Consider the following 72089-nt stretch of genomic DNA (forward strand, 5'->3'; position numbering starts at 1 on the left):
GCAGTTCTAACAGGAAAATTCATAGCATTGAATGCCTACACTAAAAAATATCAGAAATATCCCCAATACATAATCTAATGCTAATTTAATGCTAAAAATGAAGACCCTTAATTCACCAAAATAGGAGGTTACAAGATCAATGTTCAGAAATCAATAGCTTTACCATATTCTAACAGTTACGCTGCTGGGAAAGAAATCAGGAAAACAATCCCATTCACCGTAACCTCAAGAAAAAATATGTATCTGGGAATAAATCTAACAAAGGATGTGAATTATTTCTATAATTAAAAGTACAGAACCCTGAAGAAAGAAATTAAGAAGAACCTTAGAAAATGGAAAGAACTCCCATATTCTTGGATAGGCAGAATTAATTTTATCAAAATATCTGTATTTTTAAAAACATTATACAGATTTCTTGAAATCATCATCAAAATACCAAATAACTTTCTCCATGGAACTAGGAAAACAGTCCTAAAATTCACTTGAAATAATAAAAGTCCCAGAACAGCCAAAGCAATCAGGAGCAAGACTAGTCCTACAGAAATCATAATACTGTACCTCAAATTATACCACAGAATTATAGGAGAAAAAGAGCAGATATTGGCATCAAAAAGATATGAAGTCCAATAAAATAGAAGACAGAGAGTTACAGCCATCTGATACTTGACAAGATTGGCAAAAATATATGTTGGGAAAAAAGAGCCTTTTTAACACATGGAACTGGGAGAAATGGATAGCCATATGTAGAAGAATAAAATTAGATTCTTATCTCCAAACCTGATCAAAAGTCAAATAAGTGGATTAAAGATTTAGGAATTAGATTATTTAGGTGAGTTTTTGCTGTTTCAGTAGGAATTGAACCTAGGGGCACTTAGTCTTCAAGCTACATCTTCAGCTCATTTTTATTATTTATTTTGAAACAGGGTCTCTCTAAGTTGCTGAGGACCTTGCCAAATTGCAAAGTCTGGAAAAACTTTGCTACTGCTAGAACAAGAAATAGACTCAACATCGCAACATATTGGTGCAGACACCAACTTTCTTAACAAGACCCCATAACTCAAGAAATAAAACCAAGACAGATGACATCAAATGAAAAAGCTTCTTAATATCAGTGGAGATCATGAAGAGAGATTCTGCAGAATAGCAGAGAACCTTTGCTAGATTCTCTTCTGACAGAGGGTTAACATTCAGAATACACAAAGAATTCAAAATGTGTAACATCAAAAGGAAAAATGGCATAATACAAAACAAACAAGTATCCCCTGGGCGCAGGGATGCAAGTCCATAATCCCAGCAGTTTGGAAGGTCAATCAAGGATTGGGAGTTCAATTCCAGACTTTGCAATTTGGCAAGGTCCTCAGCAACTTAGAGAGACCCTGTTTCAAAATAAATAATAAAAATGAGCTGAAGATGTAGCTTGAAGACTAAGTGCCCCTAGGTTCAATTCCTACTAAAACAACAAAAACTCACCCAAATAGTCAAATCAATAAATGGGTTAATGAAGAGGCATTCCCCCCCCGAAAAAAAAAAGAAATATAAATGGAACTCAAATGTATGAAAAAAAAGTGTTCAACGACCTGGAAATCAGGGAAATACAAATCAAAAGTACACTAACATTCCATCTCACTCCAGTTAGAACAGCAATCGTAAGAATACAATAATAAATGCTGGCAGGTAAGTGGTGAAGGAGGTTCACTCACTGTTAGTGTGACTGTAAATTAGTACAACCACTTTGGAAAGCAATATGGATATTTGTCAAAAGATTAGAAATGGAACCACCATATGACCCAGCTATCCCACTCCTTGGTATTTATCAAACAGAACAAAACTGACCTACTATAGTGCTGCATGCACATCAATATTTAGTGTAGAGCTATTCATCATAGCCAGGTTATGGACCAGACCAGGTGCTCATCAGGAGATGAAGGAATTAAGAAAATTATTCACAATGGAGATTTATGCAGCCATTATAAAGAATGAAATTATGGAATTTCCAGTAGGTGGATAAAACTGGAGAGCATCATGCTAAGTGAAATAAGAGACTCAGAAAATCAAGGAGTGAATGGTTTCTCTCATAGGTGGAAGCTAGTGCGAAGTAACTTGATCGGGGAAGGGGTCTTATGAGGGAAGAGAGGTGGAGACGGAGAATCAGATTAAGGGGGAGGGAGAAGGGACAGAGAAGGGAGGAAATGGGGAATGAGTTTGACAATATTACACTATGTCCATGAATAAATAGGCCACAATGAATTCAACCTGTATGCATATCTATAAAGGGCCAATTAAAATTGATAAATAAAAGGAAAACCAGTACAATTGGCAAAGAGAAATGGAAAGAAGGAGAAAGAGAGAGAAAGAGAAAGAACTGGGGACTGATACGGAGCATGTTTGGTTAATTCAAAATGAACCAACTATACTGCAAAACTATAATGTACCAATAAAAGCAAAAGTCATAGTAGGACAAAAGTATAGTAGAATAAATAAATAATTATTGAAAAATACTTTTTTCTAAACCATGATGCATGAAATACTAACAGCTGATAAAATAGGATAAAATTAAGTCCCTAGAAATTTCATGCTAAAAGCTTATATTGACCAATACCTATTAAACTTCTGATAAACAAATGCAAGTTTTGAAAGGCAAAAGAAAGATTTACATGGAATATGAAGACCAGGAACTCCTGGGCACTGTGTGGATTGAAACACAAATCAATACACGCCAGGGACTTGGGTTAAGGTGAGAACATTAACAAACAAGAGGAAACAACACAGAGTACCTTTGGTCCTGACAACCACTGTCCAACACTCATGAAGATATGTCCCTTACCTGGTGCATTCCAAGTTCATCAGGGAGGAATTCTCACCTGGAGCCTCACACCATAGGTGACTCAGTGGAGACACAATTTCTATCTCCACCGAGTGGATCAGAAGTGGATGCTGGTCTGGATTTCTGTTCAGGATTAGGACATCCTCATGGTTTTATCCTCATCTTCACTGTAGGCATGAAGACAAGGTAAACACAGCTACAATGATACCGGATGATTTGGTCCATGATGTACTGTGGTCAGCAGGGTGCTTTAACTACCACAGTGCTTCAGCCCCTACACAACCAGACTTCAGTGTCAACATCCGGGATTATTAACAATAGTCATCCTCAGTGAGGACTTTATTACATTCCATCTGGAGCCATCCTGGGTTGACACCAGGTCAGGGACATGGCCCCTCTTACTAACTCAGCTCATAACCCAAAAATTCTTCCTCTCCCTGTGTACACAGGCTCTGAATCTATTTCTACCCCAAATTCTCTTCCTCAAACTTCCCTTCTTACACACTCTGTCTCAGAGACGCAAACAGAAAACACTCACTGTGCTTCGTGTGTGCAAGGTGGTGGGCTCAGTGTGATGTCCTGACAGCAGCATGGAGGGAGGGAGGCAGCTGGGCCCTGAATAAAGGTCTGTACTCCTGTGACCTCACTTCCCCTCAGGGCTGCAATTTTCACTTCACTTGTAGAAGCAATGACAGTGCAGGCCTGGGGACACTGTTGAAAAACTTTTTGCTCACTTGCTAATTACTATGGCAATCATGAGTTCCTTGTTAGTAACTTCAAAATCAATGTTGAGGAGTTTGAGAGAGGTTGTTGCTTTTCCATGATCCCTGGAGGCTCATAGGGTCTCATATGGAAGGTTCAGAAAATTTTGAGGGGTGACCTATGAGGGACTTGCCAAGAATTTGTGTGTCTCACTGGACTCCAGGCTTGCCTGAGTTCTTCTACTCTAATTATTGTTAATTCTTAATATTCAGATATTTGAGTTTCTGATTCTCAAAAAAAAAAAAAAGAAAAGAAGACAAAATAAATACATATATACATAAATAAAATGGGAGAAATCTGAGAAGGATGTCTAATGAGATAAAAGGAAAAGCAAAAATATAATGTCATGATTTAGAATGACCTGGACTTATTTGTATAATTGAATATGATTAATTTGAATATTATGATATGAAATATTGTAGGAAAATTAATTTATGAATATTACCCCAGTGGTGGTAGGAAGTCCAATCAGAACAGTATCACTAGAAGAGAGAAGTTTATGACACTCTTTCACAAACTCTCCAGCATTAGAGGATCATATTTATTGAGTCTCATACATGCTACCACCTCAATCCAACAGCACTAAAAGTTTTTCAGAATCATTAAACATACTTTTGCAGGCAAATTAAAGAAATTTGCATTGATAGATAACTAAAGAAGTAAGGAAAAAAGGTGAATTTTCATGGTCAAAAACAATCATTTGGTTTATGAAAAGTTGAACCATGTCCACCGTCCATTTGTCCATGAGGGTTTTATGCCAAAGTAGAGGTTGAGGGACACAGGAAACAAAAGATAACAATCACCTCTGACCCATCTGTCAGTCTGGGGATTCCCCTCAATCACTCTTGGACTCCAAAACTCCCTAGAAGCACTCATGGCATCCACAGAAAACTGTTGTGCCCATGATTACCATTCATTGTAGGTTAGGGATGCATGTTACAGCCAGCCCAGGGAAGACTCTGACAGGCAGAGTCTAGGAGAGGATCCCTCTAGCCCACGACCAGCCTTCATTAAAGAAGGTGTGAATCATGAGAAAACGTTAGGGAGTTTTAAATTAAAGAGACAAGACTCTAATTACCTTTAAAACCAGCTCCAGGATGGCTTCTCCTAGCTCCAGCCTCCAACCACCTATTGTGGTAGCGAGGTTTACTGAAGAGGCTAGGGAGAGAGAGAGAGAGAGAGAGAGAGAGAGAGAGAGAGAGAGAGAGCATGCCAGGGAGTGAACATTTATGGGGGAACAAAAATTTCAGGGGAAAATCCCATCCAATAAAATTAAGGGGGTAGCATCCCAAGATCAGGGGAAATGATTGAGTCTTTGGGGGCAGTGGCCAGACACGCCTCTGCATGGACAAGCCTTCAGACCTGAAGAAGGGTGGGAAAGCTCTGACACAACTGTGTCTAAGCGCCTGTCACCCACACAGGGAGCTAACTCAAATCACCTGTGAAGACGGCCTCCTACATATTCCCTCTTTTTTCTTTTAAAAAGCATGTCATGATTTACTCTCTTGAGTCTCTGCACTATTGCTCTGAAGATTTGCCATCCTATAATTACAACACAAAAAAAGAATTAACAGCAAAGAGAACCATCCAATAATGTACCAGGTTGAGTGTTTAAGAATATTTCCAGGCTTAAATCCATTTAATTCCTTCAATATTTGATTAGCCAAAGAAGAACAATCTGAAAAATCAGCTCTATTATTTTGAATATCTTGGATATGGTGATGGAGTTCCAAAATATCCAAGCTATTATTATTATTTTGCCCAATATCCAACAAATGGTTCTTAACCTTCTCTCAATCCCAGAGAGAAGCATTGTAATTGGCAGCTGTAACACACACATATTTATAATTTGTGTGGCATTTAAGCCTTTCCTTAAACTTTAAAGCCAAAAGTTCATTACCTATATTTATAACAGTCACCTCTAAGGTGTTTAACTTAATCTCAATCCTTTCATTAGTATTCACTTGATTGCACATAGCCTTAGAAGTATTTTGGGCTAAATTATTAAGAAATTTTTATGTTGAATATTTTGAGATAAAGTTATTGAGGCTGTGACAATGGATGCAATGAAAGAAACCAAGGCCAAAACTCCCACAATTATAATTTCAATGGCATGTCTAGGTCTCACTAGCTGGGTATGAATTTGCTGTAAGACTTGAAAAACCAGCATCAGTGTACCATGGCTCTGAAATATTAGCAGGCAATAAAACAAAAGAGGGCTGATGAAGTACCAGCAGTCCTTTTTCTCTATTATATCTAGTAATATAATTGGTTAGGTTACATTTGTTACATGTTACAACATATCTGTCATCTATCCAATTATCTTTTACATTTCTAATCATTAAAACGTAAGGAGGTTTGACACAGGCTCATAAACCATAGCAAGATCCCTCCTTACAGCTCTTGCCAACAAATTTTGGTAAAGACTTGTTTGTAAAATGTAAGAACTCTGAGGCAGCAATTAAGTGCCAAACATCTTTTTGAATACCATCTTCACTATAAGTCAAAATATTGCTAACAAATCCTGCTGGTGTCTTAGCAGAACTTTTTTGTAATTGTCTTTTATCAATTTTTGGAGACCAGTCTAAAATATACCCATTATCTTTAAACACCTTATGTTGTACAGGAAAAGTATTTACACAATCTATCCATCTATGAAAGGTGACAATCTCAATTGTAGAACTACTAGGCCAATGAGGTATTCATGGAGGTTTTGCAGAAAAGACTGGTTTGTTATGGGAAAGTCCCATTTTGATCACTGATCTAGTATAAGGTTTTAAGTCTCCATAAATAGTATGATTAACAATCTAGGTCTCCCAATCACTGTCTTTTCCTCAAATGATACTCTGAGACAGCCAGCATGTTTATCATGGGACCAACACAAAGATAATTGGGCACTGTGCCAGAATAATTAAATCTAGTCACGTGATTGGGAGTAATATGAGTATCTGTAAATCCTCCCATCATGAATGAGTCATTAGTAAACACTGGAATAGATTCTCCAATCCACACAGCTGGGTGTACCAGGGGTGGATCTGGGAAATATGTCCAGTAAGTGTCTGCTCGACTCCCTTTTGCCTGACAGGCCCTCAGGGCAATCACTGGTGCTACCATCATCAATGAACTCTCATTCCTTCCTAGGACTTGAATTATTCACTAAGCGTGTGTTGTCAGCTTCTTCACATCTTCCCATGAGATCAGGTTTTCAGCTGGGTCATGCTGGTTCCTCTTCATTCTTCTTCGATATCTCTTCCTTTTGAGTGGAGGCTTCTCTGGTTCTATTTTCAGTCCTTGGAATCTCGGTTCTATCTCTTCCATTTCTGAGTGTGTGTTCAGGTACCTAGATATGATGGAAAGCAGAAGAATACAACTGACACTAGGATTGATGTATGTATACACATGGATGTATAACCAACGTGATCCTGCAATCTGTACACGTGGAAAAATGAGAATTCATACCATATTTGAACAAAATGTATGATATGTCAAGATCATTGTATTGTCTTGAGCAACTAATTAAAAAAAAAGAGGAAGAGAGCATTATGTAGCTTAGGATAGCAAGAACATATAAGTACAAGAAAATCCAAAAGTTAAGTTTGAGCTGGCACAGTGACACACACCCATAATCTCAGGGACTCAGGAGGCTGAGACAGGAGGATCACAAATTCAAAGACAGCCTCAGCAATTTAGTGAGGCCCTGTCTCAAATTTAAAAATTTAAATTTAAAAAAAGTTAGTTTACCACTAACTCAGTGGTAAAGCACCCCTGGGTTCAATCCCCAGTGTGGTGGTGGTGATGATGATGATGATGATGATGATGGAGGAAAAAAGGAAAATAGAAATTTTGGGTTAAAGACCAGGAAAATCAGTCAGATGCAGTGGCACATGCTGTAACCCCACCAGTTAGGGAGGCTGAGGCAGGAGCATCCCAAGTTCAAAGCTGGCCCCAGCAATTTTGCAAAGTCCTGGGTAACCTATCCTGTCTCAAAAATAAATAAATAAAAAGGGTCAGGGATGTGGCTCAGTGGTTAAGTGCCCCTGGGTTCAATCCCTGGTGCCAAAACAATTTTAAAAAACAAAAAAGATCAGGAAAATCTTTCTAAGACCTATCATTTTGCTGTTCAGTCTCCTGAGGAAGTGATAGACACTTTATCTCCGGAGGCAGATATTTAAAGTTATTAAAATAAATAAATAGATAGATAGATAGATAGATAGATAAAGATTTAAAATAAACAAGGCATGGTTGAGGCTATTTTGGGGAGTCATAAACCTAGTCCCCCGTTTTAATTTTTGTAATTGCAACTTAATAGATAAATGAGCTTGCTCCACAATGGCTTGACCTTGGGGGTTATAAGAAATCCCTGTTTTATGGTCAATTAGAAACTCTTGGCAAAATTGTTGAAAATAAGAGCTTACATAAGCTGGTGCACTATCTGCTTTAATCTGTAAAGGGCATACTAACACAGCAAAGGATTCTAGGCAGTGAAAAATTACATGTTGAGTATTTTCTTTTGTACGTGCTGTGGCAAAAAAATGAATCTGGAATGTGTATCAGCTATCACATGTACAAAACATTGCTTACCAAATTGAGGAATATGAGTTACATCCATTTGCCATTTTTGATTTGGTTTTCATCCATGGGGATTTACCCCTGATGGCAGAGATGGAGTGTGAATAACACACTTAGGGCAGTGACTTACAACTTGATGAGCTTGTTCTCTGGTAATATTAAATTTTTTACATAAGCTTGAAGCATTTTGATGATGTAAAGAATGTGAAGCTTGTGCACAATCATATGGAGACATCTGTTGACAAACATCTACCAATTTATCAATCTTGTCATTATCTGAAGTTAAAGGTCCTGGAACATTAGTGTGAGCTCATATGTGACCTATGAAATATGGGTATTTTTGCATTTGCACCACCTTTTGTAGAATATGAAATAATTTAAATAGCTCTTGTGATGAGGTATAACCAATAACTGAAGTTTCAATATTTTTGGTAATTCCAATTCCATATAAGCTGTCAGAATAAATATTAATAGGCTCATTTGTAAAGTAATTTAAGGCACAAATGAGAGCTTGTAGCTCTGCACTTTGGGCAGAAGTATATGAGGTTTGTATTACCTCTGTGTGAACATCACTATAAAAACCTGCTTTACCTGAGCTTGACCCATCAGTGAACACTGATAGGTCTCCATTTATGGGATGGGCATGTACAATCTTTGGAAAAAATAAGTGGTATTATTGATGCAAATTGAATAATTTTATCACAAGCATAATGACTTTCTGTCTGATCAGGAAAATCAGCAAAAGATTTTGCCATAAACTAGAAGCTTGAAAAAGCCAATTATTTTGATGAACAGAAAATGGAATAATTATAATATCAGGTTAAGACCCAATTAATTGTAAAATTCTCATTCTACTAATTGAGCAATAAGGTCATGAAAAGGAATTAATGTCTTTTGGGGAGAATGGGCTAAATGGATCTACTCAATAACTCCCAATCTTTGTCATATAGCTCCTGTTGGGGTACGCACAGTTGGAAATATTAATAAATACATTAGTTATTGAGGATTAATTCTAGTAAGCCATGCATTTTTAATTGCAATTTCAACCTTTTTTAAAGCTGTTCTAGCCTCTATTGTCAGCTGACGTGGAGAGGTTGGAAGAGGATATCCTTGTAATATCTGAAATAAAGGACTTAAATCAGAAGTATTCAGTTTTAAGGATGGCCTCAGCCAATTATTATCTCCTAATAATTTTTGAAAGTCATTAAGTGGGAAGGGATATAAATCCCCCAAAGATAAACTTAACATAACCCTTTTTACTTTAAACTTTTTAAATTTGGATTTATCAGGGCTTAGTGCTGCAGAAAGGCACATGTGTCAAAAAAATATACATAAGCCAAAGGTACTTTGGAAGGATATTCTAACTGGACAATGGAAAGGTCCTGACCCAGTGATTGTCTGGAGTTGGGGGTCTGTTTGTGTCTTTCCACAGGGAGAACAGCAGCCGATTTGGATTCCAGAGAGACTTACTAAAGCGATTTCTACAGACCAAAAAGAAGATGATTTGGCTCAAATCCATAACAGTTGATATCCAGAACTTCAGTTCAGCTATTCTTACATCTGCAATAATGGTTTTCCCACACCTGGAGGCTAATGAATAATGAGCACCATTAAGGCCTATTTCAAATGTAAAAAAACCTTGGGGCTTACTTGTGGGAATACCTTCAAACCCATATGCAAGTTACAGGAAGAAGGATGAGATATCAAAAGAAGAGTCAAACCCAGTTGATAGCCAGGATGCTTTTTTTCTATTTTATTTTTTGAGCTCATACAGACCTAGGTTAATGTTTTTCTGATCAGTTTTATTTTTTGATCAACTGTGGAGTTTTTAAACATTGCAATGGAAATTTCACCTGTGAAAAGCTACAAGGCCTCTACTATTGTGTTATGTGTGCACACTTGTGTTTGTGTTGTATGTTATGTGTGCACATTTGTGTTATGAGTTGTATGTCTGTATGTGCATATGTTCATATATCATTTATGAGGAGAGCTCATGAAAATTTTTAAAAAATGGATCCAAATATCTTTTATTGAAATGATTTAAACAGTTTAATTTAAATTGGGTAAACAGATGAAAGTAAAGATATCTTTTAAATTAAGCTTACATGTTTTTCTAGGTGTTCAAAATGTTGATGTCTATGAAATAATCTACCTAAATTCAGAAATCTACAAGGATTGTTTTAAAATGTGAACAAAAAAGAAGGTTAACAGATCTGTTTGTTTACTTTCACCTTTGCTTTTCATTATATCTAACAATTTTGTTCAGGATAATGTACTAAATTGATCAGAAAATTGTTTTCTTAGTGCCTGCTGGAATGCTACACAATTTTCTTTAGCCATCATAATTTTCTTTAGCCATCATTGCCAGAATTCCTACCTCCATCCCAGTGCCAGTGAAGACAAAAATAGAAGAATTTCCAGTATAATTGAAACACCAAATGAGACTTCGGAATTACAGCTGCCATCATCATAGCTGTTGCTGTTTCGGCTGCTACTACTACAGCTTCTGCGATAGCTATCACAACAAACTGTATAAACTGATGCATCAAAATGAATAATGTAACTCAACAAGTAATGCTCAATCAAAGAGTCGATTTACTTTAAGAAGAAATAGATATATTAATGGATTCCTCTGCTTTAAGCTGCTTACAGAACTTACCTGGACTGTGTATCATTTATATGCATTATGAACTAATCTATGAATAATTGTAATAGTAGCAGGGTATCTTTGCTGACAGTGTCATCGGTGGTAAAATTTTTCCAAGGGCTTCTTACTTGGAATCGTTATTGGCTTGGTATCGTGGCATTCTCCTTCTGCTTGTGGCAGGTTGTTTATGGTGTTTGTATAAAAACCACTATTGTCGTTATCCACAAGTATGGCTAAATATGTTGGGCCGGTAGTCAAAGATGGGTAAGATCCAATTACAATGGTACCAACCTAAGCCAGGAGGCTGACAATTTGAGGTCAGACCATCTAATGATGGGTAAGGACCATATGTAGTATTGGACAACCTAAAACAGGCACGATCCCTAAACCACATATTTGTTGTTTAATAAAACAAAAGGGAGGAGATGTTGGGGACCACATATCAAGTCAATATGGCACCTGGCAGTTTGCCAGGAGGAGTGGTTTGTGAGGCAACGCCACCGAGCCATTAAGATGGTAGGGATTAATTATTGGCTGATTGCTGTAACTGGATGATGCTAATTGAGTCAAGCTGTGTGTAATCAGTTAGGTATATATACCTCTGCTGTTTTGCAATGAGGTGGATCCTACTACCTTGGGTGCCCGCTACCTTGAGTTCCCACTCATTTCCTGCTGAGTTTTCCCGTACGGGCCACCATTTGTCACAGTCTGGCTGGGCAAAATAACCAGGAGGTGACAAGCAACTTGAAGGTTGAAGCGGGAACTGCTTTATTGTGGGGAAACTCAACAGGGAAGGAAGTCCGAGCTGCAATGATCCCATAGGCTGAATTGCATGGTTTATTGCCCTTAAATCCTGTAGTAATCTCCAATTACCTGACTTTTTCTTAATAACAAAAATGGGGGTGTTCCAAGGACTAAGGGTTGATTCTATATGACCAGCCTGAAGTTGTTCCTCAACTAACACATGAATTATCTTAAGTGTTTCTACTGAGATGGGCCACTTAGAAATCCATAAAGGCTCTTCTGTGAGCCAGGTGATCCTTTCTGCTGTCTTTTGGATTGGGGAGACACTAAGGGCCCCTAGTAAAAATTTTAGTTTGGAGTATTTACTAATCTGTCGAGGATACTGGTTTGTAAGAAGATACTTTCCCTGATAAGTTCCCTCATTTTCTCCAGGAAAAAGCCCTTGATTAATTTCATCAAATGATCTCATAGAATTTGGAGTTACTAATAATAATCCTATTTTGCTTAATATCTCTTCCCCATAGGTTTACTGGTAAGGACTCTAACACATACAATTTTAAAACTCCACTGTTTTCATCAAGATCCTACCAATGGAGATAATTTGAACTTTGAGCAGGCTGTGAGATTTGTCCAGTTCCCTCTAGGTTAGCTGGTGCTATATGTAAGGGCCAATTTTTAGGCAAGAAGCAACTAGACAGGATAAATATGTTGGCCCCTGTGTCCACTACACCTCTGAACTTTTTATGATTAATTTTCATTTCCAGTAGTGGGCGCTCCTGCCACAATAATTGAGACCAGTACACTCTGGTGGTTTGGAAACAGAATTTACTTGTGGGCATCGATTCGAATTACAGGGTAATAAAATTAATTTAGCAAATGTATTTTTTGGAGTAAGCCAAAGTGCATAATTTGATTTTAGAGTAACATTTAATTCTCCTTCAAAACAAGAATCTATTACTCCAGGTATTACCTTGATGGCCCCTTTTAAATTGTTACATCCCACAATTAACACTATAGTTTCTCTAGGGAGTGGCCTGAAAATCCCAGTAGGGATTTGTTGTGCCCCTAATTCAGGATTTAATTCAATTGTCATTGAGGGTTGTAAAGAAACTATGAGATTCGCTCTGGTAAAAATGGTGGCTCTCCATGGTCGGCGGTGATGATGATAAATTGCGCGACATTCCTTCTGGTTCTCCTGATTTTGGGGCCCAGGGATGGGCCGACCTTAATTTTTTTGCCTTCCTACTAGGCAGAAGTGAGGGCAAGAAGGCGGGCTGATCAGCTCCATCTTGGTCAGCCACGTGGTCTTCAACCCTGTAATATCTATTACCAACAGCAGAGGGAGCCCTGGGCTTAAAGTCATGAGCATTACAATTTTTCGTGTAATGCCCATTCCTTCCTATGAAAGCATCCCCCGCAGGGTCTACATACTAAATCTTGAGGCTGCAGAGTTTGTTTTAAAGCCTCGGCGAGCTAATTGTTTGTAAATGGGCTGTATCGATATCAGAACACAAGTGAATAAATTCTGAAACTGTGTCCTTTTTTCTATGGGGTCTGAGAACATTATGACAATATTTATTTGCATTTTCAAGTGCCAATTGCTTAACAATAAACTCACAAGCACCTGGGTCACCAATGGAATGGTTAGCAGTTTGGTAGAGTGATGCTACAAAATCAGAATTCAGCTCATTGGCACCTTGTTTAACTTTAGTCAGAACTAAGCTAGATTGGTCCCTGGAGGCAATCTGTCTCCAGGCATGCTTTGAACAGGCTATAATCTGATAATACACTGCAAATTTATAATTTACCTGCCTTTCTAAATCAATAAATTCACCCATTCCTAAAAACATTTCCATGGGTGTTTGGAGATCTTACCACCAATTCTTTTCTGCTTGCTCAGAACAAAAATCTGTCCAGTATGATCTCCAAAGTAGAAAATCCCCCCCACTCAAACAAGCCTTGGCAATGGAAATCCAATCACTGGGTGGGAGCAGTTGAGAGCATATAGTCTCAAGCAAACTCTGCACGAATGGTGAATTTGGACCATAGACCTCGCGATAATTTTTTAAATCTTTAATAGTTTTTAAAGGAATTACCTTGTGGACGCCAACATGCTGGTTTTGATCATTAACTTGTGCAAAAACTGGGAAGAGCTGAAATTCACTAGTATCTTCCCCAGCTTCCTGTGCCATCCTAATTTCCCGCTGGAATAAAGTAAGAAAAGTCATTGCTAGCTCAGAGTATCTGTTAAAATTCATTCTCTTAACAGACAATGGCCAAATTTGAATGGCCAGGGCAGGTGCTGTTATTCACAGCCTGTTGAAATGTTCTGGTAGGACCTGGATTTCATTGTTCAATTCATCTCCCTCAGACTTGGATTCCTCTGTAGATTCTCCCCTGTGGCCATGTTGAATCTGGGCTTCTAAGCCATGTGGAGGAGGACTTTCTATCTCTCTATGAATACGTTCCAGATATTCCTCTTCAGGAGAAGGACATTCTATCCCCCCAGAAGCTTCCTCTCTATGACTTTCCTCTCTATGATCTTCCTCCAGACTACTCTGGTTTGGTTCAGGAAAGGCTAAGTTTTTTACTTTTGGTTTTGCCCCAAAGTTTTTTGTTTGAATATAATTTGTCTTCGTTTTTAGCAGACTTAGAGGAAAAGAGATTTCCTTAGCCTCAGGCAATTTTCCATTTGAATACACTTAATGACTCTCTGAATACCTTTCAATAGATCTTCAGGGGGCCACAGACTATGGCCCAAGTAATCAAAAAGACAGATGTATAATGCAGTCCAAACCTTTGGAATATTTTCAAAGTTTCCAGGTAATTCGTCAGAAAGGCAAATTTTATGTAATTTTCTTCCTAATTTGTCCCATGTATGTAAATTTGGTGAATCTTGGTCATAAAACCAAGGGCAAAATTCACCTACAACCTTTAAGAATTGTAGCAACTGAGTCTTTTTAACTTGCTTCCCCTTCTGATTAATTATTGTCTCTAAAATAGTTAAATATATGTCTTTATCAGTAGAAGTTGAATTCCCCATTATTAAAATTTTTAATGTCCCTTTGCTCCAAAAACTTCCTGGTACTTCCATAACCTTAAAAATGTCACAAATTCCATATTTTTATAGCTCACTCCAAAACTCAACTTAGTCAATTTACTTATGCTTCACTCCTGGGCTCCACTTCTGCCATGCCACCAGTGCTGGTTCATGAAAGAAGGTTAGATTCATGAGTAAATGCTAGGAAGTTTTAAATTAAAGAGACAAGACTCTCATTACCTTTAATACCAGCTCCAAGACAGCTTCTCCCAGCTGCCACCTCCAGCCACCTAATGTGGTGGTGAGGTTTACAGAAGAGACTAGCAAGAGAGAGAGAATACCCCAGGGAGTGGGCTTTTATTGGGGAACAAAAAAATCCCAGGAAAATGCCATCCAATGAAGGTTAAGAGGGGCAGCATCCCAAGGTCAGGGGCGATGATTCGGTCTTTGGGTCAGTGGCGAGACAAGCCTCTGCATGAACAAGCCCTTGGATCTGGGAAAGGGTGGGAAATAGCTCTTACACAGCTGTGTCTAAGCACCTCACACCCAGAGAGGTAACTCAAATCACTTGCAAGGATGGCCTCCCAGAGATAGTGTTCACTTTGATATTTTCTTCAAAAGACACAGCTGGGGCATAACCATAATATGTAGATAAATGAAAAATACATGTCACTTGTTTACACAAGTTAATAAACCAGAATAACAGAAAATAAAGAAAGCAGATTTTATGCTGAAGAATTCAGCAGTTGTTGTACTTGGTATCAGGAATCTAAAATTAATATTTGTTACATCTTTTTTTCCCAAATATTTTTGGATAGACAATGAAATGAAATCTAAGTGATATACATGTGCACATACTCAAGTACACATATACACACACAAGAACACAGTATAATAAACAAGTGTATGTGTTGATTGTCATTCTTGGAGATATGACTGTATCACTATTCTTTCAATATGTGAGTACAAATGAAGAAACACGTAAGAATTGTGCAAAAGTCTACAATTTACATGTTCCTACTGACATTGGGGATTTTCCTATTTCTTATTCCAGAGAGACTGAGCCTGGATGCACTGGAGTCCCTGCTCATGAGCAGAAAGGGGCTGACAGCTGGGAAACTCCCAGTGACTATTGCACCCTTCCTTACAAGCAGTCAGTGGGGATTATAAATAACAATCACACAAACCTGAAAGATGCAGGAAAGTGTGTAAAAAAAACACAAAGGTTCTCACCAGGAGAAGGATGGTTTTGGTAGATCTGGACTCAGGAGAGGACCTGGGGGTGCTGGTCTTATGAATATACTGCATTCTCTAGTTTTGCCTGTGCAGTATGAGCACCATGGAGCTGCTGGCACAGAGCATGAGCCCCACACACAGGGCATCAGAGAATGTTGCCATACAGTGATAGTTTTTTTCAGGATGAACGGAAGAGCAGTATCCATAATCTTTCATGCTTGTGATAATATTCTTGCTCCTTTTTCCAGGCATATGTGAAATAATCATAATGTTTACAAGCAGGTACAGAATCCAGCTCAGGTATATGGAGAAACCAATGTATTTGGGAGATTTCACTTTAAGCTTTGAAAAGCTGGGACTTCTCAGGACTAATCTTCATGACCTGGAAGACACTCAGGAGGCAAGTGCTGCCAATGGACACACCAATGCCCACCCTGTGAAGATAGAAAAGCAGCTTGCATCCAAAATCACTGAGAAAATCTTTCACTCCAAAAGCTGCCACTGTCTGGGGAACTCCTCTACACAGGAGAGCTAACAGGTTGGCCACAATCAAGTGCTGAAGAATCAAGTCTGTGTGTCTTACCTTGAACCCAATGAGGTAATGGACCAGATAATGGAGGAGAAGAGAGGAATTACCCAGAGCTCCAAACAGTCTGTGACAGGAAGATAATACCTACAGCCACATCACTGGCTGACATCCTGCCAGTTCTCTGCTGTGCCAGCCAGTGGGTACAGTAGGGAACAGGAGGACTAGACTCTACATATCCTGTCAACCAAAATCCAGTATTGTACACTCTTCAGAGTTACCACTCTGAAAACTTACAAATGGTCTTATTTCACTAGCAGCTTTTAATGAGGTTAGTATGGAAAGTCAAGGCAGGAAGTGTGTGTAAATCCCTGTTGTGAAGCCAGCACATGGTGATTCATCTTCATGACATGAGACAGGAGCTGAGATGACCAGGAGAACTTGTGCACACATTTGTTTAGTCTCTGTCAAGATTCATACTCTGATCAGGTGTACAGAGGGGTCTTGAACCTGGCTGAGTGCTTCAGAGAGCACAGCAAGAACCATCAAGCTTCCGTAAAGGTCACAAGCAGGTTCTTCTATCAATCCAGCTCATATTTTCTTCAATTTTTCTATATTCATATTGTGATCAAAATTAGTGACATTTTTAATTTTTATTGTAAAATATTTCCACTTGAAAATATTTATTTGGTATAAAAGGTCACTTATGAAGGAACATTTAGATATTGACTTTAATGACAAGAGGTGCACTGAGGGAACCTCAGCCCTGCAGGCACCTGTGCCATGGTTAGCCCCATGCAGGGAGGCAGGACTGACGTCACATCAGGACAGCTACCCCATGACTCATATGGTTGATTGTTAGGAACACAAGCTCAATGGCCCTTATAACACATATTTTGGCACACTCTTAGACCATGCCGTACATCTTGGAATACAAAGAAATAACATGTGACTAAAGAGTATAGTGTAGAAACAAAATATTCACTTTTTTAGAAGACTCAGATATGAGTTAATTAATACCTAAGAAAAAATGTTTAAAAAAAAACAAGATTAGTGAATGATAATACAATAGGAGCCATCCGTGAAAATTGGTATGTGTGAGTATTTAAAACTTGAAATACTAGAATTTTTGCATTCGTTTGAATGCATATATTTAAAAAAAAATTATTAGGTTAAAAAATTTAAGAGTGCAACATCAAAACAGGTTTGTGTCATTCAGCTCACCCCCCAGACAGCGGCAATTCGCATAAAATCTCTCCTAGGCTTGCCGGGAGAGGGAGTATCAAGCTGAGCCTCCATAAAGACTAGGGGGAAACTAGAGACACCTGACCTCCAATCCCTCCTCCCAGTAGCAGCCAAAACGAAACCTGCCTAGCCAGCGCTGGGGGAGGGGCAAGCAGAAAAAAATCAAAGTGATAGAGTGCCAGGGATCCCAACAGCCTGCAGCAGGACCCGGGAGATCCAGGCCAACTGATTCGCGCGGCCTGGCCCGCGGCTACAGAAGGCTTGGCGCCTCAGAGAAGCCATTAATTAGCAAGCAGGGAGGTTAGGGCCTGCCATTAGGTGGAATCCCGCCAGCCAAGCCCACACGGACCCTTGGGCCGAGTACGGGATTTCAGAAGGGGAAGGAAGCAGTACAGTCCCGTCTCATCCCCCACAGCGGACACTCCATCCAGGCAGTCAGCGGCCACCATCCGGGAAAGCTGAAGGATACACCACCACTCTCCAACAGCTTGCAACATCAAAACAGCCAGCAGCAGGACCCCGGAGATCCAGGCCAACTGATTCGCGCGGCCTGCCCTACGGCTACAGAAGGCGTGGCGCCTCAGAGAAGCCATTAATTAGCAAGCAGGGAGGTTAGGGACTGCCATTAGGTGGAATCCCGCCAGCCAAGCCCACCGCCCTCACCCGGAACAGGCCCAGGGACCTGCCAGCATGGTAGTCACGACACCCCAATTGGAATAGGGGCAGAGCAGAGCCGCCTTCCACTCCCGGAACAGGCCCAGAGAGCCGCCAGCATGGTAGACACGTTACCCCAATTGGAGTAGGGGCACAGCCGCCGCCCGCACCTGCAAGGGAGACTTTTCAACTATACAAGAGCAACATAAAAAAATAGGGGGTAAATTTCAAAAACACAACAGTTGCACCAAGCAGAAAGAAAAGCGGGCAGTATGAAAAGACAAGGAAAGAAAGGACCACAAGCAATGCAGGTCAACTCAACTTTAGAAGAGGTAATAGCTGCAACAGATGGAATATCAGATAAAGAGTTCAGGATATATATGCTTCAGATGATCTGGAGTCTCAAGGAAGACATGAGACAGCAAAATCAGACAATGAAAGATCACATTGACAAACAAATCCACGAAGTAAAAGATCAATTTCACAGGGAGATAGAGGTAATAAAAAACAAACAAATAGAAATTCTAGAAATGCAGGAAACAATAAACCAACTTAAAAACTCAATTGAGAATACTACCAGCAGAGTAGATCACTTAGAAGAGAGAACATCAGACAATGAAGACAAAGTATTTCAACTGGAAAAGAACATAGACAGCTCAGCAAGTCTGCTAAGAAACCATGAGCAGAACATCCAAGAATTATGGGACAATATCAAAAGACCAAATTTAAGAGTCATTGGGATACAGGAAGGCACAGAGCTCCATTCCAAAGGAATAAACAGTCTATTCAGTGAAATAACACGAGAAAACTTCCCAGAATTGAAGAATGAGACAGACTCCCAAATCCTAGAAGCCTACAGGACGCCGAATGTGCAAAATCATAAGAGATCCACACCTAGACACATTATAATGAAGATGTCCAACATACAGAATAAGGAGAGAATTTTAAAAGCTTCAAGAGAAAGAAAGCAGATTACATTTAGGGGTAAACCAATCAGGATAACAGCTGATCTCTCAACACAGACTCTGAAAGCTAGAAGATCCTGGAATAACATATTTCAAACACTGAAAGACAATGGGCTCCAACCAAGAATCGTGTATCCGGTGAAATTAAGCTTCAGGTTAGAAGATGAAATTAAAACCTTCCACGATAAACAAAAGTTAAAAGAATTCGCAGCTAGAAAACCATCTCTTCAAAAAATCCTTGGCAAAACATTACAGGAAGAGGAAATGGAAAATAACATTGAAAACCAACAATGGGAGGTAGGACAGTAAAGGGGGGAAAGTAGTCAAAGAGGATAACAAATCAGGTTTAGTAACATCAATAAACAAATATGGATAGAAGAACAAACCATATCTCAATAATAACCCTAAATGTTAATGGCTTAAACTCACCAATTAAGAGACACAGGCTAGTAGAATGGATCAAAAAACAAGACCCAACAATATGCTGTCTACAGGAGACGCATTTGATAGGAAAAGATATACATAGACTGAAGGTGAAAGGTTGGGAAAAATCATATCACTCATATGGACCGTGGAAACAAGCAGGAGTGTCCATACTCATATCTAATAAAAATAGATTTCAAGCCAAAGCTAATCAAAAGGGATATAGAAGGACACTTCATACTGCTCAAGGGAACCATACACCAACAAGACATAACAATCATAAATATATATGCCCCAAATAATGGTGCAGCTGTGTTCATCAAGCAAACTCTTCTCAAGTTCAAGAGTCTAATAGACCAACATACAATAATCATGGGAGACTTCAACACACCTCTCTCACCACTGGACAGATCTTCCAAACAAAAGTTAAATAAGGAAACTATAGAACTCAATAACACAATTAACAACCTAGACTTAATTGACATATATAGACTATACCACCCAACATCAAGTAGCTACACTTTTTTCTCAGCAGCACAAGGAACCTTCTCAAAAATAGACCATATACTATGTCACAGGGCAACTCTTAGATAATACAAAGGGGTAGAGATAATACCATGCATCTTATCTGATCATAATGGAATGAAACTGAAAATCAATGATAAAAGAAGGAAGGAAAAATCAAGCATCACCTGGAGAATGAACAATAGGTTGCTGAGTGATCAATGGGTTTTAGAAGACATCAAGGAGGAAATTAAAAAATTCCTAGAGTTAAATGAAAACACAGACACAACATATCGGAATCTATGGGATACATTGAAAGCAGTTCTAAGAGGAAAATTCATTGCTTGGAGTTCATTCCTCAAAAAAAGAAAAATACAACAAATAAATGATCTCATACTTCATCTCAAAATCCTAGAAAAAGAAGAGCAAAACAACAGCAAAAGAAGTAGAAGGCAAGAAATAATTAAAATCAGAGCTGAAATTAATGAAATTGAAACAAAAGAAACAATTGAAAAAATTGACAAAACTAAAAGCTGGTTCTTTGAAAAAATAAATAAAATTGACAGACCCTTAGCCATGCTAACGAAGAGAAGAAGAGAGAGAACCCAAATTACTAGCATACAGGATGAAAAAGGCAATATCACAACAGACACTTCAGAAATAGAGAAGATAATCAGAAATTACTTTGAATCCTTATACTCCAATAAAATAGAAGATAGTGAAGGCATAGATAAATTCCTTGAGTCCTATGATCTGCCCAGATTGAGCCAGGAGGATATAGACAACCTAAACAGACCAATAACAATAGAGGAAATAGAAGAAACCATCAAAAGACTACCAACTAAGAAAAGCCCAGGACCAGATGGGTATACAGCAGAGTTTTACAAAACCTTTAAAGAGGAACTAACACCAATACTTTTCAAGCTATTTCAGGAAATAGAAAAAGAGGGAGAACTTCCAAATTCATTCTACGAGGCCAACATCACCCTGATTCCGAAACCAGACAAAGACACTTCAAAGAAGGAAAACTACAGACCAATATCTCTAATGAACCTTGATGCAAAAATCCTCAATAAAATTCTGGCAAATTGGATTCAAATACATATCAAAAAATTATACATCATGATCAAGTAGGATTCATCCCTGGGATGCAAGGCTGGTTTAATATACGGAAATCAATAAATGTTATTCACCACATCAATAGACTTAAAAATAAGAACCATATGATCATCTCAATAGATGCAGAAAAAGCATTCGACAAAGTACAGCATCCCTTTATGTTCAAAGCGCTAGAAAAATTAGGGATAACAGGATCATACCTCAACATTGTAAAAGCAATCTATGATAAGCCACAGGCCAGCATCATTCTGAATGGAGAAAAATTGAAGGCATTCCCTCTAAGATCTGGTACAAGACAGGGATGCCCTCTCTCACCACTTCTGTTCAACATAGTCCTCGAAACACTGGCCAGAGCAATTAGACAGACAAAAGAAATTAAAGGCATAAAAATAGGAAAAGAAGAACTTAAATTATCACTATTTGCAGATGATATGATTCTATACCTAGCAGACCCAAAAGGGTCTACAAAGAAGCTATTAGAACTAATAAATGAATTCAGCAAAGTGGCAGGATATAAGATCAACACGCATAAATCAAATGCATTCCTGTATATCAGCGACAAATCCTCTGAAACAGAAATGAGGACAACTACTCCATTCACAATATCCCCCCAAAAAATAAAATACTTGGGAATCAACCTAACAAAAGAGGTGAAAGATTTATACAATGAAAATTACAGAACCCTAAAGAAAGATATAGTATAAGACCTTAGAAGATGGAAAAATATACCCTGCTCATGGATAGGCAGAACCAACATCATCAAGATGGTGATACTACCAAAAGTTCTCTATAAGTTTAATGCAATGCCAATCAAAATCCCAGCAGCATTTCTTGTAGAAATAGATAAAAGAATCATGAAATTCATATGGAATAATAAAAGACCCAGAATAGCAAAAACAATGCTAAGCAGGAAGTGTGAATCAGGCGGTATAGCGATACCAGACTTCAAACTATACTACAGAGCAATACTAACTAAAACAGCATGGTACTGGTACCAAAACAGGCGGGTGGACCAATGGTACAGAATAGAGGACACAGTAACCAACCCACAAAACTACAACTATATTATATTTGATAAAGGGTCTAAAAGCATGCAATGGAGGAAGGATAGCATCTTCAACAAATGGTGCTGGGAAAACTGGAAATCCATTTGCATCAAAATGAATCTGAATCCCTATCTCTTGCCATGCACAAAAGTTAACTCAAAATGGATCAAGGAGCTTGATATTAAATCAGAGACATGGCATCTGATAGAAGAAAAAGTAGGGTATGATCTACATACTGTGGGATCGGGCTCCAAATTCCTCAATAGGACACCCATAGCGCAAAAGTTAACAACTAGAATCAACAAATGGGACTTACTCAAACTAAAAAGTTTTTTTCTCAGCAAAAGAAACAATAAGAGAGATAAACAGGGAGCCTACATCCTGGGAACAAATCTTTACTCCACACACTTCAGATAGAGCCCTAATAACCAGAATATACAAAGAACTCAAAAAATTAGACAATAAGATAACAAATAACCCAATCAATAAATGGGCCAAGGACCTGAACAGACACTTCTCAGAGGAGGACATACAATCAATCAATAAGTACATGAAAAAATGCTCACCATCGCTAGCAGTCAGAGAAATGCAAATCAAAACTACCCTAAGATACCATCTCACCCCAGTAAGATTGGCAGCCATTAGAAAGTCAAACAACAATAAGTGCTGGAGACGATGCGGGGAAAAGGGCACTCTTGTTCATTGCTGGTGGGACTGCAAATTGGTGCAGCCAATTTGGAAAGCAGTATGGAGATTTCTTGGAAAGCTGGGAATGGAACCACCATTTGACCCAGCTATTCCCCTTCTCGGTCTATTCCCTAAAGACCTAATAAGAGCATGCTACACGGACACTGCTACATCGATGTTCATAGCAGCACAATTCACGATAACAAGATTGTGGAATCAGCCTAGATGCCCTTCAATAGATGAATGGATAAAAAAAATGTGGCATTTATACACAATGGAGTATTACTCTGCATTAAGAAATGACAAAATCATAGAATTTGGAAGGAAATGGATGGCATTAGAGCAGATTATGCTAAGTGAAGCTAGTCAATCTTTAAAAAATAAATACCAAATGACCCCTTTGATATAAGGGGAGTAAACAAGGACAGGGTAGGGACGAAAGTTTGAGAAGAAGATTTACATTAAACAGGGATGAGAGGTGGGAGGAAAAGGGAGTGAGAAGGGAAACCACATGGAAATGGAAGGCGATCCTCAGGGTTATACAAAATGACATATAAGAGGAAAGGAGGGGTAAGACAAGATAATACAAATCGAAGAAATGATTTACAGTAGAAGGGGTAGAGAGAGAAAAGGGGAGGGGAGGGGAGGGGAGGGGGGATAGTAGAGAATAGGACAGACAGCAGAATACATCAGACACTAGAAAGGCAATATGTCAATCAATGGAGGGGTAACTGATGTGATACAGCAATCTGTATACGGGGTAAAATTGGGAGTTCATAACCCACTTGAATCAAACTGTGAAATATGATGTATTAAGAACTATGTAATGTTTTGAACGACCAACAATAAAAAAAATTTAGGTCTACTTGTTTCTTAATAGATGGTGAATAGCTTTCCTATGCCCCCTGCACATTCATACCCTGCTCCACTATCAGATTTCTATGCCACATGGGGTATTCACTACAATCAGAAGATATCCCACATGAAAAAATTTAAAGCTCTTACAGTTGGTAATAGAATTCTGTAATATTCTTGTAGACTTTTCCATACATGTTCCTTTCTACAGTACAGAGGAATGGCCTCATTATCCTTGAATTCTGATGCTTTCAGGATTGGTACAATTACTCTCTCCGTTGGCTGCACCATGCTGAATCAGAGAAAATGTTCTGCCCAAGCAGTCACCATCAGCTCTCTCTGCACAGAACTAAAAAGATTCCTTTCAGCTCCTCCTACTCCACATAATAGGCAGGGAGATACTATGAGTCTGGACCTAGAAATCATGACGATTTAGTGTAAACTTCCTGTAAAGGAAACTGAGCAGCTAGGTGACTTTAAAACAACCTCTTTTTACACGTTCAAAATCACAATAAATTTTCACTTGGACTAAACCACAGCAACCCCTGTCAGTAAGTATCACAATTAGTTAAATTAGGATCCATGTTGGCTTGGCATTTAGGCTAGGACCCATTTATCTTTCCTATCTAGAGCTATTCTTCATCAAACATTTTAATACTTGTATGGCTCTGGCTTCTGCAGGGTTCAATTGAGTGTGATCGGCTGTGATCACTTACCCAGACTCTTGATGGGTCTCTTCTCACAGATGCTGCTCTCAGAGTCACCCTGAGTCACTCTCCAGGCTCTTCCTCTCTGCCAGGATGGTGACCTCAGTGCAGAGGCCTCTCTGAACAAGATGTGTGCTGCAGGAAGGTGGACAGCTCCTGAGATATGGGTCTGTGGCTGTGTGACCTCACCTCACTGTGCCAGCAGCAGCAATAGTTGTGCAGGCGGGGGGAGCTAAGGACACTGATGGAAACTTTCTCCCCAGGTGACACTTTCGAAAAACAATTTTAAACTTTCTTCATAACATGTCTTCAGAAGGTATTCTACTGTTTGGAAAGACTCTTACTTATACATGAACCTGGGAGAAGAACAGAATGTCACTTGGAGGGGTTGGGAAATACTGAGGTCTGTCATATGAAGGGCTGGCAGTGAGCTTTGCATGTCTCATATTATTTCTTCCTTCCCTGGGAAGATTTCTAACCCAAATCTAGGTGCTTCCTGTTCTTCATTTCAATGAACGGCACCAGATTGAAGGTATGAGCAGAGAAATGGAAAGAGAGAAAACACATAGAAAGGATACTAACACAAGTACAAGAAAAACAGAGAATGTGATGCTAGTAGTCCACCTTGGAAGGCATGATATTCATCTCACAAAGATTAGTGAATTCATTGGATACATTTACACATTGAATGTTAATTCATATCATAATTTTGTGAATAAATACATCCTGTCAATATTGACCTCCACTACTGACAGGTGGGAGAAACAGAGCAATGTCCATCAAACAAACAGAATATAATAAAAGGCTCCTTCAACAATGACATCAACAGGATTTTCTGACTTGTCTGAGCTAAGATTTCTGTAAATACCAGAAATTCAAGGGATACTAATATTAATTCAGTAGCCCCACGAGGTGACCACAGCACAGGAGCCCTTTCAGTTACTGTACTCCCTCCAGCCCTCCAAGGACAGTGTATAAACTGAGGCACCTTAACTAATGCTGTGAGATTTACCATCCAGGTGAAAACCTGTGGTGTGAACAGGTGGGTTTTGGGCACTGACAATAAATGGGAGTGAGACTGAAGTGGTTAAAAGAATAAGGACATGAGGAAAGGGTGGACAGGGAAAAAAGATGGTAGAGCTCCTGTGATATGAAGGAGAGAGAGTGCAAAAGAGAGAAGGTAGATGCAAAAAAGGCAAAAACTCATTACTTATCCAGAAAAAGCTCATGGACATGCCTAATTGTAGGCACACAAGGGGTGAGGATCCAAGGGACACAAGGAAATAGGGTTAACCAGGTAAGAGAGACATGGAGTACATGGCCACACAGAAATGAAGATGCTTCTGGGGATGGGGACACAATACAAAATAATGTTGCAGGTTGCTGGATGTAAAGCCTCTGAGGTGTTCTTAGCTCCAAGTGGTGGGAAGTTGTAAACACAACCAGGGAAACTGTGTTCAAAACAGGCCCAGAATGTGACAAAAAAAGTGAGTCTATGCAGAGAAAATGGGCCTTGGAGGAGACAAATTAGACAGAGAACAATGAAAGAGCTGGGGAAGGTGGTGGGGAAAGAGCTAAGGGGGCCATGAGGCTAAAAGTGGAAAGAAATACAAATGTAAAAGTGTAAACTTCTAGATTTCAGGACTAATATGAGTCCCCACAACCATGTGGTGTAACTGAGTGACAGAAAAGACACCCATGAAACAGGGAAAGTGTCTTGATTGAGGACCAGGCACACATGGAAGAAATAATATGAAAACCTGTGCCCCAGGAGGAAGGTGGAGGATGATGGCCCTGGCTGAAGTCACACTGGAGCCTGAATTGGGTGTTGAAAAGGCTGAGAGTTGACCTTGGACATTTAGTTGTATGAGGCCCAGGGGCCCTGGGGACAGACTGAGGTAATAAATTTGAGAGTGGATACAAGAGAAGGCAGAGCTCTGACGATGAGTCTTGTTGGGTTAATGGAAGGCAGAAGCGCAGTCCTAAGGCCACTAGGGGGGACATCACTGAGAAATTAACATTAAACATGTCACAACACAGCTGTGTGGGGGTTGGGCATGGAATGGGTCCATGGCTCTAAGGGATGGGGGAGCTTCAGTGTGTGGTTACAGCTCAGAGTGAGGAGCCAAGCCTCCCTGAACAGTAGGGGAACGTGTGTTCCTTCTTTTGGAGGGGTGACCGACAACTGAATTTGTGTACATTTGTGGTGCACATGAGGAATTCACATGGGTAGATACTATGGAATGATTACCGAAAACCAGGCAATTTACCTACATATCATGTAATATACTTAACTTGTGTGGGGGACATTGAAGATCTCTCAGCAAATTAGAAGCACACAACACTGTCTTGCTATCTGCAGGTTCCATGCTGTACAGCAGATCCCCAGGGTTCATTCATGTAGTAATGGAACTTTGTGCACTAACAATAATCTCCCATGTCTTTCACTACCCACCTCTTTACAGCCCTAGTTGCACTCTGTTCCTGTAAAGTTAACTTTTGTAAAAGTTAAAAGTTTGGTGACTGGTGGGGCAAGGTTAAGAGGTGGTGGAACTTTTATGAGATGACCCTGGTGGAGGTTGACAGGTCACTGGTCTTTGTCCATTGAAATAATCAAGGTATTTCTCATGAGATTCTCCTGATTCTCATGAAAGGGTTGATATAAGTGTCTGCTCTCTAGTTTTCAAATTCACCATGGGATTTTTCACACACACATTCCTCTCATGTTGCCCACCATCTCATTATGACACACAATGCACCCACACATGAACTGAGCTAATGTGGGTGGCATGCTTATGAGGATGCTAAACTGTGAAATATGATCCCCCCCTCCCTCTCTCTGAAATACAAAACAATGTAAAATAAAGATATTGTGTCCACCTAAAACTTAAAAATAAATAAATACTTTTTAAAAAATACCCGACTTCTTGGGTTTTGACATAAAAGAGGCTAATAAACAAGTCTTTCTGCTATATCTATGGGGGATCATTAGACTCTTCTCTTGGGATTGCACACACCCTCTTTGATCCTGATTTCAGCCTCCTCAGATCATCTCTTCCTTACAATGATCTACATTGTTATTCTGTATTTTAAATAATAAAGCGTTGGGGCATCAGTTCTTCTGGCATCCATATGGTCACACCACACCTGGAACTTTTACCTGGCCAAGAAGTACAATCTGGAAATGAAGCAGTGAGACATCCCAAGGCACAATATCTGGAACATATTCATTAGAGTGGGACAAGTTTACAGTTGGCTTTAGCATTGTATCACAAGGAGGATTTTTTAAGAAAAAAATAATTTATCTACAATATTGACAATATTCATGGTTGGGTGAGCATGATTTTGTGATGGGAGCCCTTAGATGACCTGTCTCTCACTTAACATTTGGTGGCCTTATATCTCACTCTCATGACTCCTCTCCATATAGGTGGAGGATCTGGTGACTCCTCAGGCACAGATCTTCCCATGGATCTCCAGAGTCTTTGATGTTTTAGGTGTTTCTCTTCCTTTCCTGGACTCTCAATTCCCTCTTAACTCAAAGACATTTTCCACCCTTAAAGTCGATGTTATCCCAGGCTGTTTATTAGCATAAACAACCTTGAACAGAAAGTCCATGGAAAAACAGAACATCCATCCTCCTGTGTAATGTTCATGTCACAGAAAAATTAAGAGAATTCTCTTTCCATCAGGCCCACATGTGTATTTATATACTCAATAAACGTACACATTTTTTAAAAAATAAAGGTGTATTTGGATTTTGATGTTTTAGTGAATTTTCACATTTTTATTTCTTTTGTTTGTACAGATCTGTTTCAAGCTCAGAATCCAGAACCAGGGACACAAGGAAAGCCAAGTCTTGAGATCTTTGGCAGAATGTCATTGTAGTACTAAGGGATACCAATAGGGCTATAAACTCTAAACAGTAACCACTTTTCCTCATTTCTCATTAGGAAATAGCCAATAGTCCATTCTTAAAGAAAAGATACATAGAACCTCTTAATCTGCAAAAGATAAAGTGACCCAAATTAGATGCAGGCCACATTAGGAAGGTTTCCATTGCTGTGACAAAGGCACCCAACAAGGATTACCTAGAGGAGGAAAGATTATGTGGGTTCATGGTGTCAGAAGGCTGAGTGCACTGATGACTGACGTGATTCCTCTGGGCCCAAGGTGAAGCAGAGCATCCAGGGAGATGGCATGGAAGAGGGTACCTGTTCCCCTCAAGGCAGACAGGAAGCAGAATGGGAAGACAGGAAGAAGCCACAAGGAAAGATTCCCTCTTCCAGTGCTCACACCCAGTGACATGTCTCCCCCAGTGACACCACACCTGACTACAGTTGCAATGGATCAGTGCATTCAAACTAATACGGCTCGGTAAAGTTACAGCTATCACAATGGAATCATTTCAGCACTGAATATCCCTAAATTAGCAAAGGAGATTTATATCCAAGCCATAAAATAGGCCAAACTACTGATAACTATAACATAGCTGGATATATTAAAATGTTCATTTCTTGAAATGTATCTATATCAACCCTTGGATTAAAAAAAAATCACCCAGCTCCCCCCACATCATCAGACATCCCAGTGTGGAAGCAGACCAACTCCATCTTGAAAAACCTTCCTCGCCACTTTAAGGTGGGCATGGCTACCAGTTTGGATCACCATTTGAGCAGGAACCTGATTTCCAATTCCTTCCCCCTCCCCAATGGTGTTAACTAGGCACAGTGGCCACCCAGCACAAGAACAGCTCTCAGTTGGACAGGAGTGCAGTGGGGACAGGGCACTACCCACCTTGAGTGAGCCTGGGGGTGACAGATCCAGCAGTTGGGACCTGATAAATAAGAAAGGGGAGGGGACTAAAGTCTGGAACATAATAGAGAGAACAGGATTTGGGAAATCTCCAGGCAAGAGAGGGAGATGAACCAGGGTCTCAAGTCAGACAAATGGTTACAAAAAAAGACCTGCGAGGCACTGTTTCTCTGCTGGGACTGGTGGGCAGCACCCCCAACTTCCAGATGCTCCACACTGCATCCAGTCTTCACAACCTCGTTGCCTATACCATCCTGAGGGCAGGGACACCTACTGGATGAGACGAGAAAGAAATGGATCTCTAAGAGTATTTTTTTCTTTCTTTTTTCTCTTCTTTCTCTTATACCCTTCTATTCTCTGGCCCTCACATCCCCAACTTATGTAAAATCAAGAGCTTTGCATGAAATGGGACTTTGAGAACTGAGTCACCTTATTAATATAATATAAAGGAATTGCATAAGCCCTTTTTTCTTCTTTTTTGATTCCTTTTCTTCTCTCGTTTTTTCTCTATTTCTTTCCCTTTTTTCTCTTTCTTCTTCCTTCACCCTTCAAATTATACTATTTTAACATCCTGTATTTTTCAAAAATCATGTGTGTTTGTTTTATGTACTCTCCTGTCTTCCCATGTAATTGTCTACCCCAAATTGCCTCCTATCTATTCTCCTGCTACTAACCCTCTTCACTATATTTCTCCTTCACATTTCCTAAGATATATTAACTATATACGCTCACATCTTCTCCCCTCAACATATTGTCTTATGCCTAACCCCAGTTCATTGTCCACTTCCAGAAACTGTAAACCTTTTTATGAAACTACTGATTATATTTTAAATAATAATTATATCCAACATTTATTGGCATTGAGACTAAACTGTAAATGTCTTAATAACAACAATTTGTTCATAGGTGATGTATTGTTGATACTGGGATCTGTTGAGATTGTCCTTCCCTACAAAGGAGAGATCTTGGAAACCTACAAGAGCACTACAATTCTAAAGGGTAAAAAAAAATAATTTACCAGATCCACAGAGTGGAAAGGAAGACACATGAGCAACATGAAAAGACAAGGGAAGAAAGTACCACAAACAAATCAAGACAACACATCTTTAGAACCATTGGAAGCTACAGCAGAAAAATTACAAAGATTTCAGAATATACAGGGTTAAAACTTTTGGAATCTCAAATAATACATAAAAGAGCAAAAACAGGCAGTGAAAGGCCACTTAAACAATGAGCTACTGTCGGAGTCCAGCTCCAACAGTGGTCTCAGGAGACGAACGGATGGTGAGGAGTTGGTGAAACGGGGTGGAGAAACAACACAGACACCAAAGTGAAGGTGCTGAATCCCAATCTTTACTTGTGAAGTTGATCATATATACTTTTCATTTTGGCAGGCTCACAGTACTTTGTGGTTACAAACAGGAATCATTATTCAAAGAAACAAAGTATTATGTAGCTACAATTAGAATAGAAGAATGTATCTTGGCTTATGCATAAGCAAGCATTTTTTCCTTTCAGTCGCATTATGCTTTTGAGCTGTTTCTGCTTAGTTAACTTTTAATAATAGTTAGAAATGTCCCAAACTATTGGCCTATACCTTGACTATTCTTTCTTGACTTACTGACTAGAACCGGTGCCATGGTTAGGGCCAGTGGTTATCTTGAAAAGAGATGCTACCAATTTTAATCAAACAAGAGTAAGAGCACAAACCATTGTGCACAGAAACAGAACAAGTTGCCAAGTACTAAACACTAATTTGTCTTCTTAACATTAATTCTTCTTCTCTAGATTTTAATTTAATTTCACAAAAACTTCCTTGACAGGAATACAGGGAGTTTTTCATTAAACATTAATAATATATGCTCCACAGCTGAATCATTGCATTTAGAGCATACAGATATATTCTTTAGAAGTAGTTGGAGTAACTGGGAAAGTCATGTTTTCTCCTTCATACTTAATGGTCATATGAGAAGTCGCAACTATACTTATTAAAAAAATACAAAAACAAACCAGCCCATTCCCAGAAACATACTGCACTCCTCCAGAGGATGGAAACTTCTGCCATCCACCTCAGTAGGGCCTTGCCATTGCCTGAGTCAGGGGAGGGGTGCATCAAGCTACATAAACAAATCCAAGAAGCAAAAGATCATCTCCACAGAGAGAAGAGGTTCTAAAAACAAACAACAAAAAAGAAACAGAAATCCTTGAAGTGAAAGAAATAATAAACCAAATTAAAAACTCAAATTAAAGCATCACCAACAGAATAGACCACTTACAAGATAGGACATCAGACAATGAAGATCAAATAAGTCATCTTGAAAAGAACATAGACCACACAGTGAAAATTATAAGAACCCATGAGCAGAACATTCTAAAAATATGGGATAGCATAAAAAGATGAGATTTAAGAGTTATTGGGATAGAGGATGGCATAGAGGTCCAAACCAAAAAAAATGGACAATCTATTCAATGAAATAATATCAGAAAACTTTCCAAACATTTAGAATGAATTGGAAATCCAAATTCAAGAAGACTACAGGACCCCAAATGTACAAAGTCACAACAGACCCACACCCAGGCACACTATAATGAAAACGCCCAACATACAGAATAAGGAGAGAATCTGAAAAGCCACAAGAGAAGGGACTCTGACTACATATAAGGGAAAATGAATTAGGATAATGGCAGATTTTTCAACATAGACCCTGAATCCTAGAAGATCCTGGAACAACATATATCAAGCTCTGAAATATAATAGGTGCCAACCAAAAATCTTCTAACCATCAAATTAACCTTGAGATCAATAAATGGGAAGGAATCAAACTAAAAAGTTTTCTCTCAGCAAAAGAAACAATCTTTGAGGTGAACACAGCCTACATCCTGGGAGCAAATCTTTACCCCTCAGACATCAGTTTGAGCACTAATCCCTAGGTTCTATAAAGAACTTAAAAAGCCAAGCACCAAAAAAACAAATAACCCAATCAACAAATGGGCCAAGGACCTGAACAGACACTTCTCAGAAGAGGACATACAATGAATCAACAAATATAATAAAAAAATGCTCATCATCTCTAGAATTAGAGAAATGCAAATCAAAACTACTCTAAAATATCATCTCATTCTAGTCAGAATGGCAGCTATTGTGAAGACAAAGAGCAATAAGTGTTGGTGACCTTATTGGGGGGGAAGGTACACTCCTACATCGCATATATTGCTGGTGGGACTGCAAATTGGTGCAGGCAATATAGAAAGCAGTAAGGAGATACTTTGGAAATCTGGGAATGGAACCAGCATTTGATGCCACTAACCCTCTCCTCAGACTATACTCAAATAACTGAAAAACAGCATACTACAGGGACACAGCCACATCAATGTTTATAGCAGCACAATTCAAAACAGCTAAACTGTGGAGCCAACCCAGATGTCTTCAGTGGATAAATGGATTAAAAATGTGGTATATGTACACAATAGAATTTTATTTAGCAATAAAAGTGAATAAAATCATGGCATTTGCAGGTAAATGGATGGCATTGGAGAAGATATGCTAACTGAAGTTAGCTAAGCCCCCCCAAAAAAGACATTGTTTTCTCTGATACAATGAGGCTGACTCATAGTGGGGTAGGGAGGTGAAACATGGGAGGAATCGATGAATTCTAGTTAGGGAAGAGGGGAGGGAGGGAAAGGAAAGAGGCAGGGGATTAGCAAGGATGGTGGAATGGGATGGACATCATTATCCAAAGTACATGTGTGAAGACTCGAATTGGGTCTCAACATACTTTATATACAAACAGAGATATGAAAAATTGTGGTATATATGTGTAATAAGAACTGTAATGCAAAAAAGTACATGTATAAAGACATGAATTGGTGTGAACATACATTATATAAAAATATGAAAATGTGCTCTATATGTATAATAAGAATTGTAATGCATTCCTCTGGCATGTATTTAAAAAAATAAAATCAATTTTTAAAAAAAGAAGAAAGTTAAAAGGATAAAAATAGGAAAAAGTAAAATTACTTCTTTGCAATTAATATAATCCTGTGTTGAGAAGGTACACACAAAATACTCACAAAATATTTGTAGAGGTGATAAATTCAGTAAAGTAGCAGAATATAAAATCAACACAAAAATCACTCAATTTTCTATATATGCAAACAATGAATCTACTGAAAATGAAATTAGAAAAGTGATTCCATTCACAATAACACCAAAATTAGAATACCTAGGGATAAATCTAACCAAGGATAAAAAAGACCTCTAAAATTAAAACTAGAAAACAATGAAGAAAAAAATTGAAATAGAATGTAGAAGATGGAAAGAAAACCCATGGTTTGGATAGGAAGAATGAATATTATAGGACTGAACATATAATCAAACCACTTTAAATCTTTAATGCATACTAATTAAAATATCAATGACAATCTTCACACAATGACAAAGTGACACAAAACAGTTCTCATAAGAAATGAGATAGAAATCAACATATAGGAAATCATAAATGACAACAAATAGACAAGAGTAAAAGAGATATTCCAAGAAACATCATAATCATCACTGAAAATGAAGACAGAATATAAAATCTACAAGAGAAAAAAAAGCATAAGACCACATTAAGAGGCAAATCATGAGATTCACCTTTGAATTCAATATCTTACATACATAAAAACTTACATACATACTAACTCTGAAAATAAATGGTCTCTACTACCCAATTACAAGACATAGATTAGCAGAATAAATCAAAAGGAAAGATCCAACTGGATGCTGTTTGCAAGAGTCTGATCATATAGGCAAAGATGCCCACAGGCTGAAGTTTGTAAAAGGACATTTACATATCACACAAATGGCATCTGAAAACAATCAGGAGGAGCTAGCTATTCTCAGATGAAACCAAAGGAGATTTCAAGCAAACATTAACCAGAGAAGGACAGTATATTCTACTAAAGGGAACAATTCAAACAGAAGAAATAACAGTAGTAAATTCACATGCTCCAAATGTCAGGACAGATTAAATAAAATAATTCTTGACATTAAATTCCAGATAGACAGCAATAAAATAATACCTAGTGATGTTAACATTCTTTTGTCACGAATAGATAGGTCATCCAAAGATAAAATCAACAAAGATATTACCAACGTAAATAATACTACAAACGCAATGGGCCTACTATACGTTTAGAATACACCTCACCATGTCACCTCTTCCTCTCGCACACATTCTTGCCCAAATATCAACCAGCATCTTTTGACATAACCCAGGAGACTCACAGGAACTGAGCTACTGTTGGGGCCATACTTGCGATCTTCCAAAACCATGAGATAAACCCTTCTCTCTTCATGGAACTGAGCTTCTGGGGATTTGTCATAGACGTGGAAAACAGGCTTCTAATGTTATCTCATATCCCTGTGTGAGGGGCAGCGACTCTTCCCTCTGGAAGATTCCCAGTTCCACATCCGGCCTTCAGGATCTCCTTACTTCAGTCTCCTGGAGTCATCTCTCCACCTGGGATGGGCTACATTCTTCCGTATCTTTGAAACCTACAGCTTCATGGAACAGGCACCCAAATCCCTTCTCTCCTTGAGGCTTATCCTTGGACACACAGCACTCAGGAGAGTTCACAGGTCCACAAGCACACCCTGAGGATGAGGCAGTGTGTTCTCCAAGGCCTTGTGTCTGTGGCCCATTTGTTGTAGTGGGACAAGTCTACAGTTCCCTCTGACATGGGCTCATGGGCAAGGTTCACTTAACTACATGTGTAACCCAGAATGTGGGCAACCAGCATTCATGGTAGAAGCTGCATGGCCCTGTTCCCATGAGAGTCATTTACTTGGGATGGCTTTATATCTCCTGTAGACATCTGTTGTTGTAGCTTGAGGATCTGGACACTAGGGCATATCATCTTCTATGGATCTCCAAAATTCTTACTGTTCTTTGGTTTCAGTCTTGTTTCTCTCTACAGTAACCAAACCTGGATTCTGCCCCAAAATTGTCACAATCTCTATTACTGAAGACTCTCAATTACCTTCAACCTCCATGAAAGAACAGGATGTAGCAAAAATAGCACATGCACCCACCCTTGAGAAATGAGCACACACAGGAAACTAAATCAACATGAAAAAATATCAAGACCCATTTCTTCACTGTGTTCATGCTAGAAACTGTTTCCATGAGTGAATACTTTAGTAAAACAGTGATTCAACAAATACAGTCATTAGGACCAACTTGGATTTATTTTCTTCAACATAATTTAATAAAGATTGATGTGACTTGGCATTCAGACACGGAAGTTAATACCTGTAATCCGAGCTACTCAGGAGCTGGGGCAGGAAGATTGCAAGTTTGAAGCCAGCCAGAGCAATTTAGTGAGACCATGCTACAAACACAGTGTTTTATAAAGGAGGCTGGGATGTAACTAAATGGTAAAAAAACTTGCTTCACATGCAGAATGCCTCATGCTCAATCTCCAGAACAGGAAAAACAAACAAAGAAATAAATAAGAAAGCCAAAATCAAAGTGACATTAAAGGATTCTGTGCACAAAAATGAGGTCAACCCACCCTACTCCCCTGCACCATTCCCAGGTCAATTCTACATGCAACCAGCTGAAATACCCTTGTGTCACCCTAGAAAGCTGTGTGAAGTGAGCAATTAAATAGTTGATAATTGTGCATAAACATACAATCAACACACTTGTGATAAGATTTGAGAGGGTTGCGCTCCAGAGCCTGGATAGAAAGGAATCTAGGTAATGTAAAGACATGATGTGATCAATCCAAAAAAAACACAGAAAATAGCAGAGAAATCTTTACCAACCACACATTGGATTATACAAAGTAGGAAATGAGAAGCAAAGGGCTTGTTGCAGAGCTCACGAAGCCCAAGGTGGTTCTGGGGCTCAGCCAGCATCATGCTCCGCCCTCCACACAGCAGGGATTCCCAGTGCCTTCCAGACATTTTATTTTCTTAAACAATGAATAAGTTAAAGATGTCTGCGGACTCATTAAGAGCAGTTACCAGCAGGATGTTAATATTTTCAGGAAATAGGCTGAAAAATTTCTCACTTGGATGAGGATGTTACAATCTACACCATCTAGAAGTGGGGTAGGTAACCAATAAAACATGACCGATTACCTGGTAGATAATGTGTGCCCATACATATCACTGGATCAAATGGATGTAATGCTAAAAGAACCACAGGGCCACATGGGGAGGGTGCCCTTTAGAGCTGGGCATGAAGATGGAGTCCCAGCAGTCAGGAAGTGGAGAGAAGCTGGAATGAAGGTGTCCATGTGTCCTTCAAGGAGCGTGCAAGGCATACAAGCTGCATAAAGAGCTATTTTTTAATTCTGGATGGTCACTGTGACTGAACACAAAGGATTGAACACAAATGCAGAGGAGGAATTATCCAGAGCATTGCAAAAAGCCTTGGATGTGCCAACAAGCACATCTCATTTCTGACAGACGATAGAGGCAGGGGAATCAGATGTGGGTGCAGCTGTGTTAGGGAGGCCTGTGATGGGAGTTAGCAGATGAGGACCTTCCACAGCCTCGTGTCTTCCCTAGCACACCCTACCTGCCTCCTCAACACAGAGGAGGGTTCTAGGAAGACCTAACTGCCCCTCAAATTTGTTCCCTTGGGTATGGTTTTATTCTAGGAGTAAATACCTCACTCATACGTATGTATGTATGCCATGTATATATATATGCTCAAATTAATCTTCATGGATACATAAGAAAAGCAAATCTTCAATTGTGTAAAAACACAACTTTCTAAAAGATGCCTGATATGTAGAAATTTTTTGAGAACAGAGCTCTAACACTTATTGAGGATAACTGCAGTATGCAGAGAAGAATTGTTAAAACACATGTCAAATGCTTTATTTATCAGGTTGTATATGAAAATGAAAAGCTACTTTTGAGAGTTATGTAGAAGCCTATTGTTTTCAATTCCAGAATGACTTTAGAGATGTTCCTAATAATAATTCATTGCCTACATTAACTCTGAGTTAGGTTTACAACAGCTGCATTTTACATTTTCCTTCCTGGGGAGAGAAGACCAGTATATTTGTTTCTTCTTGGAAAGCATGAAGTATTTGAAAAAAAAACTCACTTGATCCATGAATATCTGTTACTTCAGGAGAAAAGTGCTTATTATGTGGCATCCACAGTGGCCACATCAATGAAAATGGTGCACTGAGGTAGCAGTCTCATTAGAAATGTAGTTCTTGATGTTTAATAAATCAGACCTTATCCTTCTGCTTCTGATCAGCAGAGATTCTAACTCTGTCGTAGCACAGTTTAAGGTCATATGCCAATTGCTATTTACTATTTTGAAAATTCTGTGGAAATTAGTTGCTTACACCAAGAAGTGTCCTCACATGTAACATTTTCCTCTCAATTGAATGTGAGAAATGTAAATTTCATAACAGCATTAACTTTTCAGGTTTAATTCTAATAATATTTTGCTTTTCTTCATGTTCAGGTTAATAAAAGCATTTTCTTCTTCAAAAATATAAAAATAAAAGTACGAGTACCTGATGGGTTGGAATTCATAGAAATATTTGGTAAACTCTGGTCATACATGCTAAAGGCAAGCCTATATAAACCTATAATCAGAAAAATGTGTGCAATTTGTAGATATCTTTTTTTTGGTTGGTTGAGAATGGCTATAAGCAGGATGCTATTTTGCTTAGGGGATGATTACCTGGGGTTCTGAGTAAAGATTTTAACATCCTTTGAAATGTGGACAATTTTGTTGTTGTTGTTGTTTGGACCAAGGTTAACTAATTAGCTCCCTTTCCCCTTCCCTCTTCTATCCTCTCCCTTATAATTAAATTTAGGACACCTCAGAATTTTTCTCTCATCACTAGGTATTCAGACTTAGTCTGTGCTCTCCCCACTATTGATGGCAGTGGTCTTAGAATAAAATAAATCTTCTGCCCATTCATGTCTGTGGCTTTTTAAACTTTAGTTCTCATGGTTATGATTTCCTTCAAATTCTTTTTTTTAATATTTATTTATTTATTTATTTATTTATTTATTTTTATTGGTTGTTCAAAACATTACAAAGCTCTTGACAAATCATATTTCATACATTAGACTGAAGTGGGTCATGAACTCCCAATTTTACCGCAAATGCAGATTGCAGAATCACGTCGGTTACACATCCACAAATTTACATAATTTGTAAGATATTTACAATTTGTAGATATTTATACATAAAAATATGTTCACATATATACATGTATGTGAAGAAACACATGAAAGTATCATTAAAACATGTCACACATCCCACATGTCAATGCTGATCATGATGCTCCTAACTGAGAGAAAATAATATGTTCTACTGATCAGTTTCTGCTGCATATCCAAATGCCTACACAAATGCCTTATAAAGAAAGAAAATTTATTGAACTACATTCCGGAGATTCAGGAGCATGGTGCCTGCATCTGCTCAGCTCTGGTGAGGGCCTCATGGGAGATGGAATTACAAAGGTAAAAGCAAGTACAATAGAGACCACAGAGTAGGACTTGAGTAAGACACAGTGGAGACAGCTACACTGGCTATAGTAAACACATGTTCTCATGGAAACTAATAACCCATCATTAATCCCTGTCAAGGTGACCTTCCCATGACCAACCAGCTTTTATTGCATCCACTTCTCAAAGGTTTCACCACACAATAAATCACACTGGGGTAAACATTTCCAACATGTGGAATTTAGGTTGGAAACACAAATCACATCCATACTAGAGCATGTGTGCATCAAGGGAGAAATACTAGAATTGTTTAAAATTCCTGCAGTTTAATTCTATCATCAACAACATGGAAAAATACAAATGTGAAGCATAGGATTTTTCTTTCTTTTTCTATTTTTAATTGATTTTCTCTTTTTAAATACATGCAGTGGAATGCATTACAATTCTTATTACACATATAGAGCACAATTTTTTTATATCTTTGTATGTAAAGTATGTTCACACCAATCCATGCTTTTATACGTGTACCTTGTGGGGGTTATTTGCATTACAATTCTTATTACACATATATACCACACTTTTTCATATCTCTGTTTGTATATCAAGTATGTTGACACCCAATTCGAGTCTTCACACATGTACTTTGGATAATGATGTCCATCACATTCCACCATCCTTGCTAATTCCCTGCACTCTCCCTTCCCTCCCACCCCTTTTCCCTATCTAGAGTTTGTCAATTCCTCCCATGCTCCCCCTTCCTACCCCACTATGAGTCAGTCTCCTTATATCAGAGAAAACATTCAACATTTGTTTATTTGGGATTTGCTAACTCCCCTTAGCATTATCTTCTCCAACACCATCTGTTTATCTGCAAATGCCAGAACCATTTGGAATTTTCAAAGTCAAATATAAAACATATGATGTTGAATGATTTTATTTATGTAAAGTGCAGAACGTTGAAAGTGATCTCTAATGTTTGAGGTCACATACTGGTCACTATTGGAAACACATACAGGAAAGAGGAGTCATACCAATTAGGATATTGTTTTATCATGTAGTGGCTGCTTGCACAGGTGTTTCCAATTTGTGAAATTTGATTAGAAACACATGCCAACACATACATACAAACGTTTCAAAGATACATATCACTTATTCAATATTAAGTAGTGAACTAAAATTTATTAGTACACAGTGTTGTCAACAAGGTAGACATTAAATAAAGGTAAAACCTAATAAGCTTATGAAAAGAAGAAACATTACATTGTGAAAATCACAGCACAGAAATCAATAAATTCAATATAAGCTGTTTAATAAAGAGGACATCAGTAGACCTTTGCTTTCCATCATGTCCAACATTGCAAAAGACTTGATAGTGTTCATTTTGAGATTTCCTTCAAAAGACACAGGGAAACATAAACACAATATGTAGATAAATTAAAAATATGTGTCACTTGTAAATAAAGTAAAATAAAGAAAGCAGATTTTATGCTGAAGAATTTGTCTGTTGTTGTAATTGCTCTGAAATTTATATTTATTACATCTGATTTTCCAAAAATATTGTTAGGTGGACAATAAAGCCAAACCTAAGTGGTATACATGTGCACTTACTCAGGTACACATACACAAACACACACATGCACACGCTGTAGTAAAAAAGCACATGTGTGTTGATTGTCATTCTTAGATATATAACTGTATCACTATTCTTTTAATTTGGGAGTACAAATGAAAAAACAAGAAAGAATTGTGCAAAGCCTACAATTTACATGTTCCTCCTGACATCAGGGATTTTCCTATTCCTTATTCCAGAAAGACTGAGCCTGGATGCACTGGAGTTCCTGCTCATGAGCAGAAAGGGGCTGACAGCTGGGAAACTGACAACAACTATTGCACCCATCTTTACCAGCAGCCAGTGGGGATTATAAATAATAATCATACAAATTTGGAAGATGCAGGAAAGTGTATAAAAAGACGCAAAAGTGCTCACCAGGAGGAGGATGGTTTTGGTGGCTCTGGACTCAGGGGATGACCTCAGGAAGCTGGTCTTATGAACATACTTCATTCTCTGCTTGTGCCTGTGCAGGATGAGCACCATGGAGCTGCTGGCCCAGAGCATGAGCCCCACACACAGGACATCAGGGAATGTCAGCAATACCGAATGCAATAATTGTGAGGTTTTGTCAGTATGAACAGAAGAACAGTATCCATAATCTTTCATGATTGTGATATTATTGTTGCTCCTTTTTCCAGTCATATGTGAAATAATTATAATATTTACAAGCAGGTATAGAATCCAGCTCAAGTATATGGAGAAACCAATGTATTTAGAAGCGTTCACTTTAAGCTCTGAAAAGCTGGAATTCTCAGGACTAATTTTGATAGCCTGGAAGACACTCAGGAGGCAGGTGCTGCCAATGGACACACCCCTGCCCACCCTGTGAAGATAGAAAAGCAGCTTGCATCCAAAATCACTGAGGAAACCTTTCACTCCAAAAGCTTCCACTGTCTGGGGAACTCCTCTACACAGGAGAGCTAACAGGTTGGCCACAATCAAGTGCTGAAGAATCAAGTCTGTGTGTCTTACCTTGGACCCAGTGAAGTAAAGGACCAGGTAATGGAGGAGAAGAGAGGAATTTCCCAGAGCTCCAACCACAGTCTGTGAAAGGAAGATGATACCTACAGCCACATCACTGGCTGCCATTCTGCCAGTTCCCTGGTATCTCAGCCAGAGGGTCCTGCAGGGGAACATGAGGCCTGGGCTGCACGTGTCCTATCAACCAACACCCAGCATTGCCCACACTCCAGAGTTTCTACTCTGAAAACTTATTTAAGGTTTTATTTTCACTAGCAGGTTTTAATGAGGTTTATGACTAGTTAAGAAGGAAGTGTGTAAAAATCCCTGTTTTGAAGACAAAACATGGTGATTCCTGAATCTTCATGACACAACTCAGGGGCTGAGATGACCAGGAGAACTTGTGCATACACATGTTAAGTCTATGTCCAGATTCGTACTCTGATCAGGTGCACAGAGGGGTCTTGAACCTGGCTGAGCATTAACTAAGAACATAGCAAGAACCATGATGCTTTCCTAAAGATTGTGAGCAGGTTCTTCTATCAATCCAGGTCATAGTTACTTTCATTTGACTATATTCCTATTATCTTCAAAACCAATAGTATTTTTTAACTTTTCATTGTAAAAAGTTTTGATTTAGATGTAAATATATATTCTATGTACAAGGTCAATTATAAAGGAACATTTAGTTATTTTAGTAACTACAGATGCACTGAGGGAATTCTAGCCCTGCAGGTACCTGTCCCATGGTGAGCTATCTGCAGTGAGGCAGGAATGGCTGCACATCAGGACAGCTACCCTATGACTCATGTAGTTGTGTTTTAGGTCACAGCTCAGTGGCCCCTGTGATAGGAATTTTGCCACATTCCCAGGCCATGTACTGTTTCTTGGAATACCAAGAAGAAACACGTGATTAAAGAGCATAGTGTAGAAGCAAAATATTCACTTCTTCAGAAGATGCAAATATGAGTTATTTAATATCTAAGAAAAAAATTCAAAGAGGTAAGATTAGTAAATGATACTACAATAGGATCCATCCATGAAAATTGGTATGTATGGTCATTTAAAATCAAAATACTAGAATTTCTGTATTGATTTGAATGAATATATTTAACAAAATTTATTGGGTAAAAAATTAGGTTCACATGTTAATGAACACATGGTGAAGAGTTTTCCTGTGTCCCCTGCACATTCATACCCTGCTCCACTATCAGATTCCTATGCGACATGGGGAATTCACTACAATCAGAAGATATCCCACATGAAAAAAATATAAAACTGTTACAGGTAGTACTGGAATTCTGTAATAACCTTGTTTACTTTTCCATACATGTTCCTTTCCACAGTATAGAGAAATCGACTCACTATCCTTGAGTTCTTAGGCTTTCAGGATTGCTACAATTACTCTCTCTGTTGGCTGCACCATGCTGAGAGTCAGAGAAAATGTTCTGCCCAAGCAGTCACCATCAGCTCTCTCTCTGCACAGGACTAACAAGATTCCTGTCAGCTCCTCATACTCCACACACAGGCAGGGAGATACTATGAGTCTGGACCTAGAAATCATGAAGATTGAGTGTAGACTTTCTGCAAGGGAAACCGAGCAGCTTGGCAACTTTAAAACAACCTCCTTGTACACCTTGAAAATCACATTTAATTTTCATTTGCACTAAACCACAGCAATCCCCGTCAGTACGAATCATATTTAGTTATACTAGGATCCATGGTGGTTTGGCATTTAGGCTAGACCCATTTATCTTTGCTACCTAGACCCATTCTTCATCAACTGTTATAATACTTGTGTGGCTCTGGCTTCTGGAGGGTTCAATGGAGTATCCTCTTTTCAGCTGTGATCACTTACCCAGACTCTTGATGGGTCTCTTCTCACAGATGCTGTTCTCACACTCACCCTGAGTCACTCTCCAGGCTCTTCCTCTCTGCCAGGCTGGTGACCTCAGTGCAGAGGCCTCTCTGACCAAGATGTGTGCTGCAGGGAGGCGGCCAGCTCTTCAAATATGGGTCTGTGGCTCGGTAACCTCACCTCCCCAGGGACCTGCAATTACCACTGTGCCAGCAGCAGCAATGGCTGTGCAGGCTGGGAGAGCTGAGGGCACTGTTGAAAACTTTCTCCCCAGGTGTCATGTATGAAAAACAATTTTAAACTTTATTATTAACATGTCTTCAGAGGATATTCTAGTGTTTGGAGAGACTCTTACTTATCCATGCTCCTGGGAGACCAACAGGGTGTCACTTGGAGGTCTGTCATTTGAAGGGCTAGCAGTGATCTTTGCATGTCTCATTATATTCCTTCCTTCCCAGGGAAGATTTCTACCCCAAATCTAGTTGCTTCCTGTTCTTCATTACAATGAATGGCACCATATTAAAGGTATGAGCAGAGAAATGAAATGAGGGAAAACTCATAGGAAGGATGTTAACACAGGTATAAGGAAAAGAAAGAATATGAAGCTAGTATCACCTTGGAAGTTACTGGATTCATCTGCACAAATATGAGTAAATTCATTGGATATATTTATGTAATTGAATGTTAATTTATATTCTACTTTGTGAATAAATACGTCCTCCCAATATTGACCCCCACTACTGAAAGGGGGAGGAATAGAACAATATAGCTCAAACAGAAAGAAATAAAAGTCTCCTAGAACAATGACATCAGCCAGATCAGTTCTACTTGTTTGAGCCAAGATTTCTGTAATATCAAATCTAATATTAATTTACTAATTAACATTAGTAACATTAATTTCCAATTAATTATAAATTACTTATACTGGTATTAATAATTACTAATATTAATTCATCCCTGCAAGGACAATATACACACTGAGATACCTTAAGAAGTGCTGTGAGATTTACCATCCAGGTGCAAACCTGTAGTGTGAACACAGGTGTTTGGAGCAGTGACACTCAATGGGAGTTATATTGAAGTGGTTAAAATAATAAGGACATGATGATATGGGGGACTGGGAAACAGGCCTGAATTGGGTGTTGAGAAGGCTGAGGGTGGACCTTAATGGGGCCCAGGGTGATGGACTGAGGTAATGGAGTTGAGAGTGGATACAAGAGAAGACAGAGCTCTGATTATGAGTCTTATTGGATTAATAGAAGGCAGAAGGGCTGTCCTGGGGCCACTAGGAGAGACATCACTGAGGAACGGACATTAAATATGACACAACACAGCTGTGGGAGGACATCCTCACATGTGATTTGAGTTACCTCCCTGGCTGGGTGAGAGGTACTTAGACACAGCTGTGTCAGATCTTTCCCTATGGGATTCTGCCCCCCTTAACCTTCATTGGATGGGATTTTCTCTGGAATTTTTTGTTCCCCAATAAAAGTCCACTCCCTGGCATGTTCTCCCTCTCTTGCTAGTCTCTTCTGTAAACCTTGATACTGCATGAGGTGGCTGGAGGTGAGAGCTAGGAGAAGCCATCCAGGAGCTGGTATTAAAGGTAATTAGAGTCTTGTCCCTTTAATTTAGAACTCCCTAGCATTTACTCATGAATCAAACTCTCTTTAATGAAGCTAGCGCTGGTCGCGTGGCGGAAGTGGTGCCCCAAGTAAGGCTCCTGAGTTAATTGACTAATTGAGTTAGGAAGTGTGCTATAGAAATACAGAATTTGTGTCATTTTTAGAGTCATGGAAGTACCAGGCAGTTTTTGAAGTGAAGGGACATTAAAAAAAAATTTAATGATGGGGAATTCAACTTCTACTGATAAAGATATGTATTTGACTATTTTAGAGACAGTAATTAATCAGAAGGGAAAGCAGGTTAAAAAGATTCAGTTGCTACAATTCTTAAAGGTTGTAGGTGAATTTTGACCTTGGTTTTGTGACCAAGATTCACCAAATTTACATACATGGGACAAATTAGGAAGGAAATCACATAAAATTTGCCTTTCTAGTAATGAATTACCTGGAAACTTTGAGAATATTCAAAAGGTTTGCATTGCATTAGAGATCTGTCTTTTTGATTACATGGGTGATAGTCCTGGTCCCCTGAAGATCTATTGAAAGGTATTCAGAGAGCCATTAATTTTATTCAAATGGAAAGATTGCCTGAGGCTAAGGAAATCTCTTTTCCTCTAAGCTAGTTAAAAAATAAAACAAATTATATTCAAACAAAAAACCTCGGGGAAAAACCAAACATAAAAATCTTACCCTTGGCTCAACCAAACAGGAGTAGTCCAGAGGAAAACCATAGAGAGGAAAACCATAGAGAGGAGGCCTCCAGGGGGATACAAAGTCCTTCTCCTGGAGAGGAAAATCCAGAGGAGATTCATAGAGAGATAGAAAGTCCTTCTCTTCCACAGACTTACAAGTTCAGATTCAAGATGGCAACAGGAAAGAATCCACCAAGGAATCACAGTCTGAAGGAGAGGAATCAGATACTGAAGTCCAGGATTTACCAGGGAATTTTAACAGACTGTGCTAAACAGCACCTGCCCCATTTGAATTCAGCCATTGTCTGTTAAAAGGACGAATTTTAACAGATACTCTGAACTGGCAATGACTTTTCTTACTCCATTCCAGCAGGGAATTAGAAAGGCACAGGAAGCTGGGGAAGATACTAATGATTTTCAACTCTTCACAGTTTTTAACAGGTTAATGATCAAGACCAGCGTGTTTGCATCCACATGGTAATTCCTTTTAAAACTATTAAAGAGTTAAAAAATGCCTGTGAGTTCTATGGTTCAAATTCACCATTCATGCAGAGCTTGCTTGAGATTATCTGCTCTCAACCGCTCCCAGTGACTGATTTCCATTGCTAGAGTTTGCTTAAGTGGGGGGAATTTTACTTTGGTGGTCATATTGGACAGACTTGTTTGGAGCAGGCCGAAAGTAATCGAAGGCAAGATCTTCAAACACCCATGGACATGTTTTTAGGAATGGGTGAATTTCTTGATTTGGAAAGGCAGTTAAATTATGAATTTGCCATGTATGATCAGATTACAGCCTGTGCAAAACGTGCCTGGAGACAGATTGCCTCCATGGACCAATCTAGCTTAGTTTTGACTAAAGATAAGCAAGATGCCAATGAACTTTATTCTGATTTTGTAGTGTGACTCTACCAAACTGCAAATGGCTCCATTGGAGATCCAGGTGCTTGTGAGTATATTGTTAATCAATTGGCATTTGAAAATGCAAATAAATATTGTCAAGATGTTCTCAGAGCCCATAGAAAAAAGGGGACAGTTTCATAGTGTATTCACTTGTATTCTGATATTGACCCAGCCCATTTATGAACAATTACACTTGCAGTGGCTTTAAAACAAGCTCTGCAGCCCCAAGAATCATTAGGCAGACCCTGTGGGAGATGCTTTCATGTGGGAGGAATGGCCATTACGTGCGAAATTGTAATGTCCATAATTTTAAGCCCAGGGCTCCCTCTGCTGTTGGAAGCAGATATTACAGAGTTGAAGACCATGTGGCAGGCCAAGATGGCGCTGATCAGCCCACCTTCTGGCCCTCATTTCTGCCTAAGAGAGAGTCAAAAAACTTCCAGTCACCCCATCCCTGGGCCAGAAAAACAGGGGAATCAGAAGAAAGGTCACACAATTTAACATCATCACAGCCAACCATAGAGAGCCGCCATTTTTACCAGAGCAGATCTCTCAGACAGTTTCTTTATAACCCCCAAATTATCTCCATAGGGAGGATCCTGATGGGAACAGTGGAGTTTTTAAACATTATATGTTAGAGTCCTTACCAGTAAAACTATGGGGAAGAGATATATTAACCAAAATGGAATTATTATTAGTAACTCCACATTCTATGAGATCATTTGAGGAAATTAATCAAGGGCTTCTTCCTTGAGACAATAAGGGAACTTATCAGGGAGAGTATCTGCTTACAAACCAGTCTCCTCAACAGAGATTAGTAAATATTCCAAACCAAAATTTTTACTAAGGGCCCTGAGTGTCTCTCTGATCCAAAAAACAGCAGAAAAGATCACATGGCTCACAGAAGAGACTATATGGATTTCTCAGTGGCCCATCTCAGGGGAAAAGCTTAAGATAATTCATATGTTAGTTGAGGAACAACTTCAGCCTGGTCATATAGAATCAGTGCTTAGTCCTTGGAACACCCCTATCTTTGTTATTAAGAAAAAGGTAATTGGAGGTTACTACAGGATTTAAGGGCAATTCAGCCTATGGGATCATTTCAGCCCAGACTTCTTTGCCCCACAGCAATTCCCTCAAATTATAGGTTAATGGTAATAGATCTTAAAGATTGTTTTTTCTTGATAAGGTTGCATCCTGATTGTGAAAAATTTTCTATTAGTGTCCCAGCAATTAATTTTAAAGAACCTGTTAAAAGATATTGCTGGAAAGTTTTGCCTCAAGGGAGGCATAATAGTCCAACTATATGTCACAAATTTGTGGGTCAAGCAATAGCTCCTATAAAAAATAACTTTCCTGATGCATATATTATTCATTTTATGGATGATATATTATTGGATCCTGCTAATTCAGAAGTACTTTCAGAAATTTTTACTCAGATAGAGGCTTCACTTACAGCAATGGGTTTGTGCATTGCTCCTCAAAAGATACAAAAGATGCCTCCCTTTCAATATTTAGGTCAGATTATTCAAGGATATACAATCTGTCCTCAAAATCTACAAATAAGAGTTAAGGAATTACATACCCTTAATGACTTTCAAATATTATTAGAAGACATTAATTGTCTGAGGCCATCTTTAAAACTAACTACTTCTGATTTAAGTCAATTATTCCAGGTATTGCAAGGAGATTTTTCTCCAACCTCTCTTCATCAGCTGACAATAGAGGCTAGAGCAGCTTTAAACAAAAGATTGAAAGTACAATTAAAAATGCACAACTTACCAGAATCAATCCTCAATAACTAATATATTTATTAATATTTCCAACTGTGTATATCCCTATGGGAGCCATAGGGCAAAGATTAGGAGTTATTGAGTGGATTCATTTAGCCCACTCTCCCCAAAAGACATTAATTCATTTTTAAGACTCTATTGCTCATAGTTATAGTTACCAAAATATTGAAACTTCAGTTATTGGATATACCTCATCACAAGAGCTATTTAAATGATTTCATAATCTACAAAAGGTGATGCAAACGGGAAAATAACCATGTTACATAGGACACATATGAACTCACACTAATGTTCCAGGATATTTAACTTCAGGTATAATAGAATAAATAAATTAATAGCTGTTTGTCAACAGATGTCTCCATATGATTGTGCACAAGCTTCACATTCTTTGAATCATCAGAATGCTTCTAGCTTACGTAAAAAAAATAATATTACTAGAGAACAAGCTCGTTAAATTATAAGTCACTGCCCTAAGTGTGTATTTCACACTCCATCTCTGCCATCAGGGGAAATCGCCATGGATTAAAACCAAATCAAATATGACAAATGGATGTAACTCATATTCCTCTATTTGGAAAACTTGTTATGTACATGTAATAGTTGATACACATTCCAGATTTTTTGCAGCAGAACATACAAAGGAAAATACTCAACATGTAATTTCTCATTGTCTATCAGCCTTTGTCATGTAAGGATGCCCTTTATAGATTAAAACAGATAATGCCCCAGGTTATGTAAGCTCTTCTTTTCAACAATTTTGCCAAGAGTTTCAAATTGACCATAAAACAGGGATTTCTTATAACCCCCAAAGTCAAGCCATTGTGGAATGAGCTCATTTATTTATGAAGCTACAATTACAAAAATTAAAATGTAGGAATAGTTTATAACCCCCCAAAATAGCCTCAACCATGCCTTGTTTGTTTTAATTTTTTTTAAATTGTGACGCAGAAGGTCACACTGCAGCTGAGAGACACATGTCTTTCACAACAACAGGCCCTTTAGGCAGAGTTTTCTGGAAAGACTTACAGACTGGTCAATGGAAAGCCCCAGATCCAGTGTATATGTGGGGCAGAGGTCATGCTTGTATTTTTCCAGAAGGTGCTTTCCGTCCTATCTGGGTGCCTGAACACGCAATCAGACATGGAAGAGATAGAACCGAGGTTCCAAGGACTGAAAATAGACCCAGAGAAGCCTCCACTCAAAAGGAAGAGATATCAAAAAAGAATGAAGAGGAAGCAGCATGACCCACCTGAAAAGCTGATACCATGGGAAGACGTGAAGAAGCTGACAACACAGGATTCGTGAATAATTCAACTCCTAGGAAGGAACAAGACTTCATTGATGATGGTAGCTACAGTGATTGCCCTGCAGGGCTGTCAGGTAAAAGAGAGTCAAGGAGACACTTACTAGACATATTTCCCAGATCCATCCCTGGTACATCCTGCAGTGTGGATTGGAGAGTCTATTCCAGTGTTTAATAATGACTCATTCATGATGGGAGGATTTACAGACACTCATATTACTCCCAATCATATGACTAGATTTAATTATTCTGGCTAAAGTGCCCAATTACCTTTGTGTTGGTCCAACGATAAACAGGCTGGCTGTCTGAGAGTATCACTTGAGGAAAACACAGTGATTGGGAGACCTAGACTGACTACTCATACTATTTATAAAGACATAAAACCTTATAATAGATCAGTGATCAAAGTGGGACTTTCCCATAACAAACCAGTCTTTTCTGCAAAACCTCCACAAATACCTTATTGTCCAAATAGTTCTACAATTGAGATTGGCACTTTTCCTTGATGGATAGAATGTGTAAATATTTTTCCAGTACAACATAAGGTGTCTAAAGATAGTGAGTATATTTTAGACTGGTTTCCAAAAATTGATAAAAGACAATTATGAAAAAAAAAATCTGATATGATATCTGCAGAATTTGTTAGTAATATTTTGACTTACAGTGAGGGTGGTATTCAAAAAAATGTTTGGCACTTAATTGCTGTCTCAGAGTTCTTACATTTTACAGACAAGCATTAACCAAAATTTTTTGGCAAGAGCTGTAAAGAGGGATCTTGCTATGGCTTACGAGCCTGTGTCCCAATCTCCCAACGTTTTAAACATTGGAAATGTAAAAGTTAAATGGATAGATGACAGATATGTTATAACATGTAACAAATGTAACCTAACCAATTGTATTACTAGATATAACAGAGTAAAAGGAGTGCTGGTACTTCATAGGCCCTCTTTTGTTTTATTGCCTGCTAATATTTCACAACCATGGTATGCTGATGCTGATTTTCAAGTCTTACAGCAAATCCTTACCCAGCTAATGAGACCTAGATGTGCTATTGGAATTATAATTGTGGGAGTTTGGGCCTTGGTTTCTTTCATTGCATCCACTGTCACAACCTTGATAACTTTATTTCAAAATATTCAGCATGCAACATTTCTTAATAATTTAGCCCAAAATACATCCAAGGCTCTGCACAATCAACTAAATATTGATGAAAGGATTGAGATTAAGTTAAATACCTTAGGGGCACCTATTCTAAATATAGGTAATGAACTTTCAGCTTTAAAGTTTAAAGAAAGGCTTAAGTGGGTTATGAACTCCCAATTTTACCCCGTATACAGATTGCTGTACCCACTTGAATCAAACTGTGAAATATGATGTATTAAGAACTATGTAATGTTTTGAACGACCAACAATAAAAAAAATAAAAAAAAATAAAGAAAGGCTTAAATGCCACCAAAGTTATAAATGTGTGTGTGTTACAGCTGCCAAGTACAATACTTCTCTCTAGGATTGGGAGAAAGTTAAAAACCATTTGTTTGGTATTTGGCAAAATAATAATAATAGCTTGGATCTTTTGGAACTCCATCATCATATCCAAGATATTCAAAATAATAGAGCTGATTTTTCAGGTCCTTCTTCTTTGGCTAATCCAATATTGAAGCAATTAAGTGGATTTAACCCTGGAAATATTCTTGAACTCTTGGCCTGTTACATTATTTTATTTTTCTCTTTGCTGTTAATTCTTTTTTTGTGTGTAGTAATTATACGATCACGAGTCTTTAGAGTGAGAGTGCAGAATTCCAAGAGAGTAAATCATTGCCTGCTTTTCAAAAGAAAAAAAGGGGGAATATGTGGGAGGCCATCCTCGCATGTGATTTGAATTACCTCCCTGGTTGGGTGAGAGGTGCTTAGACACAGCTGTGTCATAGCCTTCCCCACCCTTCTCCAGGTCCAAGGGTTTGTCTTTCTGGCCACTGCCCCAATAACCCAACCATCGCCCCTGACCTTAAGATGCTGCCCCCCTTAACCTTCATTGGGTGGGATTTTCCCTGGAATTTCTTGTTCCCCAATAAAAGTCCACTCACTCCCTGGAGTGCTCTCCCTCTGTCACTCATCTCTTCAATAAACCTCACTACTGCATTAGGTGCCTGGAGACGGGAGCTAGGAGAAGCCATCCCGGAGCTGGTTTTAAAGGTAATTAGAGTCTTGTCTCTTTAATTTAAAACTCCCTAGCATTTACTCATGAATCAAACTTTCTTTGATGAAGACAGTGCTAGTCAAGTGGCAGACACAGCTGTGTGGGGGTTGGTTGTGGAATGGATTCATGTCTCTGAGGGATGGAGGAGCTTCAGTATGTGGCTACACCTCAGAGTGAGGAGCCAAGCCTCCCTGAACAGTAGAGGAACATGTGTTCAGACTCAGCCCTGCTTATGGAGGGGTGACTGATAACTGAATTTGTGTACATTTTTGGTGTACATGAGGAGCTCACATGGGTAGATACTATGGAATGATTACTGAAAACCAGTTAATTTATCTACCTATCATGGATATATTTAACTTGTGTGGGGGACATTGAAGATATCTCAAAAAAATATCAAGAATACAACCTTGTCTTGCTAACTGCAGCTTCTATGTTGTACAGCAGATCCCAGAGTTCAATCATGTGGCAATAGAACTCTGTGCACTTCCAACCAGCTCCCCATGTCTCTCATTACCCACCTCTTTACAATACTCATTCCACTCTGTTTCTGTGAAGTTTACTCTTTTAGAAGCCACATGGGTGAGATCAAACAGTATTATTTTTTGTTGTTTATTTTGTTGTTGTTGTTTTGGCAGTGCTGGGAATTAAACCCAGGGCCTTGTGAATCTGAGACAAGCACTCTACCAAGTGAGTTATATCCCAGCCCTTCCAACAGTATTCTTATTTGCCACTTCCATGCTGCCCTCCAGGATCATTGCTCAGCACAGGGGCAGAATTTTCCTGGGTAGAAGGCTCAGTACCATTCCCCTGCATGTTAATGGACACACCACCTCTCCTACACACCTGCACGCACTGGTGGACACCACATCTCACCTTGCTGCTGTGTTTCCTGTCATGAACAGTGCTGCAGTGAACCTGAAGGTGCAGATGTCTTGTTGACTATGAATACTTGCCTTTAGATGCACAGCAGGGAGTGGGATGGCTGCCCCACAGGTGAGTTTTACTCTTCATTTTCAGAGGCATCCTCCTGCACTTTTCCATGGTGGGGTGCAGGTTACCTGATCTCCCACATAATCTGCCCAAGGTTGACTTGCCCCATATTCCTGCCAACACTTGTTTTCTCTGGTCTTTTTCATATTAACCATCCCAACACTTGTGAGGTAATATCTCCTTGTATTTTTGTGCATTTTACACATTAGTCTCTACAAGCAAAACTGGCATATGTGCTGGCCACTCTGTCTTCTTGAAAACGACATCTACTCACATACTTTGCCCGATTTAAAAATGATAAATTTTACTGTGAATATTAATGTAGAAAACAGGACACCATAAATATAGCAAAATGGTCACTAGAATAGAACAAACTCATCCAAAGTCTCTCATAAATACACATGTCAAAAACACTAATCATGTGATTATGTGGTGAAAATGCTATACAGAATACAGAACCACTAACATAGTCAGTATATTATACCTGATATTTCCTTAGCTGCTCACCCTGTTTCCTATCTGGTAGGTTTTCACCCACAGCCATGGGTACATGAATTTTTATATGAATCCCATGTTCTGTGGAGTCACTTTCTTCCTTTAAGAGATTGCCAGCTCTGGCAGAGCTAGGCTTCCCAAGGCTAGGGGCCACCTTGACTATCCCCAAACTGCAAATAACAAGAACATCTAAAACATATAATGAGTCCAGTGATTCACAGTTGTCAAATAGACTAATACAGACAAAAACTGAACTGAAAGCCACACATAAGAGTTTGAAAAACACTTGTGGTCACATAGGGCCCTTTTTTTCAAATACACTTCATCTGTTCCTCTTTCCCACATCTTGATCTGAACACTCTTCTATGCAGCTCTAGATGCCCAGGGCTTCCTAGGTGACCTGAGGACAGGTAGAAAGAAGCAACAGGGAGGTAAATGTCTCTCACAGCAAGCATGTTTGTAGTAGAGGTCAGATCACTCTTTTTACAGGTGGTCACAAAAAAGTTCCTCCTGGATCTGCCTCAGCATGATGTCTGTGTTTGATGTCTGTGTTTCTCCCCCTTGTGTTATTCCAGATACTGCTTTGTTCTTCTGAGCCAGTGTGCTGTGTTTACCATATCCACTTTTATGAAGTGGATTTAGTCTTTGCCATGATTGGTGTTGAGTTTGCTTTTCTGCAAAGGAATTTCCAGTTCTTTCTTCCCTGGGTGGAGTTTACTGCTGCCTACGGCACGCTCTGCCCTTTCATGGAGTTTTGGAAGGGCTCACCCTTCCTTGTAAAAATGGATGACTTTACCACTTGATGTGGTGTGTCTCACAAGGATTTTAATTAGAAGCTTGGTTTCTGGTGTGGCAATATTAAGAGGTGGTGGGACTCTTATTTCTAGGTGTTTTAATTTTGGTGCTATTGTTTTTAATTTCATGTTATTGTATATGCAGACACATTAGGAGAGGTTACCAGTAGGGTATTAATATTTTCAGGAAACAGATTAAAATTTTTCCCACTTTGATGGGGCTGCTACCATATCTAAGCACCAGAGACTGGGGTAGGTAATGAAAAATACATAATCTAGTGGCCTGGTACATAATGTGTGCCTGCACACATCACTGGACCAAATAGTTGTAATGCTAAAAGAACCACAGGGCCACATGTGTAGGGTACCCTTTAGAGCTGGGCATGAAGATGGTGGCCCAGCAGTCAGGAAGTGGAGAGAAACTGGAGTGAAGGTGTGCATGTGTCCTTCAAAGAATATTCAAGGCACACAAACTGCAAAAGGAGGTATTTTTAAAATTCTGGATGGTTATTTGACTGAACACAAAGAATTGAACATCAGTGCAGAGGAGGAGTTATCTAGAGAATTGCAAAAAGCCTTGGCTGTGCCAACAAGCACATCTCATTTCTGACACATGGTAGAGGCCAGTGCTGCAGGGGAAGCAGATGGGGTGCAGCTGTGTTGAGGGAACCAGTGAAGGAAGTTAACAGATGAGGACCCTTCCACAGCCTCATGGCATCTTCAGCACAGTCTACTTGCCTCCTTGACACAGAGGAGGGTGTCTAGGAAAACCGAACTGCACTTCACACTTGTCCCCTTGGGTGTGGTTTTATTCTAGGAGTTAACTAGCTCACTTATACACATGAATGTATGCCATGTATGTAGGTACAGGCTCAAATTAATCATCATGGATACATAAGCAAAGCAATTCTTCAGTTCTGTGAAAACAAACTTTTTCAAAAATTATTGATATGTAGAAATTCTTTGTGAACAGAACTTTAATCCTTATTGAGAATAAGTGTAGAATACAGAGAAGAGTTGCTAAAATACATATCAAATATTTTATCAATCAGGTTGTATTCAAAAATAGAAAGCTACTTTGGAGAGTTATGGAGAAGCTTGGTGTTTTCCATGCCAAAATGACTTTAGAGATTTTCTTAATAATAATTCATTGCCTACATTTAATTGTGAGTTAGAAGGTTTACAATAGCTGCATTTCACATTTGACTCCCTGGGGAGAGAAGACCAGTGTTTTTGTTTCTAGTGGAAAGTAAGAAGCATTAGGAAGAAAACACATGTGATCAATGAGTACCTGTTACTTCAGGAGACATGTGCTAATTTTGTTGCACCCACAGCCAACACTGGCCACATCAATGAAAACGGTGCACTGAGGTAGCAGTCTCTTTAGAAATGTAGTTCTTGATGTTTAACAAATCAGACGATATCCTGCTGCCTCTGATCAGCAGAGATTCTATGTCATAGCACAGATTAAGAGCATATGCCAATTGCTACTTACTATTTTTAAAAATCGGTATGAATTAGTTCATTGCACAAGGAAGACTCCTCACATGTAACATTTTCCTCTCAAACGAATGAGAGAAATGTAAATTTCAAAAGAGTGTTATTTATCCATGTTTAAATCTAATAAGATTTTGGGTTTTTTTGTGTTCAGATTAATAAAAGCATTTTCTTCTTCAAAAATATAAAAATAAATGTAGGTGCACAGAATGGGTTGACATTCATAGAAACATTTGGGAAACTCTAGTAATATATGCTAAAGACAAGTAGATATAAACCTATGGTCAGAAAATGTGGGTTATTTGTAGATACTTATACGTACATATATGTTCCATATATATGTGTGTGCAAAGATACACATGAAAGTATCATGAAAACATGTCATACTTCCCACATGTCAGTGCTGATCATGATGCTCCAATGTGTTGTACTGATCAGTTTCTGCTGCCTACCCAAATGCCTACACAAACACCTTATAAAGAAAGCAAATTTACTACATTTCTGGAGACTCAGGAGCATGGTGCCAGCATCTGCTCAGTCCTGGTGAGGGCCTCACAGCAGATGGAATCACAAAGGTAGAATCACGTACAGAAGAGACCACAGAGCTGAACAAGGAGCAAGAGACAGCAATAATCCATCATTAATCCCCTCCTAGTTACCTCCCCATGACCAACCATCTTGTATTGTGCCCACTTTTCAAAGGTTTCGCCACCCAGCACATAACACTGGGGCAAAAAATCCAACTCACGCACTTGGGTTGGAAACATAAATCACATCCACAGCATGTGTGCATCAAGGGAGAAATGCTAGAATTGTTTGAAATCCTTTATTGAGATTCTATCATCAACAACATGGGAAAATACAAATTTGAAGAATATGACATTTTCAAAGTCAAATATAAAACAGCTGATGTTAAATGATTTCATTTATATAAATTTCAAACCATTGAAACTGATCTCTATCCTTAGATTTCACATACTGGTCACTCTTGGGGACACATACAGGAAAGAGGAGTCATACAGACTAGGGCTTTGTTTTACCATGTAGCATTTGCTTGCATAGGTACAGTTTGTGAGATTTTATTAGAAATGCATGCCAACACATACATACAAACATTTCAAAGGGACTTATCACTGATTCAATAATAAGAGGTAAAATAAAATTTATTAGTAACCAATGTCTTAAATGACACAGATAGACAGTAAATAAAGATTAAATTCTATTTATCTTATGAAAAGAAGAAATATTGCATTATGAAAATCACAGTACCAAAATCAATGAATTCAATATAAGCTGTTTAATAAAAAGGACATCAGTAGCCTTTGCTTCCCATCATGTCCAAGGTTATATGAAATGTATGTCTCATTTCATTGCAAAGATAAACATTTGATAGTGTTTACTTTGACATTTTCTTCAAAAGACACAGCTAAGGTATAACTATAACTTGTAGATAAATGAAAAATACATGTCACTTGTTTACACAAGTTAATAAACTAGAATAGTAGAAAATAAAGAAAGCAGATATTATGCTGAAGAATTCAGCAGTTGTTGTACTTGGTATATGATATCTAAAATTTATATTTGTTACATCTTCTTTTCCCAAATATGGTTGGATGGACAATAAAGCCAAACCTAAATGGTATACATATGCAATTACTCAGGTACACACATACACACACATGGACACAATATAATAAATAAGTCTAGGTGTGTTGATTGGCATTCTTGGAGATAGTACTGTATCACTCTTCTTTCAATTTGTAAGTAAAAATGGAGAAACATGTAAGAATTGTGCAAAAGCCTACAACTTACATGTTGCTCCTGAAATTGGGGATTTTTCTATTCCTTATTCCAGAGAGACTGAGCCGGGATGCACTGGTGTCCCTGCTCATGAGCAGAAAGGGGCTGAGAGCTGGGAAACTCCCAGAAACGATTGCACCCATCTTTACCAGCAGCCAGTGGGGATTATAAATAACAATCATACAAACCTGAAAGATGCAGGAAAGCGTGTAAAAAGACACAAAAGTGCTCACCAAAAGAAGGATGGTTTGGGTGGCTCTGGACTCAGGGGAAGACCTGAGGGAGCTGGTCTTATGAACATGCTGCATTCTCTGCTTGTGCCTGTGCAGGATGAGCACCATGGAGCTGCTGGCACAGAGCATAAGCCCCAAACACAGGGCATCGGGGAATGTTACCAATACTGCATATAGTGATAATGAGGTTGTGTCAAGATAAACAGAAGAGCAGTATCCATAATCTTTCATGCTTGTGATATTATTGTTGCTCCTTTTTCCAGTCATATGTGAAATAATTATAATATTTACAAGCAGGTACAGAATCCAGCTCATGTACATGGAGAAACCAATGTATTTGGGAGCTTTCACTTTAAGCTCTGAAAAGCTGGAATTCTCAGGACTAATCTTCACGGCCTGTAAGACACTCAGGAGGCAGGTGCTGCCAATGGACACACCCCTGCCCACCCTGTGAAGATAGAAAAGCAGCTTGCATCCAACATCACTGAGGAAACCTTTCACTCCAAAAGCTTCCTCTGTCTGGGGAACTCCTCTACACAGGAGAGCTAACAAGTTGGCCACAATCAAGTGCTGAAGAATCAAGTCTGTGTGTCTTACCTTGAACCCTATGAGGTAATGGACCAGATAACGGAGGAGAAGAGAGGAATTGCCCAGAGCTCCAACCACAGTCTGTGACAAGAAGATGATACCAACAACCACATCACTGGCTGCCACCCTGCCAGTTCTCTGCTGTGCCAGCCAGTGGGTCTGGCAGGAAACAGGAGTACTGGACTGCACATGTCCTCTCAACCAAAACCCAGTATCGTGCACTCTTCAGAGTTACCACTCTGAAAATTTACAAAAGGTCTTATTTCACTAGCAGGTTTTTATGAGGTTGGTATGGATAGTCAAATCATGAAGTATGTGTAAATCCCTGTTGTGAAGGCAGCACTTGGTGATTCATCTTCCTGACATGAGCCAGGTGCTGAGATGACTTTGCTGATGACCAGGAGAACTTGTGCAGACAGATATTAAGTCTCTGTCCAGATTCACACTCCAATCAGGTACAGAGGTGTCTTGAACCTGGCTGAGTGTTTACAGAGAGCACAGCAAGAACCATCAAGCTTCCCTGAAGGTCGTGAGCAGGTTCTTCTATCAATCCAGCTCATATTTTCTTCAATTTGTCTATATTTATATTGTCTTCAAAACTAGGGGTATCTTAGACAATTCATTGAAAAATGTTCCCATTTACTCTGAAATATTAATTCTATATGCAAGTTCACTTATGAAGGAACATTTAGATGTTGATTTAATGACTGCAGATGCATTGAGGGAACCTCAGCCCTGCAGGCACCTGTGCCATGGTTAGTCCCATGCAGGGAGGCAGGACTGACTCCACATCAGGACAGCTCCCCATGACTCATATGGTGAATTGTTAGGAACACAAGCTCAAGGGCCCTATCTCAGGAATTTTGCCAATTCCCAGAACTTCCCCTAAGTCTTGGGATATCAAGAAATAACACATAATTAAAGAGTATAGTGTAGAAACAAAGTATTCACATTTTAGAAGACTCAGATATGTGTTAATTAATACCTAAGGAAAAAATGTATCAGAAAAGCAATATTAGTGAATGATATTACAATAGGAGCCATCCATGAAATTTGGTATGTGTTAGTATTTAAAACTTGAAATACCAGAATATCTGCATTCATTTGAATGTATATATTTAACAAAAATTTTTGGGTAAAAAAATTTATGTCCACTTTTTACTTAACAGATGGTGAAGAGCTTCCCTATGTCCCCTGCACATTCATACCCTGCTCCACTATCAGATTCCTATGCCACATGGTGCATTCACTACAATGAGAAAATATTCCACCTGAAAAAAATATAAAGCTCTTACAGATGGTAATAGAATTCTGTAATAACCTTGTCCACTATTTCCATACAGGTTCCTTTCCATAATATAGAGAAATGGTCTCACTATCCTTGAATTGTGATGCTTTCAGTATTGGTACAATTACTCTCCCCATTGGCTGCACCATGCTGAGAGTCAGAGAAAATGTTCTGCCCAAGCAGTCACCATCAGCTCTCTCTCTGCACAGGACTAACAAGATTCCTGTCAGCTCCTCATACTCCACACACAGGCAGGGAGATACTATGAGTCTGGACCTAGAAACCGTGAGGATTTAGTGTAGACTTCCTGTGAGGGAAACTGCGCAGCTGGGTGACTATAAAACAACCTCCTTGTACACCTTGAAAATCACATTTAATTTTCACTTGGACAAAAACACAGCAATCCCTGTCAGTAAGAATCACATTTAGTTAAATTAGAACCCATGGTGGTTTGGCATTTAGGCTAGGATCCTTTTATCTTTGCTACCTGGAGCCATTCTTCATCAACCATTTTAATACTTGTGTGGCTCTGGCTTCTGGAGGGTTCAACCGAGGGTTCAACCCCTTTTTGGCTGTGATCACTTACCCAGACTCTTGATGGGTCTCTTCTCACAGATGCTGCTCTCAGAGTCACCCTGAGTCACTCTCCAGCCTATTCCTTTCTGCCAGGCTGGTGACCTCAGTGCAGAGGCCTCTCTGACCAACATGTGTGCTGCAGGGAGGCGGCCAGCTCCTGAGATATGGGACTGTGACTCTGTGACCTCACCTCCCCTGGGACCTGCAATTACCACTGCCAGCAGCAGCAATGGCTGTGCAGGCTGGGGGAGCTGAGGACACTGCTGGAAACTTTCTCCCAGGTGTCACTTATGAAAAACAATTTTAAACTTTCTTCATAACATGTCTTCAGAGGATATTCTAGTGTTTGGAGAGACTCTTACTTATTCATGATCCTGGGAGCCCAACAGGGTGTCACTTGGAGGGGCTGAGAAATACTGAGGTCTGTCATATGAAGGGCTGGCAGTGAGCTTTGCATGTCTCACATTATTTCTTCCTTCCCTGGGAAGATTTCTACCCCAAATCTAGTTGCTTCCTGTTCTTCATTTCAATAAATGGCACCAGATTATAGGTATGAGCAGAGAAATGGAAAGAGAGAAAAACACATAGGAAAGATATTATACAGGTACAAGGAAAAAAGAATGTGATGCAAGTAGTTCACCTTGGAAGTCACCAGATTCATCTGCATAAATATGAGTGAATGTATTGGATACATTTACATATTGAATGTTAATTCATATCATTATTTTGTGAATAAATATACCCTGTCAATATTGACCTCCACTACTGACAGAGGGGAGAAACAGAGCAATATCCATCAAACAAACAGAATGCAATAAAATTCTCTTCAATAATGACATCAGCAGAATCATTATGATTTGTCTGAGCCAAGAATTCTGTAAATATCAGATATTCCAGGGCTGCTAACATTAATTCAGTAGCCCCCTGGGGTGACTACAGCACAGAAGCCCTTTCAATTACTGTACTCTCTCCAACCCTGGAAGGATAATGTGTAAACTGAGGAACCTTAACTAATGCTGTGAGATTTACCATCCAGGTGAAAACCTGTGGTGTGAACACAGGTGGGTTTTGGGCAGTGACACTAAATGGGAGTGAGTCTGAAGTGGTTAAAAGAATAAGGACATGAGGAAAGGTGGACAGGAAAACAAGATGGTAGAGCTCCTGTGATATGGAGGAGACAGAGTGCAAAAGACAGAAGAGAGATGCAAAAAAGAAAAAAAAACTCATTATCTATCCATAAAAAGCTCATGGACATGGCTAGGTATAGTCACACCTTGGTTGAGGAGTCAAGGGACACAAGGACATAGGATTAACCAGGTAAGAGTGACATGGGGTGCGAAGTCACACAGGAATGAAGATGCTTCTGGGGATGGGGACAGAATACAAAATAATGTTGCATATTACTAGATGTAAAGCCTCTGAGGTGTTCATAGCTACACCTGGTGGGAAGTTGTGAACACGGATGGGGAAACAGGGACTGCATTAATTAGTTGTCCAAAACAGGCCCAGAGTGTGACAAAAATTGAGTCTATGCATAGAGAATTGGTCTTGGAGGAGACAAATTATACAGAGAACAATGAAAGAGCTGGTGAAGCTGGTGGGGAAAGAGCTAATGAGGATGATGGTCCTGGCTACAGTCACTTTGGAGCCTGAATTGGGTGTTGAAAAGGCTGAGAGTAGGCCTTGGACATTTGGTTTTATGGGGCCCAGGGGCCCTGGGGACACACTGAGGTAATGGATTTGAGAGTGGATACAAGAGAAGACAGAGCTCTGACGATGAGTCTTGTTGGGTTAATGGAAGGCAGAAGCACAGTCCTGAGGCCACTAGGAGAGACATCACTGAGAAATGAACATTAAATATGTCACAACACAGCTGTGTGTGGGTTGGGCATGGAATCGGTTCATGGCTCTAAGGGTTGGGGGAGCTTCATTGTGTGACTACAGCTCAGAGTGTGGAGCCAAGCCTCCCTGAAAAATTGAGGAACATGCATTCAGACACAGCCCTGCTTTTGGAGGGATGACTGACAACTAAATTTGTGTACATTTGTGGTGTACATGAGGAATTCACTTGGGTAGATACTATGGAATGATTACCGAAAATCAGGTGATTTATCTACCTATCATGTAATGTACTTAACTTGTGTGGGGGACATTGAAGATCTCTCAGCAAGTTAGAAGCACACAACACTGTCTTGCTATCTGCAGGTTCCATGCTGTACAGCAGATCCCCAGAGTTCATTCTTGTAGTAATGGAACTTTGTGCACTAACAATAATCTCCCATGTCTTTCACTACCCACCTCTTTACAACCCTAGTTGCACTCTGTTCCTGTAAAGTTAACTTTTGTAAAAGTTAAAAGTTTGGTGTCTGGTGGGGCAATGTTAAGAGGTAGTGGAACTTTTATGAGATGACCCTGGTGGAGGTTGACAGGTCAATGGATCTTTGTACATTGAAATAATCAATGTATTTCTCATTAGATTCTCCTAATTCTCATGAAAGGGTTGATATAAGAGTCTGCTCTCTAGTTTTCAAATTCACCATGTGATCTTTCACACACACATTCCTCTCATGTTGCTCACCATCTCATTATGACACACAATGCACCCACACATGAACTGAGCTAATATGGGTGGCATACTTATGAGGATGCTCAACTGTGAAATATGATATCTCTCTCTCTCTCTCTCTCTCTCTCTCTCTCTCTCTCTCATACAAAAGAATGTAAAATAAAGATATTATGTCCATCTAAAACTTAAAAATAAATAAATACTTTTAAATAAAATACCTAAATTCTTGGGTTTTGACATAGAAGAGGCTAATAAACAAGGCTTTCTGCTATATCTATATGAGATCATTAGACTCTTCTCTTGGGATTGCACACACCCTCTTTGATCCTGATTTCAGCCTCCTCTGATCATCTCTTCCTTATGATGATCTACACTGTTATTCTGTATTTTAAATAATAAAGCGTTGGGGCATCAGTTCTTCTGGCATCCATATGGTCACACCACACCTGGGACTTTTACCTGGCCAAGAAGTACAATCTGGAAATAAAGCAGTGAGACATCCCAAGGCACAATATCTGGAACATATTCATTAGAGTGGGACAAGTTTACAGTTGGCTTTAGCATTGTATCACAAGGAGGATTTTTTAAGAAAAAAATAATTTATCTACAGTATTGACAATATTCATGGTTGGGTGAGCATGATTTTGTGATGGGAGCCCTTAGATGACCTGTCCCTCACTTCCCATTTGATGGCCTTATAACTCACTCTCATGACTCCTCTCCACATAGGTGGAGGATCTGGTGACTCCTCAGGCACAGCTCCTCCCATGGATCTCCAGAGTCTTTGATGTTTTAGGTGTTTCTCTTCCTTTCCTGGACTCTCAATTCTCTCTGCACTCAAAGACATTTTCCACCCTTAAAGTTGATGTTATCACAAGCTGCTTATTAGCATAAACAACCTTGAACAGAAAGTCCATAGAAAAACAGAACATCCATCCTCCTGTGTAATGTTCATGTCACAAAAAAAATTAAGAGAATTCTCTTTCCATCAGGCCCACATGTGTATTTATATACTCAATACACGTACACATTTTTTTAAAAAATAAAGGTGTATTTGGATTTTGATGTTTTAGTGAATTTTCACATTTTTATTTCTTTTGTTTGTACAGATCTGTTTCAAGCTCAGAATCCAGAACCAGGGACACAGGGAAAGCCAAGTCTTGAGATATTTAGCAGAATATCATTGTAGTACTAAGGGATACCAATAGGGCTATAAACTCTAAACAGTAACCACTTTTCCTCATTTCTCATTAGGAAATAGCCAATAGTCCATTCTTAAAGAAAAGATACATAGAACCTCTTAATCTGCAAAAGATAAAGTGACCCAAATTAGATGCAGGCCACTTTAGGAAGCTTTCCATTGCTGTGACAAAGGCACCCAAAAAGGATTACCTAGAGGAGGAAAGATTATGTGGGCTCCTGGTCTCAGAAGGCTGAGTGCACTGATGACTGACGTCATTCCTCTGGGCCCAAGGTGAGGCAGAGCATCCAGGGAGATGGCATGGATGAGGGTACCTGCTCCCCTCAAGGCAGACAGGAAGCAGAATGGGAAGACAGGAAGAAGCCACAAGGAAAGATTCCCTCTTCCAATGCTCACACCCAGTGACATGTCTCCCCCAGTGACACCACACCTGACTACAATTCCAACGGATCAGTCCATTCAAACTAATATGGACGGGTAAAGTTACAGCTATCACGATGGAATCACTTCAGCTCTGAATATCCCAAAATTAACACAGGAGATTTATATCCAAGCCATAAAATAGGCCAAAACTACTGTATAACTATAACATAGCTGGATATATATTAAAATGTTCATTTCTTGAAATGTATCTCTCTCAACCCTTCTATTAAAAAAAATCACCTAGCTACCCCCACATCATCAGACATCCCAGTGTGGAAGCAGACCAACTCCATCTTGAAAAACCTTCCTCACCACTTTAAGGTGGGCATGGCTACCAGTTTGGATCACCATTTGAGCAGGCACCTGATTTCCAATTCCTTCCCCCTCCCCAATGGTGTTAACTAGGCACAGTGGCCACCCAGCACAAGAACAGCTCTCAGTTGGACAGGAGTGCAGTGGGGACAGGGCACTACCCACCTTGAGTGAGCCTGGGGGTGACAGATCCAGCAGTTGGGACCTGATAAATAAGAAAGGGGAGGGGACTAAAGTCTGGAGCATAATAGAGAGAACAGGATTTGGGAAATCTCCAGGCAAGAGAGGGAGATGAACCAGGGTCTCAAGTCAGACAAATGGTTACAAAAAAAGACCCGCGAGGCACTGTTTCTCTGCTGGGACTGTTGGGCAGCACCTTCAACTTCCAGACGCTCCACACCAAATCCACTCTTCACACCCTCATTGCCTACACCATCCTGAGGGCAGGGACACCTACTGGATGAGACGAGAAAGAAATGGATCTCTAAGAGTATTTTTTCTTTCTTTTTCCTCTTCTTTCTCTTATACCCTTCTATTCTCTGGCCCTCACATCCCCAACGTATGTAAAATCAAGAGCTTTGCATGAAATGGGACTTTGAGAACTGAGTCACCTTATTAATATAATATAAAGGAATTGCATAAGCCCTTTTTTCTTCTTTTTTGATTCTTTTTCTTCTCTCGTTTTTTCTCTATTTCTTTCCATTTTTTCTCTTACTTCTTCCTTCACCCTTCAAATTATACTATTTTGGGGGCTGGGGATGTGGCTCAAGCGGTAGCTCGCTCGCCTGGCATGCGTGAGACCCGGGTTCGATCCTCAGCACCACATACCAACAAAGATGTTGTGTCTGCCGAGAACTAAAAAATAAATATTAAAAATTCTCTCTCTCTCTCTCTCTCTCCTCTCTCACTCTCTCTTTAAAAAAAAACAAATTATACTATTTTAACATCCTGTATTTTTCTAAAATCATATGTGTGTTTGTTTTATGTACTCTCCTGTCTTCCCATGTAATTGTCTACCCCAAATTACCTCCTATCTATTCTCCTGCTACTAACCCTCTTCACTAGATTTCTCCTTCACATTTCCTAAGATATATTAACTATATACGCTCACATCTTCTCCCCTCAACATATCGTCTTATGCCTGACCCCCATTTCATTGTCCACTTCCAGAAACTGTAAACCTTTTTATGAAACTACTGATTATATTTTAAATAATAGTTATATCCAACATTTATCGGCATTGAGACTAAACTGTAAATGTCTTAATAACAACAATTTGTTCATAGTGATGTATTGCTGATATTGGGATCTGTTGAGATTGTTCTTCACCACAAAGGAGAGATGTTGGAACCCTATAAGAGCACTTCAATTCTAAAGGTAAAAAAAAATAACATACCAGATCCACAGAGTGGAAAGGAAGACACATGAGCAACATGAAAAGACAAGGGAAGAAAGTACCACAAACAAATCAAGACAACACATAATTAGAACCATTGGCAGCTACAACAGAAAAATTACAAAGGTTTCTGGATATACAGGGTTAAAAACTTTTGGAATCTCAAAGAAGGCATAAAAGAACAAATACAGGCAGTGAAAGGCCACTTCAACAATGAGCTACTGTCGGAGTCCAGCTCCAACAGGGGTCTCAGGAGATGAACAGATGGTGAGGAGTTGGTGAAAGGGGGTGGAGTAACAACACAGACACCAAAGTGAAGGTGCTGAATCCCAATCTTTACTTGTGAAGTTGATCATATATACTTTTCATTTTGGCAGGCTTACAGTACTTTGTGGTTACAAACAGGAATCATTATTCAAAGAAACAAAGTATTATGTAGCTACAATTAGAATAGAACAATTATCTTCGCTTATGCATAAGCAAGCATTTTTTCCTTTCAGTCGCATTATGCTTTTGAGCTGTTTCTGCTTAGTTAACTTTTAATAATAGTTAGAAATGTCCCAAACTATTGGCCTATACCTTGACTATTCTTTCTTGACTTACTGACTGGAACCAGTGCCATGGTTAGGGCCAGTGGTTATCTTGAAAAGAGAGACTACCAATTTTAATCAAACAAGAGTAAGAGCACAAACCATTGTGCACAGGAACAGAACAAGTTGCCCAGTACTAAACACTAATCTGTCTTCTTAACATTAATTCTTCTTCTCTAGATTTTAATTTAATTTCACAAAAATTTCCTTGACAGGAATACAGGGAGTTTTTCATTAAACATTAACAATTTATGCTTCACAGCTGAATCATTGCATTTAGAACATACAGATATATTCTTTAGAAGTAGTTGGAGTAATTGGGAAAGTCATGATTTTTCCTTCATACTTAATGGTCATATGAAAAGTCGCAACTATACTTATTAAAGGAATACAAAAACAAACCAGCCCATTTCCAGAAACATACTGCACTCCTCCAGAGGATGGAAACTTGTGCCATCCACCTCAGTAGGACCTTGCCATTGCCTGAGTAAGGGGAGGGGCACAGCAAGCTACATAAACAAATCCAAGAAGCAAAAGATCATCTCCACAGAGAGAAGAGGTTCTACAAAAAAAAAAAAAAACAGAAATCCTTGAAATGAAAGAAATAATAAACCAAATTAAAAACTCAAATTAAAGCATAACCAACAGAATAGACCACTTAGAAGATAGGACTTCAGACAATGAAGATCAAATAAGTCATCTTGAAAAGAACATAGACCACACAGTGAAAATTATAAGAACTCATCAGCAGAACATTCAAAAAATATGGGATAGCATAAAAAGACGAAATTTAATAAGAGTTACTGGGATAGAGGATGGCATAGAGGTCCAAACCAAAAAAAAGTGGACAATCTATTCAATGAAATAATATCAGAAAACTTTCCAAACATTAAGAATGAATTGGAAATCCAAATTCAAGAAGACTACAGGACACCAAATGTACAAAGTCACAACAGACCCACAACCAGGCACACTATAATGAAAACGCCCAACATACAGAATAAGGAGAGAATCTGAAAAGCCACAAGAGAAGGGACTCTGACTACATATAAGGGAAAATGAATTAGGATAATGGCAGATTTTTCAACATAGACCCTGAATCCTAGAAGATCCTGGAACAACATATATCATGCTCTGAAATATAATAGGTGCCAACCAAAAATCTTCTAATCATCCAATTAACATTGAGATCAATAAATGGGAAGGAATCAAACTAAAAAGTTTTTTCTCAGCAAAAGAAACAATCTTTGAGGTGAACACAGCCTATATCCTGGAAGCAAATCTTTACCCCTCAGACATCAGTTAGAGCACTAATCCCTAGGGTATATAAAGAACTTAAAAAGCCAAGCACCAAAAAAAAACAAATAACCCAATCAACAAATGGGCCAAGGACCTGAACAGACACTTCTCAGAAGAGGATATACAATGAATCAACAAATATATGAAAAAATGCTCATCATCTCTAGAATTAGTGAAATGCACATCAAAACTACTCTAAAATATTATCTCATTCCAGTCAGAATGGCAGCTATTATGAAGACAAACAACAATAAGTGTTGGTGATCTTATTGGGGGGAAAGGTACACTCCTAAATCACATATATTGGTGGTAGGACTGCAAATTGGTGCAGGCAATATAGAAAGCAGTAAGGAGATACTTTGGAAATCTGGGAATGGAACCAGCATTTGATGCAGCTATCCTTCTCCTCAGACTATACTCAAATAACTGAAAAACAGCATACTACAGGGACACAGCCACATCAATGTTTATAGCAGCACAATTCAAAACAGCTAAACTGTGGAGCCAACCCAGATGTCTTCAGTGGATAAATGGATTAAAAATGTGGTATATATACACAATGGAATTTTATTTAGCAATAAAAGTGAATAAAACCATGGCATTTGCAGGTAAATGGATGGCATTGGAGAAGATATGCTAACTGAAGTTAGCTAACCCCCCCAAAAAAATGAGATTGTTTTCTCTGATACAATGAGGCTGACTCATACTGGGGTAGGGAGGTGAAACATGGGAGGAATCGATGAATTCTAGTTAGGGAAGAGGAGAGGGAGGGAAAGGGAAGAGGCAGGGGATTAGCAAGGATGGTGGAATGTGATGGACATCATTATCCAAAGTACATGTGTGAAGACTCAACTTGGGTCTCAACATACTTTATATACAAACAGAGATATAAAAAATTGTGGCATATATGTGTAATAAGAATTGTAATGCAAAAAAGTACATTATAAAGACATGAATTGGTGTGAACATACATTATATAAAAAATATGAAAATGTGTTCTATATGTATAATAAGAATTGTAATGCATTCTTCTGGCATGTATTTAAAAATAAAATCAATTTAAAAAAAGAAGAAAATTAAAAGGATAAAAATAGGAAAAAGTAAAATTACTTCTTTGCTGCTGGGGTCCAGCCCCAGCGGGGGTCCAGGGAGTCCTGAAGGAGGAGTGGCATCGGTGAAATGATGAAGAGAACTATATTTATATTTATATTTATATTTATTTATATATTTATTATATTTATATTTATATTATATTTATATATATTATATTATATTTATATTTATGTGGTGAGCCGTTTCTGTGAACTGTGGCCGCCATTACAAGATGGCGCTGGTTTTCCCTGTAGTCTGTGACAAACAACTCCTTATCAGAATGAGTTGGCACGCTGTGACTTGGCACCCTATGAGAAAAGTCCACGTGGCAGTTGTGCATTGGGGCTTTATCTGCTTTATTAAGGCTGGGGCACACGGGAGGAGTGTTCAAGAGAGAAACAAGCTAAAAGACATGTCTAAACAAAGGCCTGAATAAACTGCTGAAGGAAGAATCCTGTGTCGTGTTTCCTTTGCTGGCGAGGGGACGCGGCAGTTGGTGGCCCGTACGGGGACACCTCCTCGAACCCAGGATCCAGAACCTTCAGCAGTCAGGGTGGTGCACCGGTTAGTCCCAGGTAAGTGGGATCCGAGATCAAAGCGGGGTTAATCCCAGGTAAGTGGGATCCGCGATTAAAGCGGGGCAGCTCCTCTGTAGATAAAGAGAGAGCGGGGAAAAATAATAAATTCCCGGGTAAGTGGGAATCCGCAAATGAAAGCGGGATGCTCCTCTGTAGATAAAGTGAGAGCGAAAAAAAATAATAATAAAATAGGACGCTCCTCTGTAGATAAAGAGAGAGCGAAGAAAAAATAATAAAATAAAACGCTCCTCGGTAAATGAAGAGAGAGCGAAAAAATAATTAAACAGGAAGCTCCTCTGTAGATAAAGAGAGAGCGGGGCTTTGTACTTTCACTTTCTTCATAGTTTTGAAAACATTATGGGTGTTAACTCCTCAAGCCCAAAGTCTTAATTGACCTTCTCCAGAATATTCACCATGGCTGATTTTAGGACTCTTAGCAAAAAAAATCTCTACAAAAAAGTTCAATATAGATAAAATTTCCTATTTTCATGTTGCCCTGTTTTACTTGGCCACTGTCTGAAAAAATCAGCACTCCAGGCGCTGGACACTCCCTTACTAGTTTTTCACAAAAATATGTAAACAAGGCCTCGGGCCTTGAGCTGGGCTTCACAGTGCTGACTACATTTCTAAGATAAGGGAGTTACTAATTGGGCTCCATGGTAACAGCTGGCAGGAGGAAGAACTGGAGGGTCCATTAAGGAAGTCAAGATTTAAAGCACCTACGGCCCCGATCGCTGTCACGCTCCCTCCTTATAACCCCAATTGGGATGAGGACAACCCCAAAAGGCGGGGGGGTGTTCAGTGGCAGCCTAAGACGGCCCAAACTTCCCAGTAATTGAAAACTTGGATGCCAATGGACAGCCGGCCAGAGTACATGTTCCTTTAGCCTTTAAGGATATTAAACAACTAAAGGAGGCAATTACTAATTACGGATCCCATGCCCCCTTTACATTGACTCTCTTCGAGTCTTTCTCTGCCAATCAGCTGACACCTAGTGACTGGCAACAGCTTTGCATGGCTGTGTTGTCTGGAGGGGATTTTTTGTTGTGGAAAAGTGAAAATCAAGAGAGGTGTCGCGAGCTAGCCCGAGTCAATCAGGACGCCGGCTTCCCACGGCATAACCTTGAAATGTTAACAGGCTTGGGACTATATGCTATCATAAATCAGCAAATTGATTACGATCCTGGGGTCTATGCTCAGATAGCTACAGCAGCCGTTCAGGCTTGGAAGGCTCTACCTATTTCAAATGCTAAAACAAAAATTTCAAAAATTGCTCAAGGACCCTCTGAGCCTTATTCTGACTTCATTGCCTGATTGATGCAGGTAGCAAGAAAAATATTCCCTAACTTGGAACAAGCCATGCCGGTCATTAAGCAATTGGCTCTTAAATATGCAAATTCCTATTGCCAAAATGCCATTAAATCTACCAGAGCAAAGAATGTTGATGACATGATTCGAGCTTGTAAGGATATTGATGGAGCTCATATTACAGGACAGGTTCTGGCCGCTGCCCTCAAAACGGAAACAGGGGCCCAACCCGGGCCCCGGAAGCCTAGGTGTATGGGGCAATCCAGGGACGGAATGGTGCCCCGGGGAGTGGGCAACTTCATCACCTCCCACGGACCAACTCCTTTCTATCTGTAGACTCCCTAGGGGAACGCCAGGAAGTACAGGATGTACAACTGCAACCGCAGGTCGCAGAGACAGAACAAGCTGCTACCGCAGTAAGATCTTGGCCAGGCGGGGGAAAATGCAGACAAAATCAAACAAAATACAATTGGCTAAGAAAACTTGGAGAACTTTTGCCCTGAAAATGGGCAGCAGACTCCATGTTGTTTGCATCACCATGGTAACCATGGGGTGCCTGGCCGGAAGAGCGGCTTCCTGGTCCCACCTCCCACACTTTTGCGGGCTTCCGATTGGTTCGTCCACAGTCACTCAGACAGGACTTCTAGTCCCGCCTTCCAGCCACTAACCTGTACTGCTGTGTTTCAGATTTCTACCGGAGCTGCTCAGAGCCTGTATTTTTTTAAAAAAATGCCTACCTGTAAATGCTAATGAAAGATATCTTTTTCAGACAAAACTTAATTCCACAGGTTTCTATGTTACAGTCCTAAATTTAAGCTAGTTCTAAGTTAAATAACCTGACTTTTTCTCTATAGTTGTGTTACTAAATAATGTTCTATTGATGAGAGATATCAGATATGCTTCTTTATATTTTCCTTTTAATTTTGAAGGTTATGAGGATGCATTTGCTCGCCGCAGGAACAAGCCGGCAAAGTTCCTGTGATGACCAAAAAATCCTTATTTTCATTGCTAACTATAAAAATAAAAATGTATACTCAAGGATCTTATTTCAGTTACATCAAGTGACATCACATAGAAGAGTGCACTCTTAGTTAAAAATAAATTAAAATGGATCCAAATATTTTAAGACCACGTGGTTACATAAAGTTAATACAATTATAAGTTATGTTCTTATTCTTAATATATATATATATATATATATATATATATATTAGATATTTAGATAACCTATATTTGTTAATCTATAAATTAACACATGCCTAATTGAT

General features: G+C 39.1%; 2 protein-coding genes across 2 annotated transcripts; both read right to left on the minus strand.

The window, feature by feature from the left end:
* Positions 1 to 40614: 40614 nt before the first annotated feature.
* On the minus strand, positions 40615 to 41553 carry LOC144250486 (vomeronasal type-1 receptor 4-like). The gene has a single exon (XM_077793320.1). The coding sequence runs from the start codon at positions 41551 to 41553 to the stop codon at positions 40615 to 40617; it is 939 nt and encodes a 312-aa protein (XP_077649446.1).
* Positions 41554 to 57379: 15826 nt separating this feature from the next.
* LOC144250487 (vomeronasal type-1 receptor 4-like) lies at positions 57380 to 63469 on the minus strand. The gene is made up of 2 exons (XM_077793321.1): positions 63329 to 63469; positions 57380 to 58351 (listed from the first exon to the last, which is right to left on the minus strand). Exons 1-2 carry the CDS (start codon positions 63467 to 63469, stop codon positions 57380 to 57382), a joined length of 1113 nt encoding a protein of 370 aa, XP_077649447.1.
* Between the last annotated feature and the right edge of the window lie 8620 nt (positions 63470 to 72089).

This window comes from Urocitellus parryii, chromosome 15 (genome assembly GCF_045843805.1).
Source record: "Urocitellus parryii isolate mUroPar1 chromosome 15, mUroPar1.hap1, whole genome shotgun sequence".
Taxonomy (NCBI): domain Eukaryota; kingdom Metazoa; phylum Chordata; class Mammalia; order Rodentia; family Sciuridae; genus Urocitellus; species Urocitellus parryii.

Coding starts and splice junctions, on each gene's coding strand:
- LOC144250486 (XM_077793320.1), bottom strand. CDS start 41,553: ATGGCAGCCAGTGATGTGGCTGTAGGTATCATCTTCCTTTCACAGACT.
- LOC144250487 (XM_077793321.1), bottom strand. CDS start 63,469: ATGTCTTTGAGTGCAGAGAGAATTGAGAGTCCAGGAAAGGAAGAGAAA. Junction 58,352..63,328: donor TGTGGAGAGGAGTCATGAGA/GTGAGTTATAAG, acceptor GTTTCCTGCCAG/ACCCACTGGCTGGCACAGCA.